Here is a 72,089-nt window from a genome sequence, read left to right on the forward strand (position 1 = left end):
AAAGGTGTGCCACACCGTTTAAATTCGTATCCTTTTCCTCTTCCCCTTTCTCTCTCTTGCCACAGGGACCAGGAAATGGGATATTTCGAAAGGGATCCTTCTCCGCGAAGGAAGCGGGCCCCGAGCCCTCCTACTGATCAGGGGTTCGAAGGCTGGCCCCTCGGAAGGGTTCGACAGCCGCCCCAGAGCACTCGAGCTCCGCGCCCGCTACTGATCAGGGGTTCGAAGGCTGGCCCCTCGAAGGGTTCGACAGCCGCCCCAGAGCATGCAGAGTGAGGGATGACTCTGGGTACGTCCGATACATGGCCGAGGCTCGGGCTACGCTCCCAAGGTACCCTAGGACATTTCCGAGACTAGCTGGAGCGATTTTGTAACGGAATCCCATCAGAGGGAGGCATCGAGCCCTCGGACCCTATCAAACGGGACCGGGTCCGGCAAATCACCTGCAGGTACTTTTGGAGCGCGCCTCTGGGCCACTAGTCGACCCTTATCGAACGGGGCACGGGCGTCCACTCGGATCACCCGTTAGCAACTCACTGGAGACACCATGTTCGGCGCCCTCCGAGGGCAACATGGCGCTTTCCCCCCCTTCCTCCTTGCAAAAAGGCGATGAAGGGGCGTATCATAAAAGTCGAGTCAGTCCTTGATCGTCCTCTTGCTCCGTGCAGAGGCTCGGGGGCTGCTCTCGCAAACCCGGCTACGGCCAAACCGTTGACAGCGTCAACAAACCAGCCTAAAAACTCGGAACCTAACCAAGCACCCGGGCTACGATCAGATCGCATGAGGGAACAACCAGACCGGCCAAGGCATCGCGAAAGGCATTAAGACCTCGGAGGAGTCAAACCACTCCTCCGAGGCCTCGGGGGCTACACCCGGCGGGTGCGCTCGCGCGCACCCACCTGAATAAAATATAACCGAGAAAGGCCGGTCCCCTTGCAAAAAAGTGCGACAAAGCCTCCAAGTGAGTACCAACACTCCCTTTGAGGCTCGGGGGCTACTGTCGGGTACCATAATTAGGGGTACCCCCAACACTCCTAAACTCGGCTGGTAATCACCATCAGCACAAGCTGCAAGGACTGATGGGCGCAATTCAGGTTAAGGCTTTGTCTACTCAAGGGACGCAATCTCGCCTCGCCCAAGCCCAGCCTCGGGCGAGAACAGTAGTCCCAGGCGAATTCACGCCTCGCCCGAGGGCCTCCTCAGCAACGGGCGCACCCTCGACTCGCTCGAAGCCCAGCTCGGGCAGGCTTCGTTGTGAAGCAACCTTGGCCAAATCACCTCACCAACCGACCGTATCGCAGGCGCATTCAATGTAAGGATCGTCTGGCGCCTTATCCTGACACACGTGCCTCAGTCGGCAAGGTCGAAGTGACCATAGTCACTTCGCCCTCCCACTGACTGACCTGACAGGAAAACAGCGCCGCTTGCCCCTCTCCGACTGCTGTGCCACCCGCCAGGGTGAGGCTGACAGCAGTTGAGTCCAGCCTCAGGCGCCACAGGAAGCTCCGCCTCGCCCGACCTTGGGCTTCGGCCTCAGGAGAAGTCTCCGCCTCGCCCGACCCCAGGGCTCGGCCCCCGCCTCGGCCTCGGAAGGTGGTCTCCGCCTCGCCCGACCCTAGGGCTCTGTAACACCCCGGAATGCACAAACACCCCGGAATGCTACTGAACTACACATCTGACATCCATATATAAAATTTCGGCAGCATCTCTTTTGAAAGATTGCATAAACGAGGGCCAACAGTGTATAAACATATGTCATGAAAAAAACATACTAAGCATTATTAATCTGCTAGCAAAGGAAAGTTAAACATAACAACATGAACTGAATTAACCAGTGCACACGACTAGAAAAAAACAAACATCATTTGTCATCGAGTTTCTAATTAAATCATGGCTGCAATTGGGCATCGTTATTATAATAGTGAAGGTGAACGTGCTGCTACTTCCCTCATTCCCAACATGAATCAAGTACCTGCATTGAGTAATGCAAGAGTGAGATGATACATCTCAGCAAGCAAATTGTTTTGATGAGATATTTAAACCACAAATTGAATTAAACAACATTTTAAAGGGATCACAATTGAGATCAGAAATACTTGTAGATATAGAACTCAATAGTCCCAATATAACCAATACCATCTCATTTCCTCGAACAACCACAATAGGTTGTATAACCCTTCCCTGCGTCAACAATACCTGCAGATATCACTTCAATGTATGCATAGGAATGCAATGTGTAGGTCATCTGCCCTCATACCTCTGAGAGTATAAAACCACATCATCTGCTAATATCACTTCAATGAATGCATATAAATGCAATGCATATGTCCTCTGCCTTCATACCTCTAAGGGTATGAAGCCGCATCGTACCCCTCCTCGGGCAACATACGATGCTAAGTTGTACCGGTACGGTCGGACCATAGGTCACGACCAAACTTCAGATGCAAATGAATCATGTAATGCATATGGCATGCTGCATTTATCAATACACTTTACTTCCTTCAGATACAAAACAAACCTCAAATAATACTTCATCTGCCTTCAGATATGATACAAACCTCAAATAATACTTTATCTGCCTTCACGGGTGTAAATTAATCTCATGGGTCATACTCGAACCATAATCATCATCAATATATGATTGAGCATCAGTATAATACAATCAAGTAAAGCATCACCATAGAGTTCAATTATGAAAAAATTCCATAATTCTGAATATTAGAGTGTAGGCGATAAAAAAACAAGTCAAAACGGTAGAAACCACTGCTACATTCACTTGCCTTCATCGAGGAAGAAAGATGTACTAGGCATGATCCGGAGTGTAGCCACCTGCTAGCGGGCATAAAACTTAGTACAAATATTTCACAAACATTTGCCAACAATCAACAAATCGCTCCTACACTTGAAACCAAGACCCGGTGGAAAGACTCCTACCCTGAACCACATGCCAAACAGCAGCAGCACTGTTTGTTAATTTTGTATCTTTAAAATTATAACAGTGGTGATATTAAACAAATACTCTAGGAGTGTATAAACAAAATACTCTACAACTTCAATATTCAATGGATAATTAAATTCTGCCATCTATAAGTTCTAAAACATCTGATAAGATAAATGTCTGAATCTGTTTCAGACAGCAGCATAGTTAACTTCAAAATTCAATATCTACCAAACTACTCAACAAAAAATTATGAAATTCTGCTGGCAGTAAGAACTTTTATCCCTCTACAATTGTCTCCATAGTTGGAACAGCCAATTCGGCTATTTACTATATGAAACCCACCAGTGAACAGACCCGCTCATTTTTGTCAGGCAAACAGGAACAGCCACAGTAAAACAAACATAACTGGAGTTTCATAATTCATATGAATGCGCTCTTTAACAATCTGGAAAGCTTATAAAATTGTCTACAACTTCTTTTACAATCCTAAAGTTTAACTCTGTAGATAAAATTGCCTAAATCTTAAGAGAACAGATTCTGCACAGAATTATGAGACTGAAAAACTGCTATAATCAAACTGTAATAACTTTCTGATCTGATGTCCGATTGAGGTGTTCTTCGCGGCCACGGAAAGATATACAAATTATCTACGACTCATAGACAGACGTTTTATTTTTTTTGAGGCCACTAAGATCACGGAAAACTGGCATGAACAGAAACTGTTGAATCTGCCATCCTGCAGAAACTAATTTCGAGATCAAAATCTAATCTCCCATCTAATCCAACCAAAAAAACTAATTGCAGGGCCTAAAACTCATCCAAAACAAGAGAAAGCATTCATCAAGTGGAGAAAAGAGAGAGAGGAAAGGAAATCCAACCAATTCTTGGAGAGGAACGACGATGATGAGCGACGGTATGCCCTCATCTCCCCTCTCTTCTCTTCTTTTTTCTTTCTCTCATCTCTTGGGGCAAGGCACAAAAGGGTGACGGCTTCTAGGGGTGGGAGGACGTGGATTCTAGGGTTAGGGAGGTATAAATAGAAGGAAACTTCCACAATCCTAATATTCAATGGCTCAGATCAACCGGCACTCGAAAAGACTCATCTGGACTTCAAACAAGGCAAACTAGTGATTGATCAGAATCATCTTGATGAGATCTATACATCTACGGCCTCCGATCATCCATAGGACACACCATATTTGGATTATAAAAATAGTTTATTTTTTTAGGGTGTTACATTCTACCCCCCTTAAAAAGAATTCGTCCTCGAATTCGACCACTCCAAGCAAAACATCCAAGGTACCCCAAATAGCACCACCATTGAAAACATGGGTCCATTATTGGTATTAATCAACACAAGAACTTCTACCTCGGACTAATGGTCTAAGGAAGCTACACAACCTGACAACAAGCACGAAACAACCTGCAATGAAGCTCAAAGCAAGTCATAGATGTGATCAACACTACGATTTCACAACATCGAATTTGGATGCAGCCATACATCAGCATCAATGTCTTAAAACGACACTCTTTTACGAAGGAGTAATATGCACTAAGCACAACCCTTACCAACTTCAACAATTTATTTTAATTCAATGGTAAAACATCCACACTAGATGAACGTATAAAAAGATCAAACACCTCACCTCACAGCACCACAAAACAAGTAGTTCTATTGAAACAAAACTCCTAATCTTCCTAAACCCCGTTCTTTCCATCATGAAAAGATAATCATGTAATCTAACATTCTTTGCACCCCACAAAAGGGAGAAACTCTACAGAACTAATGGAGCAATAAAGCAGACAAGAAGCCCATAACATTCTGCGCGGCACATTTCATCGAAGAAATGCCAAAAACTCCACAAAGAGCATTGATAGCACAACAACAACACAATACTTGCTTAACCAATGTCGCTATACTTCATCCAACAACTCAACTAAGAAAAATAACCAAACTAGTAAGGTTAACCTACAAATAATATAAGTCTTCATCTACTGTAGTTCAGAAACTTACATTTCATTCTATCATACGATGCACTCAAAGTACTAGACATACGAGGTCAATGATAACCCCGTAATCCTTCACACATTTGACAAACATCTCAAGTTGATGTAAAAAACCACATCATTTAGGAATAGGTGACTAACCACACACAACCAACTCTAGGCTAGGCAATGACTTCATTCAAACCAATAGATAGGTGGTCCAACAATGGATCCACCAGCATGCATCAGGGAGAGAACCATCTGATCCTCAACGTATTAATACATAATCAATAGATCAAGAAAAACAAAGATTTATTCTACAACTAGCATGACTAACATGCAACCACTTTATACCACCTCCAACTGTAACACCCCGGGGTCCACAAACACCCCGGAATGCTACTAAAACACACAATAGAAGAGAGACATGTAAGCCATTCTGGCTATGTAAAGACTTCCCCAAAATTCATATAAAAGTACCAATATTCATTTCTTTCAGAACTGGTTTCTCGACATAAACAATCATTCTTTGCAAAGATAGTTGGAACTATCCACCAACCACTCAACAACTTTAATTCAAATTGATGGTTACCTTGTAACCCAAAACACGCAATTCACACTCCTCTTAGGAACATCCTCAATCAAGCATATATAACAATATTATTGCAATAAAACTCAACCATGAAAAACATGATGAAATCAACATAGGCATACTTGTATATCACAAGCATAATAACAACTTCAATCTTACCAAAGACCAGCGATATCAATCGCATTAATAAAACAATATAAAGATTTAGAGATAAATCATATTCGGCATTAAGTCATAAACAACATACCACATCACCGTAAAGGAATAGGGATGGGTGAAATTATTGTCATATGCACTTCAAAGACACTAATATATATCAAAGATATTTGAACTCATACCCTTCCTATATGTGCAAGTGTGTCAAATTTATCTTCAAATTGCCAAGAATCTAAAGCCTATGCTTTGATACCAACTGTAACACCCCGGAATGCACAAACACCCCGGAATGCTACTGAACTACACATCTGACATCCATATATAAAATTTCGGCAGCATCTCTTTTGAAAGATTGCATAAACGAGGGGCAACAATGTATAAACATATATCATGAAAAAAACATACTAAGCATTATTAATCTACTAGCAAAGGAAAGTTAAACATAACGACATGAACTGAATTAACCAGTGCACACGACTAGGAAAAAACAAATATCATTTGTCATCGAGTTTCTAATTAAATCATGGCTGCAACTGGGCATCGTTATTATAATAGTGAAGGTGAACGTGCTGCTACTTCCCTCATTCCCAACATGAATCAAGTACCTGCATTGAGTAATGCAAGAGTGAGATGATACATCTCAGCAAGCAAATTGTTTTGACGAGATATTTAAACCACAAATTGAATTAAACAACATTTTAAAGGGATCACAATTGAGATCAGAAATACTTGTAGATATAGAACTCAATAGTCCCAATATAACCAATACCATCTCATTTCCTCGAACAACCACAATAGGTTGTATAACCCTTCCCTGCGTCAACAATACCTGCAGATATCACTTCAATGTATGCATATGAATGCAATGTGTAGGTCATCTGCCCTCATACCTCTGAGAGTATAAAACCACATCATCTGCTAATATCACTTCAATGAATGCATATAAATGCAATGCATATGTCCTCTGCCTTCATACCTCTAAGGGTATGAAGCCGTATCGTACCCCTCCTCGGGCAACATACGATGCTAAGTTGTACAGGTACGGTCGGACCATAGGTCACGACCAAACTTCAGATGCAAATGAATCATGTAATGCATATGGCATGCTGCATTTATCAATACACTTCACTTCCTTCAGATACAAAACAAACCTCAAATAATACTTCATCTGCCTTCAGATACGATACAAACCTCAAATAATACTTTATCTGCCTTCACGGGTGTAAATTAATCTCATGGGTCATACTCGAACCATAATCATCATCAATATATGATTGAGCATCAGTATAATACAATCAAGTAAAGCATCACCATAGAGTTCAATTATGAAAAAATTCCATAATTCTGAATATTAGAGTGTAGGCGATAAAAAACAACAAGTCAAAACGGTAGAAACCACTGCTACATTCACTTGCCTTCATCGAGGAAGAAAGATGTACTAGGCATGATCCGGAGTGTAGCCACCTGCTAGCGGGCATAAAACTTAGTACAAATATTTCACAAACATTTGCCAACCATCAACAAATCGCTCCTACACTTGAAACCAAGACCCGGTGGAAAGACTCCTACCCTGAACCACATGCCAAACAGCAGCAGCACTGTTTGTTAATTTTGTATCTTTAAAATTATAACAGTGGTGATATTAAACAAATACTCTAGGAGTGTATAAACAAAATACTCTACAACTTCAGTATTCAATAGATAATTAAATTCTGCCATCTATAAGTTCTAAAACATCTGATAAGATAAATGTCTGAATCTGTTTCAGACAGCATCATAGTTAACTTCAAAATTCAATATCTACCAAACTACTCAACCAAAAATTATGAAATTCTGCTAGCAGTAAGAACTTTTATCCCTCTACAAATGTCTCCATAGTTGGAACAGCCAATTCGGCTATTTACTATATGAAACCCACCAGTGAACAGACCCGCTCATTTTTGTCAGGCAAACAGGAACATCCACAGTAAAACAAACATAACTGGAGTTTCATAATTCATATGAATGCGCTCTTTAACAATCTGGAAAGCTTATAAAATTGTCTACAACTTCTTTTACAATCCTAAAGTTTAACTAGGTCAGTACCCGTGCGTTGCAACAGGAACATATAATACCATGATAACTTATATACAAAATGCGTCTTATATTGTTATAAGAAAATATTTCATAATCCATTTGTGATCCTAGCCATACATAAATTTTGTTATTTTAATTTAGTTGTTTCACTACTACATTGCAACAATCAGTATCATGCAGACTTCGATATATGTCATGATTTGCATGGTCTCATTATTGGAGAGCACGTGCCACACCTACCGGTAGAAGTTCCGTCGTACATCGTTAGTCATCAGGCACGCACCACCATACACGCTTGCTTAAACAAAAAATGCAAGTGTGTGTTTGCGAAGAGAATTAAAGGCAGGCCGACACAAAAGGTACCCCGACGATGGCGAGTGGTCATTGTTGTCGGTCCACCTCTGCTCACCTCCGGTGTCGAGATGACGCCACAATCCTTGATATAATAGTCGTCGAACGCGCGCGATATGGTGAGTACCGATCACTCTTGGCTGGGCTGCCAAATGAAGTGCACCCGGGGCTCATCAGCGAGGTAGTACACCTGGTCGTTGCACCACCGGATGTGCTACTCCTCTACATACATCTTGTTCGAGGACACTCACACAACAACAACAATGGTCATCATTCCAGCGCACAAGAATTCATGGTCGATCAGTAGCGACTTACGTGGCAGGTTAGGCTTCAGGTGGATGATGAGCTAGACGGCGTGATGGCGTCGTCGTAGGTTGCGATGCCCAGAACAACCCGAGAGTCGTCGACATTGGCGACGACCATGAGGTCCCCATGTTTGACGATGGACAGCGCGGTGCAGCCGCTCTAGACCACGTCCAAGCGGCGGCTGCGCCGGAGCTTGCCATACACAGCGGCGCATGGGCCATGTAGGACTGCTTCCAGAGTTCGAACTGGCAGTCGCCAAGTTTCTTCTCGTCGTCGGTGAGCGACGCCAACGCGAGCGCCTCGTGCTAGTGGTGTTTGTTCGGGGTTTCCAAGTAAGAAACATGGATTCATCTTTGGCATTGGTTTATGAAAATGATTTATAAGTTAGATCCATGGAAAAATATTATGGAGAACAAATGTTACACATGCAAAAAAAGTATTTAAGTTGAAAACATTATTCAAACAAAAGAAATTGCATGCAAGGCTCTTCTTTAAATACTACTCCCTCAATCCAAAAATATAATTTAATAATCTTAGTGATACTTATCTACTACTACACATTGTACAAGAGTAGCAGGTGGGCTTCGGGAGAGATGTATTATATGTTTTTACTATAATAGATGTAGACATAAACACACATGTGGTGTAGTGGTAGCTACAAACATATTTATTTGAGAGGTCGTGGGTTCGAATCCCCTTGGAGCCTGTTTTTTTAATTTAATTTTAGCTAGGCGTGGGATGCACATGGGAATGGGAATAGGCTTTGTGGGAGGGGGAATGAGAAAGACACGTGATAGCCGGGAATGGAAATGTGAATGGGCTTTGCAGGGAGGGGGAATGAGAAAGACAGGCAGCTGGGAATGGGGGAATGGAAATGTGAATGGGCTTTGCAGGGAGGGGGAATGAGAAAGACAGGCAGCTGGGAATGGGAATGGGCTTTGCAGTGAGGACGGAATGGGAATGGCAGAACACGGAATGGGGCAGCCTACCCCTTACCGTCTTAATAGGTAGTAGAGATTCTGTAGATAAAATTGCCTAAATCTTAAGAGAACAGATTCTGCACAGAATTATGAGACTGAAAACTGCTATAATCAAACTGTAATAACTTTCTGATCTGATGTCCGATTGAGGTGTTCTTCGCGGCCACAGAAAGATATACAAATTATCTACGACTCATAGACAGACGTTTTATTTTTTTGAGGCCACTAAGATCACGGAAAACTGGCATGAACATAAACTGTTGAATCTGCCATCCTGCAGAAACTAATTTCGAGATCAAAATCTAATCTCCCATCTAATCCAACCAAAAAAACTAATTGCAGGGCCTAAAACTCATCCAAAACAAGAGAAAGCATTCATCAAGTGGAGAAAAGAGAGAGAGGAAAGGAAATCCAATCAATTCTTGGAGAGGAACGACGATGATGAGCGACGGTATGCCCTCATCTCCCCTCTCTTCTCTTCTTTTTTCTTCCTCTCATCTCTTGGGGCAAGGCACAAAAGGGTGACGGCTGCTAGGGGTGGGAGGACATGGATTCTAGGGTTAGGGAGGTATAAATAGAAGGAAACTTCCACAATCCTAATATCCAATGGCTCAGATCAACCGGCACTCGAAAAGACTCATCTGGACTTCAAACAAGGCAAACTAGTGATTGATCGGAATCATCTTGATGAGATCTATACATCTACGGCCTCCGATCATCCATAGGACACACCATATTTGGATTATAAAAATGGTTTATTTTTTTAGGGTGTTACATTGGGCCTCAACCTCGACCTCGGAAGGTGGTCTCCGCCTCGCCCGACCCCAGGGCCCAGCCTCAACCTCGACCTCGGGAGGAATTGCGTCCTCGCCCAACCCCGGCCTCGACCTCAGGAGGAGTCTCCGCCTCGCCCGACCTTAGGCTCGGACCGACCACGCCGCAGGGGGTACATCATTACCCTACCCCTAGCTAGCTCAGGCTACGGGGGAACAAGACCGGCATCCCATCCAGGCTCGCCCCAGTAACAAGTAATGATGGCTCCCCGCGTGCGTCCATGACGACGGTGGCTCTCAGCCCCTTACGGAAGCAAGGAGACATTAGCAAGGTCCAAACAGTCCCGAAAGCTGTGCTTCTACAGGGCTCAAACGCTCCTCCGATGGCCACGACACCGCGTACACAGGACTCTAGCGCCTCTTCGACAGCCACGTTGGCATGTACATAGGGCTCTGGCTCCTCCCTGCCAGACACGTTAGCATATTGCTACACCCCTATTGTAGACCTGGACCCTCTCCTTGCATCTATAAAAGGAAGGGCCAGAGCCCTCATACGGGAGTGTGGTCGCGTGGGACTCCCTCTTTCCCTCGCGAACGCTTGTAACCCCTACTGCAAGTGCACCCACTCTGGCGCAGGATAACACGAGCCGCGGTTCTTCCCCCCTTCGTGTCCCGTCTCGCGCCAACCCATCTGGGCTGGGGCACGCAGCGACAATTTTACTCGTCGGTCCAGGGACCCCCCGGGGTCAAAACGCCGACAATCAACATACATACAAATTGTTTACAAGTGTTTCTTACAAAACCAGGAATCATGTTCAAGGACATTAAACTAGCAAAAATACAAAATTCTAGTCTTCCCTAAGGATTTTATCGGCAGCTTCGTTCAAAAGCCTGTCTACAGCTTCGTCAATAGCGTCATTAGCAATGTTAATTATATCGAGCGCCTCTTTGACGGATGGGTCAGCTTCGGGGTTATATGGCTCAGGAGGTGGAGATAGCTCAGCTGCATTGAAACACAAATATCTATCAGAGTCAAAGCTAAAAAACTTACAAAAATGAGTTAAAAAGTGCATATCTATAAGTCTAGCCCGCTCGGCAACTTCCTCAGTTCTTTTTGTTTCTTCTAAAGCATCATGAGATTCTTTCTCATTTCTTTTGATACCTTCATCAGCAATTTCTCGTCCACCCTTCAGCCATACTTTGGAATAAAATTTCCCACCTAGGGTAGTAGCTTCCGCTGAAGGATTTCTAATATCATCAGCTAAGAAGGCGAAGTCTAGCTGAACTACAACCTTAGCATGATCATAGACAACCTTCTGCAAGATGGATGTAGCCCCACGGGCACTTGCGAAGGCACAAAAGTCCCCTCTGTCGCTAAGAACTTTCTCGAAAGCTTTGACTTCGCCGTTTATCCATTGAATGACTTCATCAGGATTTCCACGAATAAATTTCTGCTCGAAGGAGTATGCTCCAACTTTAGAAAAGTTGTTCTTTAGATTTTTAGCGCATTCCATGGATATTTCATAGCATTTTTTGCTTGGCGGCCCGAAGCTCATCGACATTCTTCTATGCTCTTGATCTTTCAATCTCACATATTTCGTGCTTCACCACTTCAACATTAAAGTTCTCAGTTGCTTCAGCAACTTTCTTCTTTCGCTCTTGCACCTTGGGTTCATGAGCTTCGGCTTGAGTAGAAAGCCTAGCTTCGCTAGATTTTAATCTTTCTACTCAAGAGAGTAGGATTTTATCCATCTCAAGAGCTTTGTTTCTCAATGTAATAACCTCTGAGTGAAGGTTTCCAAGCGCTATTCGATAGCTCTCATCCTCTACATCTTTCTGGGCTTTCAGAGCCTTGCTTAGAATCAAGCCCTGAAAAACGAAGAGTGAACATGTTACAATGATAAGAAATACCACAAATATAGTTTATCGTAACAAAAATTGCAAAATGACAAATCAAGGTATACACACCTTCAGGCTGTTGTAGGCTAGGCTATCTGCAATCTGATCCTTAGTCATCGCAGACAAGACGAGTTCAAGCTTCGGATACCCCATGTTATCCATCATTTCACGACAAACATTGATCTCCTTACTGTCAGGCAGACACTAGAGGAATTCATCATCGTTATCTCCTCCATATACCAAGGATCCCTAGGGGTACTTCAGCTCCTTCGCATAATGTTCGGTTTCGGTGACTTGCTCTGCTGATAGTTGTTTTTCCGAAGCATGTCGAACAATAAAATTCAAATCACTCTTGCAAGGAGCTTCAGGAGCAGGCATCGAGGGTTTCTCTGGACGGCTTTCTTCCACAACATTTTCTGGTGCAGTTTCCGAAGGTCCCGCCTCGGCATGAGAATAAGTACTAGCAATGATCATCTCTGTGACATCTTCACCTTTGCTGCCAGAAGCTTTGGCAGAAGAAGGAGGCGGCGTTTTCACAGATTATAAAACAACTTCCAAAACACTAGCCATCCTCCTCTTCCTTGGAGTTCCTGTAGTAGCTGATAGCTTCGACAGCGCTGTCACCATCTTAGGTTGTTATGGTACCTTTTCTGCTACCTTCTCCGATTCTGGCTCTCTGACCGGGTCTGCAATGGCTTCAATAGGCATAGCAGGAACAATCTCTATGTCTAGGGGATTGTTTGCACCCTTTCAATTAGCTTCGACACATCGGCCGTTGTGATATCCTGGCCCCTGGGATGGGATGTCCTGGCCCAAGGCTTAATAGAATTAATAGTGTAATCATACCAACAAGGTGCATCTTCTTTTTCGGAAGCCTATCTCGAAAGAACCTCCCAAGTTAAGCGTGCTTGGCTTGGAGCAATTTGGGATGGGTGACCGACCGGGAAGTTTTCTCAGGTGCGCATGAGTGAGGACAAAGTGCGCACAAAAGACTCGTGTTGGTCTGTGGGGACAATATATGATCCTAGAGAGCTGCCAGGAGTAAGTACCGCCGGTCCTTGGATTGGACGGGGTGTTACAAGTGGTATCAGAGCCGACCCTCGCGGTTTCACGGGCGTGTGTGGGCTAGGGGGTTCGGGTATATGGCGCATGGCGCATGTGGGCCCGGAGTGGTCACATGGCATGGCATATGACGACACTAGACATACAGACGTGGCCAAGAGGGGAGGTTCCTGGATTGGGGTTGACCGACGAGGACATTGGTCTTCTAAGGGGGGTGGATTGTGATATCCTGGCCCCTGGGATGGGATGTCCTGGCCCAAGGCTTAATAGAATTAATAGTGTAATCATACCAACAAGGTGCATCTTCTTTTTCGGAAGCCTATCTCGAAAGAACCTCCAAGTTAAGCGTGCTTGGCTTGGAGCAATATGGGATGGGTGACCGACCGGGAAGTTTTCTCGGGTGCGCATGAGTGAGGACAAAGTGCACACAAAAGACTCGTGTTGGTCTGTGGGGACAATATATGATCCTAGAGAGCTGCCAGGAGTAAGTACCGCCGATCCAGGGATTGGACGGGGTGTTACAGCCGTCTCGATGCACCTCGCTCTTCGTGTCAAAACCTTGATCTTCTTTGACTTCGACACACCAGTAGATGTCGAAGCAGCGAATTTCCTTTTCCTCCCTTTCTTTTGGGCGGGATAGTAGTAGTCTGGGTAAATGAACCCAATAACATCAAATACTCTATTCAACCTCTTTTTGCTAAGAGCGCCGAAGGCAGCCATCATAGCTTCGTCTTCTGCCCTCGAGTACGCTCCAAGTAATTCATCACTTGTTGCCTCAATAGCGTCCAGCCAATCATCATTTGGCTCATCAAATTGGTTTCTGAATCGAAAAGTATACTTTCAGATAAACCAGGCCACCCTGGCTGGAGCCAGCGGCGGCTTCCTTCGGCATTTCCCATTCGCTTGCAAGAGGTCATACTTTTTAAGCAATATGCTCTTGAACTAAGTCTCTTGTGCCAATATAGGTGCATACGGTGTTGAAAGCAACTTGGCACGCTTTCACTTCATTTCCAGGTGTTATGGATGGCCTTCTAATGCCGAAGCGTGACCATATAAGACGTTGGATAATTTCTTTCACACCTTCCCTCTGATTTAGGTCATTCTTCATGTAAAACCATTCCATCATCCAAGAACCTGGCCACTTCTTCCAAAATGTGGGCACAGGGTAACTCGCCTCAGACCAAGGCACGAAGCTATAACAACCAAGATAAGATAGCTCATGAATATTGCAGAAGCATCTTGCATCTGGCTCTAGTCCTTGGCTCCTCATGGCCCAGATAAAAAGTCCCACTCTAATAAGAGCTTCGGGGGTAATCTAATGAAGGTATATCTCAAACGTCTTCAAAACTTCGACCAACATCTTATGGAGCGTAAAGCGAAGCCCAGCTTTCATGAAGCTCCTGAAGACTACCACTTCATCACCTTCTGGTAGGGGAACGGTGTCTTCTCCTCCAGCCCTCACTATAGACACATTGTGAAAGTATTTGCCTTTCATCGCTTCAATTTGACCTTGCCTAACTGTGGATTTTCCAAAAACAACGTGGCTTGGTCTCCATGGCCGATCTTCGGCATCTTCATTCTCACTCTCAACATCGAAGCTTTCACTGTCGCTTGAATCACCAGATAGCCTAGCTAACATTTTGTTGGTGATCTTCTCTACATTGGTCCTTTCCATGGCTTCATAGAAGCCAGCGAGTGTGGGATCAACGCTTTTCTTGTTCTCAGCCATTTCGATGATGGTCACGGTAGAAAGCCGAAGTCACAAACAATTGCACTCAGAGAACAGGAAAACTAAAATAACAACTGCAACACGAAAGCTAGATGGCACGAAAAATATTCGTGACACAGCCTTCTATATATATACTCAGAGCCCCATAGCTAGGTGGGTCCCACGGCTCAGAATGATTCGCTATTCTAGCGAAAGGAAGTTGTTTTTTCAGACCTTCGACTAAAGGCCTTCGTTCACGTCGCAGTTTGAATTGTTACATAAAAACAAATTAATATTGCGAGGGGCTATTGTTGGGGGCCTTTCTCTTCCGAAGGTCCTCAAAAACATAATTAACCATTTGTTTTTAGCATAAGCTATTACAGGGAGCTTCGTCTTCAGGATGCAAATCTTTTCCTCATGATGAAGGCATACGGGATGAAGATATGATCTAAGGATGATAAGAATAAATGCTGAAGCTATCATCAGATTGACAGCTTTGGCTCATAATGGAGACGAAGTATGATGATGATGCTGACCGAAGGGGAAAAAGACTACTTAGTCCTTAATGACTTGTATTATGATCATGAGTGAATATTGAGGACATAAATGTACTTTTACCCAGGCTGCGTCCTGTGCCTATAAATAGATGAACAGTAGCACCGTACTGTTCACGCTGATTTGTAATCTCCCTCGCATCAGCACTTTCGAACGAGCCGAAGGTATCAATGTAATGTAAATTCTGTTAATGCTCATGTGTGCATTATTAAATACATATGAGTATGAGCTGATGAATTACACTCATTATTTTTATATACTCTTATTCTCATGAATGATGAAGGCATGTCCTTCATGACCTTCGTCTGAAGATCATTATATCCAAGAGTAGATAATGCTTCAAAGGACGAAGGTCCTTGACCTTTAACAATCGTGTTGCCTTGTTCTTGGTTCACAGTATTTGAGAACAAGTGACCAACCACTACCAGAAACGGGCGCTTTGCCGAGTGCCCGAAGCACTCGACAAAGCCTTAAAAACACTCGGCAAAGGCTTTGCCGAGCGTGACACTCGGCAAAGAAGGCTCGGCAAACAGTGCATCGGCAAAGCCTTCTTTGCCGAGTACTTTTTCTTGGGCACTCGGCAAAGAGGTTTGCCGAGTGCCAGGGAGCACTCGGCAAACAAAAGCAGCCGTTACGGCGATGGGTGACAGAGACGGTGTCTTTGCCGAGTGTCACGGATGACACTCGGCAAAGGAGTTACCTTTGCCGAGTGTCTTCCCAGAAGCACTCGGCAAAGAATACATCTTTGCCAAGTGCCCTCTGGGACACTCGGCAAAGAGCCTGCCAGGAAGGGTCCACATGTCAGGCTCTTTGCCGAGTGTTCTGTGCGGCACTCGGCAAAGCCGACCTCTTTGCCGAGTGCCAGTGACATAACACTCGGCAAAGTCCCTAAATCGGTGCCCAGGTTTTTGCTCTTTGCCGAGTGTTATGACCCTGACACTCGGCAAAGCGCCTCTTTGCCGAGTGTTACACTCGGCAAAGTGACCAGTATATACCTTTTTTATTTGTTTTTTGTATTCCATCCACACAAACAAAAGATATCACATATATATCACATATATACATCACAGATATCATCACAAACATAAATAGCCAACACAAACATAAAACCGTCACCACAAACATAAATATCCATCACAAACATAAGTGTTCAACACAAGTATCAAACACAAACATAAGTCTCAAATGTGCAAGCTCTCACATAAGTATCAAACACAGACATAAGTATTATACATAAGTTCTGAAGTCTAAAACAATGAAAACACAACACTCATGGAGGTGGGCGGTTTGACCGGGGCTGGGTTGGGCTAAACCCTTCCGGAGGGTTGTTGGATGCCGCCCCAGATTGGCCCTGCACAGAGAACAGATTACATGTGTTATACCAGATGCATTACAAACATCTAACTACAATTTTGATACTCACAGGAGTGTGGAAGAGAGCAGGGTCCACTGGAGGGAACAATGGAGGTGGCGGAGCGATGCCCTGTGCGGCGCCAAGGCTCTGCATGTACTGGAACATCTCCGCCATCATCTGATGATCTGCCCGGCGCTCCGCCTCTCGCTCCGCCATCATCCTCGCCTCCATCTCGTGACATTCCCTCCTCTCTTCTTCTAGTTGGGTCTGTAATATTACAAGCCAACGTTATAGTAACTCAAAGAGTAGGTATATAACTCAAGGAAGGACGAGTTACAGAAGCACTAACCTCGAGTTGTTGTATGCGATGCTGTGAGCTATCGTGCCGAGGTCGTATGGATGGACTCGAGCCCATGCTCCTTGCTCTCACCTGAGACAGAGTGGGAGTGGAGGACGAGTCGATTGCGTCGTCGGCAATCCAGTACCGCCCATGTCTCTTGCCTCCTCTAACCCTCATGAGCACATCGGGGTCGATCGGCTCGGTGCTCGGATCATAGTCTGGGCCATGGACCTCCTGCACCATGGCGGTGTAGTCATGGAGGCGGCTGTAGACGGCGGGGTTGGTGTAGGCCTCGGGCCCGTCATCCGGGTTGTAGGTGACGTCGGACATCGCCTTACCCTTATGGGCCATAGCATAGGCCGAGAAGGTGGAGCAAGGTCGGCCACCATGTGACGCCGACTGCAACGAAAACCGACGAGATAGTTAGAAATAATATCTAACTTAGTGCTATATATCTAAATAAAAAAGATGGCGTAACCATGCTTCGGCATATTGGCCCAGGCTCCGGCTGCCTTGATGGTGGGAGGGGCCTTGCATCATCAAACGTCGTTCCCGCCTAGCGGTGTGCGCCTCGTCCCACTCAGCCGAACACCACCTATCCACCATCTGCTCGCAGCACAGAGGATGTGTGGTGCACCAATGTGGAATCATCTACAAAGTAAACACGTAAAGTGCATATCAGAAGATAAAATAAAATTCATGCATGGAGTACTAGTACCAAACATGCATGACTTTACCTGCAGGTACTGCTCCCTGGTCAACGACATGGTTCGGGCTTGAGGTCTGGTCACCCTCTCCCCAAGGACGGAGCCGTGGTAGGTGATGATGGCCTGGATTCGGGCCTCATAGCGCATGTCCACGACGAGCTTCTTACAGCTCGTGGTGGCCACCACTTCCGCCCTAGCCTCGTATCCAGCATCGCATCTGAAGAAATCCTGCATACAAAAACGATGTATCCATACATTATTTCAAGAATTTGCAACGAATGCGACATATTTTACATTATACTAAGACTTACCCACAGCTCTTGCTTCACCCGCTCCGCCTTGTTATTGAATTCCCGGCCGTCCCGGTCTACTGCATCGGGGGCGACGGCGTAGTGGTCGAAGGTGAAGGCTGGGCCCGTCACTCCGGCGTACTCCACAAGTCCAGGGAAGTGTTCCCTGTACAACAAGTCGAGGATGCCATTGGGGGGGCGACGATGACCCCCAACATAATCCAAAACCGTCCAAGACCTGTCCAAGTGATAAATAAAAAGTATTAGTTTATATTATGATTTTGAACACATAATATGAACAAGAATGAAGAACATAAAGTTACACAATAATTGGAATAAGAATAAAGTTCCAAGACCCGACAAAAGGCACTCGGCAAAGAGGCCGACACTCGGCAAAGCCTCGGATTCCGGTAGTGAACGTCTATACTAAAAGGTGGATATTTAGTATAGTTTTAAGCCCTAAATCAATACTAAAGATCCCTATACAGTACCGAGCTTTGCAACGGACTAAAGATTGAGGCCTTTAGTCCCAGACGCCAAATACGGTTGGGGATCCGGTAGTGTAGGTAGTTCCCAACCAGTATAGATGCCCATTCTGTAGTAGTGTCAAATATGGATGAGGATCACTGGTTGATGTACGATGTTGGAATAAAAGTTAGGGCACGCAACTGAGTGGATCACTAATTAAGGCTAAGAATTTTTATCAATTATACCATTTCTTTGTCAACTATCGATAAGATCTATTGTCCGTGCGACAACTTTCAAAATACAAAGTTATTTTACAGAGTCACCGTGAATAAACACTTGTGTCAAAATGGTTTCCTAGCAGATTATGAAACATGAGTGTTTCAAAACAGTTTCACGGGCTCCTCGATTCGTGTAAACACGTTAAAGGAAATGAAGACCAAATCCTTAATTTAGTAAATAACAGAGAAAATCGGATCAACTTATGTCATATATATAGTAAAAGATTTAGTGAATATATGTTTTTAGTATATATAATAAGTATAGCAAAGTGCATCAACAGTGCATGAACAATTTCAGGTGTGTCATCTAGGTCCATGTACGATTCAAGGTAACATGAACCTCCATTAACTATTTATTGTACGTCAAATGAAGTCAAAATGGGGCTAAGGCCCGGTTCAACAGCTAATGTGGCATTCAAACTAATGGGGGTTCCAATGACCTTTGAAATAGTACATGGAACTAGATGACACACTTTAAATAGTTAATGGGTGTTGGGGCGAAGGCAAAGACGCCACCCTTCGCTCGAGGCCTTCGCTGCAGTCGCTGGTCCGACAGAGACAAAACGGGCGGGGACACCCTTCGCTCCATTCGGCACCAGACGAAGGCCTGCGGCGACGCCATCCCGCAGCGCGGCCTCGTTCAGCTCTGAGGCCCACGTGTGATCTGGCCCATTGTAACGGGCCCTGCGTGGCCGCCTTTGTGTTACGGGCCTAATCTGTAAAGGCATGCTTGTAATTACAGCTTGTAACCCTGCTTTATGAGAATATTCTGGGGATAAACTAGGTGTCTGGGGGCACATGCGTCCTTAACACAAGGCGCTGGGCACTCAGATACCTATAAATACCCCCGCACAGTGCCCGTGAGAGGCTAGATTAACAGAGCTATTGCCCCCGAGCACGTAACCCTGTTGTCGCCACTGTTCACCCCTGTTGGCCTCCTTGCTGCTGAGAGCAAGTTCCAACATTTGGCGCCCACCGTTCGTGCAACAACAAAACCACCCGCGATGGCACCCAAGAGAGCTAACCCGAAGGCTGACGAGGCTGCGAAGGCAGCACTGCTTGCCGCAAGAAAGGGCAAGGCCCTCGCCCTCACCCAATCCACCCACCAAGAGCCCACTGAAGACAATATTCCCCGCACCTGCGAAGACGACACCTTCCGCACCTGCGGGCCCGAAGGACAATCGCAGCCGTCCCCAGGCTTCGCCCCACTGGAGGGCGCGGATCTCACCGAGGACGGCGAGGCCCTCGGCGTCTCAACAGAAGAACAGTTACAGCTGCGCGCCCTGCGCCTCAAGAACCGCAATCTCCAGAGGCAGAAAGAGATACTAGAGGCCAAGCGCCAGCGTGTGTCCGCACTAGCCAAGGTGCGGCAAATCATACGCGACGAGGAGCAGAAGGCCCATGACCTCGAGCGCGAAATCGCGCTGATGCAGCGCGAAGGCCACCTCGGTCTACAGCAAGAGCCACCCCTCCAGCAGCGCGCACAACCAGAAGACACGCGCTAAGGCCACCTCGGCCTGCAGCATGGCCCACCCCTGCAACACCGGGCGCAGCCGGAGAACCCGCGTTTCCCCCAGCATGACTACGCCTTCCAGCACGGCGCGCCATTCCAAGGGGTCAACTACCTCGACGAGCGAAGTCCCCTGGCGCCACACCTGCAAGTGACGCCTTGGCCAGCTAACTTCCGAGCAGGGGCATATCCCAAGTACAACGGCAGCACCGACCCGGCGCAATACATAATGAGTTATCAAGTCGCCGTTGCATCCGCCGGAGACCGGGTCTTCGCCCTACAGGCCCTAAACAAATACCAAGCCCAGACCAAAGCATGGCGCGACCACGCAGTCATCCCGAGGGAGTTCAGCGAAGGGGACCTCGTACTCGTCCGGACAGCTCGGACGGAGTCCAGGGGAAAGCTGGAGCCCAAGTGGGAGGGCCCCTTCATAGTCAAGACAAAAGCATCCCCCAGCGCCTACAGGCTCACAACGCCAAACGGCGAGGACCTGGAGCACTCCTGGAACATCGACAACCTCCGCAAATTTTTTGTCTGACTCATCGGGGCTGATTTCGCCCTTGTAATTCGCCAAAAAACAATCTTGTACCGGCCCGCACTCTTTTCCTCCCGGGGGGGTGAGGTTTTTAACGAGGCGGAGCCATGTAATATATGTGTGAAAAATCCCCCGCAAAAACATGCGTCGAAAACAGACCATAACGACGGCCTTCGACATTCGACCAATCCGAGGTCACCGCGAGGCTAAGCGCTAGCCACCCTCGCGTGCGACAAATCCGCGCAGAAGTCGCCTAAGGGTGCAGCCGGACTAAGCACAACAAGTGCGAAAAAATCCGATGTCTATCGCGAAGACTATCCGTGCAGAAGTCGCCTAAGGGTGCAGCCGGACTAAGCACAACAAGTGCGAAAAAATCCGATGTCTATCGCGAAGACTATCCGTGCAGAAGTCGCCTAAGGGTGCAGCCGGACTAAGCACAACAAGTGCGAAAAAATCCGATGTCTATCGCGAAGACTATCCGTGCAGAAGTCGCCTAAGGGTGCAGCCGGATTAAGCACAACAAGTGCGAAAAAATCCGATGTCTATCGCGAAGACTATACGTGCAGAAGTCGCCTAAGGGTGCAGCCGGACTAAGCACAACAAGTGCGAAAAAATCCGATGTCTATCGCGAAGACTATCCGTGCAGAAGTCGCCTAAGGGTGCAGCCGGACTAAGCACAACAAGTGCGAAAAAATCCGATGTCTATCGCGAAGACTATCCGCGCAGAAGTCGCCTAAGGGTGCAGCCGGACCAGCACAACAGGTGTGAGAAAACCCGAAGTCTATCGCAAAGACTCCACGCAGAAGCCGCCTAAGGGCGCAGCCGAACTAGTACAACAAAAGCAGAAACGACAGCATCAAACCGTCCGCGCTAAGACCGACTATAATCACACCAGCACAACATAGCCAACCATACCAGACAAAGTACACAACGCCCTCGCAAGCACAGGCACGCGAGGGCACACAACTTCATCTTACAAGCCTGTACACATATACAAGCGAGGGCGCCACACTCTACATCGGCTCAACCTTAGGAATAATTCCCATCTCCCTATAATTAAATAACATTATCCTAAGCTCCTCACCCGCAAAAAGACTTCGCAGTTCCCCTTCCCCTGTACCCGCGGCGGCCGGCAAAGACAACAGCTCCTGCCGACCAGCCCTACTCACGCGAAGCCGAGCCCCTTCCTCCGCACTAACCCTACGCTTTGCAACCGCCCTTCGTCGTCGGCGCCCGGTGCTAGGACCTGGCACGTCTGGCGCGTCCACGGCGTGTGGCGAAGCCTCCGCCGCAGCCACGTCCAAGGCCGCAAAATAATCCAAGTCCTCCTCCGACGACTCCTCAGTCCACTCAACCGAGCTCCCAGAGTCAGTAAAGTCAAAAAAACTCAGATACAGACCCACCATATTCATTCCCACCTTCCGCGGTCGAAGCCGCCAAAAACTCAGTAGTAGCGGTTGCGTGCGCAGGCCCAAAATCTTGAACCTGCGCAGCAACCAAAATTCAGCACAACATCCAAAAATTCCCCAACCCTAAACACCCACTACGCCACCTGCGAAGGCCCTGACGCTGCGGGAGCCTCCGCCGTTGGCTCCGCCGTTGCCTCCGCCGCTGCCTCCGCCGTTGTTTCCGCCGCCACCTTCGCGGGATCTTGAGCACTCGGCACAGCAGCTGCGGGGGCATCAGGGGCGCCTTCGGCCACCTTCGGGGGCAGGTCTTCGCCGGCCGCAGCGGATGTGGGGGCAGCCGTCGCGATCACTGCGGTCTCCGGGGTTGGCTCCAGGGCGACCCCAGTCACAGCCTCCGCAAGGGTCGGCTCCGGGTCTGGCAGCGCGCTGTTCAGAGCCCCGAAGTCGTCCACCCGCTCGCCGCGCGCCGCCTAGCACAAGACACACAAATTCAGCAAACACACGCACAGCCCGCATACAGCAAACGCCAAACAAACAACAACGTTACCTGAGCCCTCGCAGTCTCGGCCCGCTCCCTGACCACCTCACGACCATGCGGACCCCACATCCGGTCGTAGAGGGCCCCGGCAGATTCCTTCACAACGGGGTCTTCGACCTTATAGACATCTCGCTCAAAATCTTCATCTGCCTGGTCGAAGACCTCGAAGTGTCGGCACCCTTCGCGGGAGAGTGCGTTCATCGCCCCCTCGCAGGTGACCAGGGAGGCGTACGACATAAACCCCCCCACAACAGTGGGGAGTTCCTGCAGCTCCTCCTGCACCCATTGCAGACAACGAAGCCCGGGCTCTCGGTCCGGCACCTCGAAGTCGCCGGTCCGCGCGCCCAGCTCGCGATATGTATCCATAAGCTGAGCGCGCGTCCGTTCAGCCTCCGCACGCATCACGGCCTCGGCCCCCTTCGCGCGGCTCTCCAGGGCAGTAAGCCGCTCTTGCAGATGTTCGGCGAGCTCCTTGGCAAGATTGCCCTCCGCCCGCGCCAGTTTGGCCTCCGCCTGCGCAGCCTGCTCCTTGGCGATGGCCTCGTTTGCCTCTCTCCTCTCTGCCGCCAGTTGGCGCCGGAGGTCAGCCTTCTCCCTCTCCAGGGCGGCCACCCTGTCCGTCAGCTTACGGCACTTGCTGTCGGAGGCCGATTTCTCACGGACAGCGTCAGCATGTTGTGTCCGAAGTCTCTCGACTTCGGCAGACACAGCTGCCGTGAGGGCCCCCGACGCAGTACGGCTGGCGAAGTCAGCCACCTGCAGAGCACACGTAAGGTCGTTGCCCCAAAAGAAAGAGGTGGGGGAGAGAGTATAACTCAGCGGACCTGACTCAGCGCCTCCGTCGCCTGACTCAGCGCCTCCGTCACTCCCTTCAGCCGGCGGGTCGCTGCGCCCGCCTCGTCCCTGACCACCGCGAGGGCCGACACCTCGCCTCCGGCGTCAAGGGCCTCGCCCCTCGCCTTCGGCACTATGGCCGCCGTCGCGATCTCCACGCCAGGCGCAACCATAGCAAGCTGGCCCTCGTCCGACCCTGCAACGCATCTTCGAATTTAAAAAAAATGTATATAATAATAATAATGGGCCAACGACTTACCACCAAGATAGTCGTCTACAGTAATATCGGTGCCGAAGTCCGCAACGCGCTTGCCCGACAACGGCAACGCTCGGGCCGCCTTCGAAGCCTCCGCCACTCCGCTGGCCGGCGGCACCACCTTCGTTAACTTGGAGCCTCCGGCGCCCGCCGTTGCCTCCGGCGCCTTGCTAGGTGCAGAGGCGCCCGCCTTCGCAGCCCCCCGTTGCCTCTTCGGCCTAGCTTCATGCAGCCTGACAGCCGCCTGGCGTTTTTGCGCCGCACCTTGGCGATCCTTGTCCATCACTGCCCACACAACAGCAACGATATTCCGCCCGTAAGGAAAAACTCTCCACTGACGAACCATACGAGATGTAAAACAGTCCTCGCCAGCCGCGCAGGGGATAGGAACATTCCTAGGCCAGCAACCCCCGGTAACCCTCATCATCCGAGCCGAAGACTCCCGGAGCTCGGGCGAAGACATCCTTTCCCCCGGGGCCGCACACGTCCTCATTAACTCTCTAGCAAAACTATCAGACACCCCAAGTCCTCCCATCGCAGTACCTAATTTTCTCTTTTTTGAGGAAGGGGCGGCCGCCGGCGCAGGGTCGTCTCCAGTCTCCACCGCCGTTTTCTTCCCACGGCGGTCTGCTTCATCTTGACCAGGATAGCCGTCGTACGGCAATTGATTTAATTCGAAGACCCTGTTCAAACGGTCATTTGACCCGCGGATATCAAAGCTGCGCTGGCCTTCCGTCCTCGGCACGTAACGCCCCACGAGCCGCACCGCCCCGTCCTCCGCATCGCGCACAAAGGCGGCCGGGTCGCGGTTTCGCAGATTCAGTGCGAAGGCAGGACTTCGCACCTCCCTTCCTCCGTGAAAGGGCATCTGGCGAGGGCACACTTCGCCCAACGCCCAGCCATGCGCCAAGGGCCACACCCCGTACGCCACGAACTCTTCAACTAAATCACGCCCACTGCTCTGACCGGCGGCGCACCGAAGGGCCCCTTCGTTTGCATCCTCCTCTGCCACTTCAAAGGGCGGATACGCAGAGTAATAATGAGAGCACATCTCAGACACGGGGAGTCCTTCATGGCCTTCGACAGTAGCCTCAGCAACGTAAAACCAAAATTCATTCCAATTGCCCCACTTGTTGCGGGCGCACGGAACCAACTCCACTACTTGCATTGTGGTCTTGCCGGTCTTCGGCGTGAATGTGCATGACCCGAACTGGGCAACTTCGTCCCCAATCATCCTCTTCTGCCAGTGCAAACAATAATACTTCGCAAAAACTTCAACCGACGGCTGTCCGCCGTACGAAGTCGTCGCCCAGACATACTTCGACAGTGCCACCACGGCATTCAGTGTCAGCTGATGTATTTGAACGTTGAATCTACGCAGGACTTCGCCAACAAACCGGTGCGCAGGCAAGCGGAGACCGGCGACGAAGAACGCCTCGAAAACGACCAACTCACCCTCCGGCTCGGGGACTTCCTCCGTCCCCGGAGCACGAGCAACTCCGCCGCCAAAGTAGCCCAACCGCTGCATATCTTCAACGCGGGCTGACGTCATCCGCGACACACCAAAATCAACAGAGTCGCCGGCGCGCAACTCCTCCACCATCAAGCTACTCAACGTCTCCTCAGACGAGGCGGCGGCCGGCGGCGTAGTGGCAGCGGAAGAAGAAGAGGACGCCATTGCTACGTACCGTCGGCGGCGGCGGGCGGTCTGCTTCACTCGCGCCAGAACTCCGGCGAGCAAGAGGGCAGCGGAAGAAGAGGAGCAGCAAGACGGCGGGCGGCTAGGGTTTTCACGGAGCGCGGAAGGCAAAGTTCAAACAGCGCCAACCCCCACCCCCTTTTATAGGCAGGGCGCGGCTCTTCGGGAAACCCGCAATCCGACAGGGCGCGACGCTTCGGGAAACCCGCAATCCAACAGTACGCCGTCCATCAACGGTCACATCAAAAACCCCCGCGGAACCACTTTGAGCGAGGGCAGCGTCTCCGCCATCTAGCGACGTCTTCGGCACCAGGTGACTTTGTCGAACTGGTCCCTCGGAGGGCAAATGTTGGGGCGAAGGCAAAGACGCCACCCTTCGCTCGAGGCCTTCGCTGCAGTCGCTGGTCCGACAGAGACAAAACGGGCGGGGACACCTTTCGCTCCATTCGGCACCAGACGAAGGCCTGCGGCGACGCCATCCCGCAGCGCGGCCTCGTTCAGCTCTGAGGCCCACGTGTGATCTGGCCCATTGTAACGGGCCCTGCGTGGCCGCCTTTGTGTTACGGGCCTAATCTGTAAAGGCATGCTTGTAATTACAGCTTGTAACCCTGCTTTATGTGAATATTCTGGGGATAAACTAGGTGTCTGGGGGCACATGCTTCCTTAACACAAGGCGCTGGGCTCTCAGATACCTATAAATACCCCCGCACAGTGCCCGTGAGAGGCTAGATTAACAGAGCTATTGCCCCCGAGCACGTAACCCTGTTGTCGCCACTGTTCACCCCTGTTGGCCTCCTTGCTGCTGAGAGCAAGTTCCAACAATGGGGTTTCTGTGCCAAAAATAGTTCATGGATTGTTGATGCACTTTAAGTAGTATATAGTAAAACAACAACAGCATGTCACGCATTACACACAACTGTAGGTCAATTAATTGTCCCTTACCATGCACACACTGCGCCCATGTATGGAACTAATCAACCTCCAGATACAGACCTCGCTCACATGCACTTATTCATACTTAAGTATGCATGCGCACATTTCTGCATAGTTTCCGTGCACCCAAATATATATATGCTCATACTGTTAAGGGCCGGGAGTGCCTACAGGAACACATTTGTAGGTGGGGATGCCGGGCCATGGAATCCTAATAATGGGAAATCAGTAGCACAGGCATTTGTAGGGTGGAAATGGAAGAATGCCCGACCCTGGGTTTACCGGCGAGAATGGAACGGGGACAATAATAATATTGCACTTATTAGGATAGGTGGTCTTAATGGCTTGAATTAAGGTGATTAGGTTAGGGAAGCCAGGGGGACACCGGTTTTCGGATGGCGCCGGGGCAGGAGTCGGCGCTGGTGTCAGTGATGGTGTTGGCGCTGGTGTCGGTGCTGGCGCCGTTGGGGCTGAAGCAGGAGGAGTCGTTGCAGGCGTCGGAGCAGGAGTCGGCGCTGGCATTATTGGGGCTAAAGCAGGAGTCGTTGCAGGCGCCGGGGCTGGAGCAGGCGTCGGAGCTGGAGACGACGACTGGCCACAGACTGATACCGTTAACACGAGTGCCATAGCGGCTAGGAATCGGAGCGCAGGGTGACCAACGGACTTGTTGGGTGCCATGGCACTGAAACCGTGATGTGTTCCAAACCGTGTGTTAGTCGTTTGTGCTTGGAGTCATACTAGCTGGGCATACCTTGTATTTATAGGCGATCTCTCAGCACACCATATGCGGAGGGAGCATCAAGGTCAAGGTCAGCCAGCAGGTTTGCAAATGTGTCTCTGCTCAGTCCGTCCGTACGTCGTCGTCATTGTCCCTGCATGCTGGCGGCGGCACCCAACGAAACGCATGCAGGTTTCCAACCGTATGGGAAGTATGGAACGTACCCTCCTGGACATTTGAGGTCGTCCTCGTCCCGTCCTATTGCTAGCTGGCTACTTCCATACTTCCAATCTAGGGCTTCGCCGTCGTACGTCGGCTCACAGAAAGCAGAAGGCGGAAAGATACCACGATGACAAGCGTGCGCACATTATTCAACTCATGCATGCAGATGCCAGCTGCCTGCCAACCTATATGGCTTGTGCTTGTCCCACGATATACATTAGGGCATATGTACAACCATTAAGCAATTCTCAGACCCTGGATCATCAATACAGACAACTGTATAGAAAGTTGTGAGAAGACAGGCTCTTTGCCCGTGTCTTATATATTTTTCCACTTAGACTTTTATAGACCCTTCAAAATACTCCATATTAAATAGGGTTGTACATACCCATACATAAGACTAATGCAGCCAGCCCTAACTTGCAAGCATAAAATTTGTATGCCAAGTGCAATCTATTACCAATTTGGAAGGCGAAAGTGGAGCCAAAATGTCGTTTCTTCGCGTGGACTCTGCTGCATAATAAGATCTTAACAGCTGAAAATCTCCAGAAAAGAGGTTGGAATAATGATCCAATTTGCAGACTTTGCAAACAAGAACCAGAAGCTATAACCCACTTGTTCCAAAACTGTATCTTCACTAGGGCGGTGTGGGCGCAGCTTTCTCACTGGCTTGACCTCGCGTTGCTGCCAGGGATGGCACAATCTTCGTCAATATACACTTGGTGGAACAAGTGCAGAGCCAAAGTCGATAAATGCTCAAGGAGAGAGTTTGATGGTTTGATCATCCTTTTCTGGTGGGAGATTTGGAAAGAGCGGAACCGCAGAACCTTCCAAAGCCTAGAGAAGTCAGAGTGTGTGATTGCAGGGTTAATCAAGGATGTTTTTGGGCAGCAACGAATTGCTAATTCTTTTGACTTTGGTTGCTAGTGTCTCTGCGTAGCGTTCTTTATCCTTTTTTCTCTTTCTTGAGTTCTTGGGTGGCTTTTTCGGGAGCTGTTTGGCTAGTTAAGTGTCTGTAAGTGTGTTCTCTTTTTCCTCTTAATAAAGCTTGGACGTGGCAATTCTCTTGCCGCGTCTTTCAAAAAAATAATATTGCTGACCTAACTTCTGACTGAATAGCGCTAGTACATGTATTTTAGACGTACTGCGTGTATGCATAATAACATCTTAGTTTTCTCAGGCCGAGGCCTAGGGCATCGGTTGATACACCACATCTAATATTCGTCTGTGATGCCTTCAGAGAAATATCCGAGGACCATCTTATTTCCGACGGCATGATCAGAGCCAACCGTCGGACATTAAATTGACGTCCGACGACTTTAAATGGACCTCGAAAATAACCTTACGTCTGACGGCTTATCTGTCAGCCGTCGAAAAATAAGACTTACGTTCGACGACTAGCAGATAAATTGTCGGACATAAGCAATATTAAGGAAACGGTGCCCGACTGTACTGTTTCACTTTTCGCACGCTCGCCTGCCCACTCTCTGTCTCTGCACCGACGCCAATTCCACTCCGCCACCGCTGCCACTCCGCCTCGCCGCCGCCCGCGCCCGGCCTCAAGGGCACCATGTCCCCCCGCCCGTCGGCACCCACATCTTCTGTGGCCCCGTCCGCCTCTACGTCGCCCGCCATCGGCCATCTCGACCACGCTATCGATCACGCCCGCCCGCGTATGCCCACACCCATGCCCGGTGCCTCCATCGATAGTGCTCGCGTCGTCTCGCCGCTACGTGAGTATTCTTCATTTTGTACAGTTTTATAGATGCATGTGTTGTTTGCTTGTAGTTATTTTATGTGAAATTAAATGATTTGTATGTTTAATATAATTTAGTTTGTTATGTCTGATGGCCATAATTTGATTATCTAATTAAATTAGCTTGTTTTAGTTTATTTAGGCATGTGTAGATAATTTGATTTTTTAATCTCCGAGGATAAATATTATGCCCTCGGAAATAATGTCATTTTATATGATTTGTCACCCATAACAATGTTATTTCGTATATAATATTGTATTGGTGGTTTATTAGTTGAATTATGTAATAATGCATGATGATTCTAGTTATTCTTAGTATATCGTAGTGACGTAGTGTCAACAAACGAAACCTAGGGGTCACCCGTTTGGCCCAACACACCTCACATGCAACGTATGTGAGGTGTGTTGGGCCAAAATTATCCCTTTATTGGACAACCTCAGAGTGACCAACAGAGCCTGTGTTTATGATAAAGGCATGTGCTCCTGCGTAGTTTCGGTAGGATAACCTCTATGTTCTCTAATTGCACTATTTCCTGACGTACATTGGAGAACAACGAGGTTATGTTGCCAAAATTTCACTCAAGCTCATGCCTTAGAGATTATGAAACATGTGTGTTTCACAATAAGAAATATACCACATTTTCTGATGCGTGCACCCATATATGCTCATATTAAGGGAGAGCCGCTTGCATGGACACATTTGTAGGGACCATTGATGTTGGTAATAGATGTCAGAAAGCATAGGCATTTGTTGTCGTTGTTGCTTAGGATGAAATGTCAAAGGGCGATTCCCGTCTAAAAGGTTGGCAGCCGACATGAGTTAGTTAACTCCCATCGGCGTGGGTGTTAGGCCAATGGAAATTAATTTACTCCAGTCGGATGTAGGACTAGCCAATAGGGACTACATTAACTCCTATCGCCCATCGGCTTGTCCAAGTGCTGGCGGGGGTTAGGATTTCCTTGATTCCTGTTGCGTTATGCTATAGAAAATTCGTTCAAACCTTAAAGGCTTGTCATAAATCCGTGTTGTGTCAATCACTCATGAGTGAGTTTAGGACATATCCTTACCTATGGACAAAACAAAACAAAAGACAACCCTAAGGCTAGAAAAGACTTGGCCTTAATTTGTAGTCGACCAACTATGGAGCTAGGAGAGAACGAGAAGAAGCCACGTGCTCCTTTCAGTCTTAAACCTAAAGGGAAGAAACAATTAATGAAATGGTTGAAAAATTTAAAAGTTTCTAGATGGTTACGCCGCGGGCTTTAAAAGGTCTCTGAATTTGAAGACGACCAAGTTTTCCGTGTTGAAGAGTCATGACTACCACATAATAATGGAAAGACTCCTTGTTATGTTTCGTAGTTTTGTAAAAAAAATGATGTGTGGAAAGCGTTAGCGGAGTTAAGCTACTTTTATAGACACCTTTGTGCTAAAGAAATAAAGAAAGAGATGATGAAGAAGCTTGAACCACAAATACCAGTTTTGGTATGCAAACCTGAAAAAATATTTCCTCCAGGTTTCTTCAATCTGATGCAACATCTACTTGTTCACCTACCATACGAAGCTAAGGTACGTGGTCCTGTCCAGTATACATGGATGTATCACATTGAAAGGACACTAAAGAAGCTACGTGCAATGATTAGTAATAAGAGACGAGTTGAAGGGTGCATTGCGGAAGAATTAAAATACAAAGAGATAGCATCGTTTTCGGGCTTGTAATTTGCAGAGGAACACAATGTCAACGCGTCTGCGTTGCGGTATCAAAACATAGCCTACCATCTCACAGAAAAAAATGCAGCATATATTAAAAAGAAGGTTACTTGAAAACAGTGGTTAGATGGATACGCAATACGTTGTCAGATCATGTCATGCTGGTTTCACTAATAATAACTCTTGTCACCCATTGGCTTGTCCAAGTGCCGACGGGGTTAATGTGGCCGAAGAGGATTTCCTTGATTCCTGTTGCGTTATGCTGTAGAAAATTCGTTCAAACCTTATAGAGTTTTCATAAATCCGCGTTGTGTCAATCACTCATGAGTGAGTTTAGGACGACATATCCTTACCTATAGAAAATATAAAACACTCAACATTATATAACTTGCTTTATTATTCTATACCCTCAAATATGGATCGGATGAGGATTGCCGATAGAATGGAAGTCAGGTGCGCTCAGTTTTCCGGTATGTATAATAAGTATATTGATATATATTTTGAGGACACAGGTACAACAACAGCAGCATGCACACACACTGCAAATTAAACAGATGCATGCATGGAATTAGTCAACCTCCACACACACAGAGACCGCACATGCACTTATTCATATAAGGCTCTAAGCCATACATCCACGGCGCACATTTCTGCATGGTTGCATATACGCGCGTTCAGATAAAGGGAGGGCCTGCAGGAACGCATTTGTAGGGACCTTTGATGTTGCGAGTGCCAAACACTGTTGTAGTAGAGGGATAGCACAAGCATATGCGGCTGCTGTTGTTGTTGCCTTGTTGGTTCGTCACAGGTAATGGAACGGGGACAAGAGTAATGCCCTGTTGAAGGAACGTCTTAATGCCTTCAATTAAGGAGATTAGGTTAGGGAAGCCAGGGGGACATCGGTTTTGGGATGGTGCCGGAGCAGGTGTTGTCGTCGGTGCTGGTGCTGGTGCAGGGGATGGTGATGGTGTCGGTGTAGGCGTTGGGGCTGCAGCAGCAGGAGTTGGTGCAGGCGTCGGCGACGATAACTGTCCATGCACTGAAACCGTTAACATGAGTGCCAAGGCAAGGACGAGGAGCGCAATGGACTTGTTGGATGCCATCGCACTGATGAAACGGTAGTGTTGTGTGTGTGTGTGTTTCTTTGTGTGCTTGGAGGCGTGCCTAGCTAGTATTTATAGGCCGGCAATCTCTCAGCACAAGTTTTGCCCATGCATGGCGGAGCAGGCATCAAGGTCAGCCAGGTTTGCGTGCTTGTGTCCTGCTAGCCGGCGGCGGCACACCACCAATGAATTGAAGCGCACAAGTTTTCAGCCATATAGAACGTACCCTCCTGGACATTTGAGGCCGTCCTCTCGTCCCATATCCTAGCTGCTTCATTGCATCTCCAGTCTAGGGCTTTATTTGCCGTCGTCGGCTCACAAAAGCAAAAGGAAGACCAATGCGTCGCGCGCCCTACCGCTAGATGAATGTTTGGAGTGGCACTAGCTAGAGTCATGCATCACCAGCCTAACTCTTGACAGAATAGTGCTATTGTACATATATAGTGCTATTAGTACATGTATGTACGTACGTATGGAGCACGTGGAATGCTATAGACACTCGAACGGGAGCACCGGTAGAAAAGAGCTCTAACCTAGCGGTACATATAAATTTTCACTGGCGGTTTCAGTTACCACGCGCCAGTAAAAATAAACAGGTTTGACCGACTTAATCAACCATCCAGATCGGTCCTATATGGGTTCATGAGACAGAACGGACGATACATCACAAACCCTGACCAGGTATTATTAGTAATAGTCATGTATGTATTTAAATCATTAAAGATGAAAATGTGTTATCGAGTGTAAATAGATAATGTTTATAAACTTCCTTTATAGGAATTTCAGCGAGGAAAGCCATAGAACTTGACCGAAAGTGCATTGTATGGCATAATTGCGGACATATGCACGTTCATAATGAAAGATGTCATTCTCATTGAAGTAAAATATCACGATACTACCAGTACATTAGCCAGACCAGAGTTTAGAGTGCTCACAAAATTAGTAGATTATCTCTAGCTGAGGTAGTTATTAGAGTTTTGGTGAAAACTTTGATGTATAGAATGTGTGATGGGTTGTACTTAAACCCAAGACTTTGATGTATATATATAAATGTATGATAGAATTTAATTCCATGTTGCTTTTAATATATATACTAGTCATTTGTTCGTGCGTTGCTACGGAATTAATATGATAAAATACATTGGTATATAAAAAATATTGTGTTCCAGCAATCCACGGATATATATCACATATATAGGCTTTGTTTAAATGGATACTTTTTAAAACATATTTCAAAAATCTTTACAATAATAATAAAATACTGGGAGCGGTTGCTACGTTTGTGGAGGGGAGCTAGCCTAGCATGGAGAGAACGAAGTGAGCCACGCACGAAGAAATTGTCAGAGATATGGGCCGCCCCAGTACTTTGCTCGCTCTGCTCTATTTGGACCGCAATAAGACATCCAACCCACGACGTATGTGACTTCGTTTTTATGGGTGTTGCAACTTTAAATTAGTACCATATGAACTACCAAATGGTGCAGAAACTGGCTTATAAACTCAGGTGCGGAGGATGTAGTACTATTTCTCAGTTCGTCGTGTAGGCGCCCCGAGGAGGCACCAAGACAGTCTGCAACGCCGCACTCCTAATCTGTGTTTGTTTTTGGTTAAATGGGCTGTTGGGTTGCTTGAGTGTGAGAGACGTAGACACTGACATGGGGAGGAGCCATGGGCCCTGTTGGGGCGAAGGCAAAGACGCCACCCTTCGCTCGAGGCCTTCGCTGCAGCCGCTGGTCCGACAGAGACAAAGCGGGCAGGGACACCCTTCGCAAGACTTGGCACTATGACGAAGGCTTGCGGCGACGTCCTCCCACGGCGCGTCCTCGTTCAGCCCCAAGGCCCACGTGTAATCTGGCCCATTGTAACGGGCCCCGCGTGGCTGCCTTTGTATTACGGGCCTAACTTGTAAAGGAATACTTGTAATTACAGCTTGTAACCCTGCTTTATGGGAATATTCTGGGGATAAAATAGGTGTCTGAGGGCACATGCGTCCTTAACACAAGACGCTGGGCACTCAGATACCTATAAATACCCCCGCACAGTGCCCGTGAGAGGCTAGATTAACAGAGCTATTGCCCCCGTGCACGTAACCCTGTTGTCACCACTGTTCACCCTTGTTGGCCTTCTTGCTGCTGAGAGCAAGTTCCAACAGGCCCACCTGCTAGAGTCGGGGGGGGGGGGGGGGCAGAATAGGAGGCAGAACCACGGTGCACGAATGGTCTACATTAGAGTCTTATATAGTAGTGTGTATATATATATATATATGTAAAATTCAGTTTTGTTTGAAAATTTGAAAAAAAAGTCGGAAAAACTATAACTGACGATCTAATAAAGAAAACCGTCTGTAAAAATGCTATTTTCACTAGTGGTTTTCTTAACCAACCTCCAGTGAAAATAACATTTTCATCGGCGGTTCCAAAACAACGGTTACTTTGCTAGCACAAACTTGCTCCGTTATTACCAATAGATGATCACCAGCTTCCAATGCCAATAGGAAGTAACAGAATATGATAAAAACAGAGTGGCACTAGCTAGAGTCATGCATCACCAGCCTAACTCTTGACAGAATAGTGCTAGTACATGTATTGTACATATATGGGGTGTTTGGTTTGGGGAATGGACTAGTTCATCGTCTTCTCATTCCTCACTGTTTTTGTTTGGTTTGTGGAATAGAATGAGTTGATCCATCATCATCTCATTTCTCATAGTTAGTTAGTACTAATATGAGGAATGGAGTCATCCCACTAAATATGAGGAATGAACCCATGATGCACCACCTTAATTTGGACGGTATGATTATTTCTCAAACCAAACACTCTAATAGTGTGTATCGTGTATTGTACATATATATAGTACTAGTACATGTATGTATACGTATGGAGCACGTGGAATGCTATAGACATTGTAGCAGTAGTCATACATGCATACGTGCATGCATGCATGTTGCCCTATCTCGACATATATATAAATAATTTAATCAACGATGACCAATTTTCATAAGTATTCCTTGTCTCCAATGCCTTCATAACTGTTACTACATCTGTAAAACTACGTACCTAGTTTCCAATTCTCATCTTCTTACCATCACTCACCAGCATGAGGTAATTTCTATATGCTACGTTACTATTTTGGCAAACAAACTAAATCTCCGCACCATTAATTAGGCAAACAAAATAAAAAAGCACATTTAGCCCATCAGTTCACACTTGTACTTAGAGCATTAGTACTGGTGCTTCCCAGCTAATTTTATAGGCGTTTTCGACTTCCGATAATGTGAAAGGCTAATAAAATGTACACCGTCAGAGCTAGTTCGAAAACTCAAGTCACCTCCGGCAATCGAGGGAATTGAGGGGAAAATGAGAAAGTTGAGTTTTAGAGTATAACTATCTACACCGGTAGTTTTACAGGACTGGGATCGCCCATCGAAAGCAGGAGCAGCCAGCTGCTCTCTCCATCGTTGAAAGCAATGAGGGATGGCAATGGGTCGGGACCGGGTCAGGTGGAGCAAAAATCCGTTCGTGATCATACCCGTGTAGTCTACCTAAACCCGCCCGCGATCGCACCTGCGGGTGCAATTTTAAACCTACACCCAAACCCATCGGATTTCGGGTGGGTTTCGAGTCACCCACGGGTTTTACTCATTGTACACTTTCAAGCAATAATTCAGCTATAAGTAATTAAATACCAGCGTTAATTGATTTATATCTATAGATTTTAAGCATTCTTATGCAGAGCAACAACAAAACATTTCATGAATCATTAGCCAAGTCATTGATTAAAAATAATCGCTATTGTATCTTAGTCATTATTGCACAAAATAAAGAGTGAACCAAATTTTGGGTTGGGTGTGTCACCCGTGGGTTAAAATAGAAACTCGTACCCACAAAACATCGGGTCTAGTGCGGGTTGCATCCGCGTGTCAAAATCTTCACCAGTATCCGCACCTATCATATATCGGTTAAATTGTCATCGCTAGAAGCAATCCAACAGCCGGCAAACCATGCTGCTGTGGGAGACTGGTAAAATAGAGAACAACAACCAGCATTTATTACCGGATGGAGGGAAAATGCCTCCTCCTCACTCTGTTTTGCTGTCAGAAGCTTCGTTCGGCAGTCTCGGCATCCATTTCTTTCTTTCCTCTCTCTCATGATGAGATACAACATTTGGATGGAAGAAAATCCGAACAAGAATCACCAAGAAGGCAAAGGGTAAATAATACAATTCTCATACTTATTATCCCTATGATTTTTGATACCAATAGGAAGTAACAGAATATGATAAAAACAGAGTGGCACTAGCTAGAGTCATGCATCACCAGCCTAACTCTTGACAGAATAGTGCTATTGTACATATATAGTGCTATTAGTACATGTATGTACGTACGTATGGAGCACGTGGAATGCTATAGACACTCGAACAGGAGCACCGGTAGAAAAGAGCTCTAACCTAGCGGTACGTATAAATTTTCACTCGCGGTTTCAGTTACCACGCGCCAGTAAAAATAAACAGGTTTGACCGACTTAATCAACCATCCAGATCGGTCCTATATGGGTTCATGAGACAGAACGGACGATACATTACAAACCCTGACCAGGTATTGTTAGTAATAGTCATGTATGTATTTAAACCATTAAAGATGAAAATGTGTTATCGAGTGTAAATAGATAATGTTTATATACTTCCTTTACATGAATTTCAACGAGAAAAGCTAGATAACTTGCACGAAAGTGCATTGTATGGCATAAATGAGAACCTATGCACGTTCATAATGAAAGAGGTCATTCCCATTGAAGGAAAATACCACGATCCTACCGGTTCATTAGCCATACCAGAGTTTAGAGCTTCGGTGAAAACTTTGATGTATAGAATGTGTGATAGTTGTAATTAAAAACAAGACTTTGATGTATCTAAATGTATGATAGAATTTAATTCCATGTTGCTTATATATATATATATATATATATATATATATATATACTACCTATTAAGGCTCTAAGGGGTAGGCTGCCTCCCCTGGTTCTGCCTTCCAAGAATCTACGCCGTCCATCTATATCATCAAATCTACACCGTCCGTCCGTGCGCCTCGTCGCCCCGCCTGATCCGCCAAATCCCACGTCCGTTCGTGCGCCCCGACCCCCCGCCTCACCGGCTCACCCGCCCCCGCTCAAACCACGCTCGCTTGCCCACCCTGCAACCCTAGCCTCACCTGCCTCCGCCGCACGCCATGGCCTCCCTCACCTCAACCTCCACCTCCACCTCACTCCTCTTCCCGCAAGCCTCCACATCCAGAAGCCACGTCCGGCATTGATCCGATCGGTTCACATCCCGCGAGATAATCCATGGCTGGGTGCTAGGGTTTACGATTTCCTCCATTCGCACCGACCCCTGGGCGTCGCGGGCTCGCGGAGCAGGATCGATCAGTTCGGTAAGGACACAGATCTTCGTTTCTTTCCCATTCCTCATTCGCGTCTGATGGAACGCTTAGGCTAGGCTCTGCCGCGCTGAGTTCGCTTAAATCCCAATTGGAATATGCGGCGCAAGCGCAATGCTTGCCTCTGACCTTGTTCTTCCGGCACAAGATGGAGGATGGAGAGACGGAGGAGGCGCAGCGGGACACGATCACGACGAGGATGCGGGCTTAGAACGACGCGGGCGCAAGGGCGCTGCTGCTGCGGACGCTTCAGACGAACCCCAGGCTGGAGGGTGCCCTGGAGATGCTCCCGGTGCACGAGGTCCTCTTCTGCGCCACCGCCGGCCGTGGGGGCGTGGACTGGTACAGATTCCTCCAGGTGCTGCCTGTGGATGATGCCACCAGGATCGAGGCACGCTACAAGAGCATCGTGGCCCAGGTTCGCGTTGCTCGCACACCTCACACCCTGCCCGCCACGCGGTCCCTGCCTCTACCCCTGGTCCCGGTGTCCTCCCTCCTCACCACTCCCTCCTTGTTCGCTCCCATCGCGCCCCCCACTGTGCGCCCTGGAAATCTTGCCCGCGAGATGCGCCGCCCTCTACCACGAAACCTCATCGTCCCCTGCCCAAACGTTGTCCCTGTCCACATCACCGCCCGCCCGCGATTACCGTCGGAAATCTCATCGGCGAGATGCCCCTCCCCCAGCGCGCGCAATGGCCTCCGCTCGTGATGGCCGGGTCCGTGAATGCCGCAAGTGCCCCCTATATATATATATACCTTCCCAACCTCAGTCCTTATTATCTCGACAGCGGCGAAGCGGACGACGAAAGAGGAGGAGGAGCAAGAGGCGGAGAGGTTTCCCACATCGAGCTTGTGACCATGGTGAGCGCGACACCCCTCCGTTCCTCATCGTTGCTCTGCCCGAGCATGGTTTCGTGTAGATCTGGGTTGTCGCGTCGTCGTCTTTGTTTGGCCGGCCGTAGAGCCCCCGCTCTAGGTGCATCTACCTCCTTCTCGATTTCGTTCTTGCCCCCGTCACCTTCCTTTTCTTCTTCCCCAAGTTCTTCGACTGGTGGAGTTCCAAGCTAGGGAGGAGCTAACACCTTAGTTGTCATTGATCTGTCCTTTCTTGGTTGTCTCCAAGGCGAAGGGAGGAGATTAGTGCCTTTGCAGATTCATCACCCAGTAGCAGATATAGTAACCAAAACTGTTTGAGCCTGTGGAAGATATAATAACCAAAAACATCAAACATCAGGAAATACAATCTATTCAGTTCAATGCTAGATGATACAATGAATCTAAACAGTAAATCTGAATATACCTTATCATCCCGCTCAAGTGATGCTTGAGCCTGCATGTAAATTGATAAGTTACTAAATAAAATTTAAAAACTGCTAATGTGTTGGCATGTTGCAACAACAAAACTTGATGTTTATGTACATCAAATTTAAGAATATTCTTTGAATGTAATTCGACATTTTGGATCTCAGAAAAAATAATTATTCAATCTTTTAATTTAAATCAATATTCCTATATATAAATCACTAAAGTATGCTAACAGACCAAACGTGAAACGACTGCACTAATCAAGAGAAACTGGTCTCATCAATATCCTCACTACTGTAAATACCAGATTTAATTGCCTAGCTTAAATTACTAGCAAGTGCAGCCACATGGTAGTCCCTATCTCGGAAGTCTTCATCATCGCTATCCCTACCACGATCTATAGTAACTTCATACACTAATCGTAGTGATGTTGGTCGACTATATAACCAGAGAAGAAAGAAGAAATTTAGCATATGACCTTTCATCCCAGTATATCTCTTTACACATAACAAAGCCAAAGCAGCTGAAGTCTTTGGTAACTTCATACACATCATGCGAACATGCAGGACATACAGACTGACCTTTGAAAGTATTAAAGAACTGATAGATACAAGAGCTATGGAATTTGACATTAACATCCTAGAGAGGTAGACCTACAAAAGTCTAACCACATCTGGACCAAGACGTTAGCGCAACATGTTGGAAACTCTGAAACATCACAATGTCGTTATTGGTGATTCCTTATATGTCACTTCAATTATTTTCTAATCCATCATATATGCATTTAATATGCAATGGCATATGGACTACAGACCCGCATGACTAACATTTAAGGAAATTTCCAAATTCCTCGTCACATAAGAGCAATTAGCTCGTGTTCATCCAAGAAAAAAAAGAGAACACATCCAAGTGTATAAAGAACAACTTCCTCAATTTTTAGATATGAACATAATTGGTTCGTAATGATTTTTTGTTTGTTGTTGGTCTGCCGTGTGATGCATCCAGTATCGCAACAACTTCATTAACGAAGTGTCGGGTATCTTGTCCATTTAAAAAAGAATATCTACATTTTATTCAACATTGGTGTGCAGTCTGTCCTCTTTTGTTTTCTGTTTGTTCTTTGATCCTTATCACACTTAGGGACTTTGTAGACTCTAAAATTTTAGTCACTAAGGTATACAGAAAGATTCTGAAATTTATTTTTTCTGCACGCAATCCTGAAAATGTTTTTTTGTGTGTTTCTCATTTTCATTTGGTTAAGTACATTTATGTTTCTCTAATATAAAATGAAACTATGAGGCAACATGTGGAACTGCAAATTCAAATGTTGGTAGTTAAATAACTAGCAGATAGAAGAACACTAGGAGTCTGGTATAGAGTCCAAGTCATTGACGGAAAAAAAATTGTTTTACTAATAGCTATGAAACTTCATACAATGGACAGTGTGTCTGCAACTTAGATAATCTGGAGCAACTTAGGTACTTTGTAGACTCTGAAATTTAGTTACTAAGGTATACAGAAAGACTCTAGGGTTTATGACGTTTTCGACTTTTAACAAAACCCAGGCCTCAATCCTATATACTGCAACGATGAACCTCACGATACGCCACATGGCTCAAATCAATATCTTTATTCGTTTTTTCTACCTACACCCCCAATCCAGGTCCGAGGAAGATGAAAACATCAGCCTTGTTGTGGTCTCATCAGCTTTGATTGCCATCACCTGATGTGTAATTATTCTTTCTGCACCTGCCTCTTTCTGTCGCAGGTCGCACAGCTTCGATCGACAAATGCCGTTTGCAGCCAGCTGGTGGTTTCTTCTCCTTTCAGGGCACCTAGAAGCGACAATGCTGCAGGTATGGATTGGATCTAAAAGCATAAATAACTGCCTTCTGTGCCAATTAGCACCACCTGCTTCGCAATGTCCAACATTTGCTGCCATTAACTATATGCTATTTTGACATTCCCTTTTGTATGACATTTTTTTATATTAAAAAGAAGGGGAGCCTTGATAGGCACTATACATAGATAAAAAATAGCAGCCACAACAGGAGAAACAAAGTTTTCATAGGCCAAAACAAAGAAACATCTGAGTAGATATTTTTGACATAGTAATATGTCCAATGAACTTATTGCTCTTTATAGGTGGTTTCAAGCTATAAAGAACGAATGAGGACAGCAAGAATATCGCCGTTGCCGACACGGGCAGAACAATGCGCGCGGAATCTGTTCCAGAAATTACGCAGAGTGCCGAACAGACAGACAGATTCTACAGAAACAGGTAGTATTGCTTCCCAACATCAGTCTTATTATTTCATTACACGTTGGAACCGGGTGCAAGAAACGAAGTCAGAGAGCGTCAGATGCGCACGGCCGTTTCCCTTAATAGGAAATATTAAGGGAGTGTATTGTAGAATAAAAATGACCTACTTAAATGGTAATTAGGTAAACAGGCAGGGCAACATATCTAGAATGGCTGACATGTACCTGACCGGACGGTGACGCTTGTGCCACTAAGAGGTAAGGCTGGATTCCTGGAGTTGTGTTCATCATGTGGTTTGGAAGGCATGGTGGAGTATAAATTTTTACGCAGTACCTGGTTAGATGTTAGTCTTTGAGCAGAACTCCTATGCAATGGGAGACACATTTTAGCATCCTTAGGTTGGGTGGTTTGTAGAAGAAAGGAAATAGCAGTAAGTTCATGCTGAAAGAGAAGTCTAATTGATTTTTTTAAATACAGAATGCATACATACCTTGTTGGTTGTAGTGTATCACCAGTTTAGAATCCTTAGGGGTCATCTGCAGCTGTAGAGAAGGTAGCAGTAATAATATATTGTATAGAACTCAGACCAAGGAGGTTTAACATACGGATGACCTTTTTTTAACAATTTGATGGAGCAGAATGGAGGATAATCTACCAGTTAATGTCCAGGAATATCAAGAACTTGCTAAGAAATTAATTCTAAAAAAAGGTCATTACACGCTAAGAACAATAATGTGCGAGCTACTGAATTTACAATCAAGCAAGGGTGGTTGCATACTCATGATATTGGATACTTTGATGAGGGGGTCAGCTTTTCGTAGTTGATAGACTTAAAGAACTGATTAAGTACAAAGGTTTTCAGGTAAAGATTCTCATTTTTTTCGCAAACAAATGTTTAGTTTCTGCAAACTTTTATTTATAATTATGTGGGTGGTGAAAATTAGTAATCTAAACAGTGCTTACTGAAAGGAGACTTTGTCCAGCCTCATTTGAGTCCTTTCTGCAGCTAACGTTTGCAGTTCTACTAAGCATTTATATTCATACAAAATATTATTCAGTAGATTGATATTCTTTGCTTACTATTCGATCTAACTATCATAAAATGGATTATCCTTCACATATGTTATTTTACCTTTTGAATCTTATATCATGTGTTTTTTCTTTAGTCGAATTTCATATTTTTCTTCGGCAGATTGCACCCGCCGAGCTTGAAGGGCTACTTCTGTCTCATCCAGAAATTATGGATGTTGTTGTTATCCCGTAAGTTTAGTCACCTAATCATTGGGATTGATAGCTACTTCTGTGTGTGCGTTTTAGAAATCTATTTTTTTGCTGTACCTTATGGGAATATGCGCTTTTTCCTAAGGTTACCCAATGCTGAAGCTGGTGAAGTTCCTATTGCCTACATCGTAAGGTCCCCCGATAGTTCTTTGACTGAAGTTGATGTTCAGAAATTTATTGAAAAGCAGGTGAGCCTGTGTAGGAACATTTGCTCAATTGTTTCCATTGGCAAAGTCTAACTCTCTAAGTATTGGTCCCACTAGCGTTGGACACATATAAACAAATTAATTCTGAAAAAAAGACCTTTTAAGCAAAACACACTAACGTTGAAGGTTAATAGAGGTCGATAATGTTGAAGGAATTATGAAACAAAAAGTTTCTAGCTTTAGAAAGCACTACCAAAGATGCACTATGATTATATCAACGGGGGAGTAGAGGATGAGTATACACTGAGGGAGAATATTGCAGCATATGGAAGAATTCTGTACTGTTCGCCTCACCAATACTTTTAAACCTCATTAAGAAGTGAGTCCTTACTTTTTGTTGTCGATTACACAGGTTATGACCACGAGTCCTACAGGGACACACAAATTAGCCAATCCAAAAGGTACAAATCAAGTTATCCAACTTTTAAATGATAAAACCTGCTATCTATCCTCACAACCCTTGGTTAAATGCTCATCTCAGGAGAGGTGGCCACAGCAAGAGTTGCCGCAGCATGTAACACCATAATGGTAACTTTCTGTTTTTTATGCGAGTGTTGAAGGGGTGTCTCTGGTGATGTATTCTAAGTTTCTAATTTTCAACTTTATTTTTCTTCTCAGTTTGACATATAAACAGAAAAAATTGCCTGAGGAAGATATGTTAGCTTAGTAGTTTCCAGGTGTACCAAAAGTAATATCTTTCATGGCATCATGCAGGAAAAAATGTTGACTACAGACTACAATTATCATAAGCAACATTTTTTTAGTACTGACCAATGTAACCAAACAGTTAGCCTGTTTTGGCAACTTAATGACCATTTGCTACAGTAGTACGACTATTCTAATAATGAGTTGTGGTGTCTGAAGAGGTGGGTGTATATTGTTATGTTAGGCAAAGGGATTCTTGTTTCATGGTTAACATGGTACAGACATCTTTGCATAGAAAGTACAGCCAGTGCAGTTTTGAATGTAATTGTTTTTTACTTATCTTTAACGTATGGACTATGGAGAATTGGAGATACCAAATAACATTAAGTAGTTCTTGAGATGCAATTTTTACGTCACGTCCTTGTTTTTATGATACGTCCTTGTTTTATACATGTTTGCATCATCACCTTAATTTACTGTTGAAAGCAAAGATACATTTATTGGTTTCAATAGGTTTTATCTATTGACTTCTTAATAGTCGTTTCGCACTGGCAGAACAGTCTTTGAGCACTGATATTTAATCTTGCTTTTACGTTATAACAAGGCAAATCTGGTTTGCCTCCATGTAAGTAAATAACTTTTCAGTATGGTCTTGCATTTATGCTTTGAGGTTTTTCACTGCATTTCAGTGGCTCTGACATTGGTGGTGGCTATGAGCTTTATGTTGATGAAGCCAAGCCAAGAGGCGACGACCAGCGTGGTGGTGGTAGATCTAGTGGCCGTTCTGGTGGGAGATTTGGTGACCGTTCTTGTCGGCGTTTCGAGACCGGGGGGTCCCTAAACCGACGAGTGAATGTCGCCACGTGCCCCAGCCCAGATGGGTCGACGTGAGGCTGAGCGCGAAGGGGGAAAATGAGGTGGCCGGAGATGGGCGTGAGAGAGGTGGAAATCCCGCGGCCTTCGTGTTCGTCCCACGCCCAGGTCGGGTGTGCTTGCAGTAGGGGGTTACAAGCGTCCACGCGGGAGAGGGAGCGAGCGACCTCGCGCGAGCGCCTGTCTCGTCCTCGTCCCCGCGCGGCCAACCCTCTCTAAGAGGGCCCTGGTCCTTCCTTTTATAGGCGTAAGGAGAGGATCCAGGTGTACAATGGGGGGTATAGCAGAGTGCTATGTGTCTAGCGGAGGAGAGCTAGCGCCCTAAGTACATGCCGTCGTGGTAGCCGGAGAGATTTTGGCACCCAGCTGGTGTGATGTCGTGGCCGTCGGAGGAGTGCTGGAGCCTGGCGGAGGGACAGCTGTCGGAGCTGTTGAGTCCTTGCTGACGTCCTCTTGCTTCCGAAAGGGGGCTGAGAGCCGCCGTCGTCACAGAGTATGCGGGGCGCCATCATTGCCTATCTGGCGGAGCGAGCCAGATGGGACGCTGGTCTTGTTCCCCGTGGCCCGAGCCAGCTCGGGGTAGGGTGATGATGGCGCCTCCTGTTGACGTGACTGGTCTGCGCCCTAGGTTGGGCGATGTGGAAGCTCCTCCGAAGCTGAGGTCGAGTCTGTCTTCCGTGGCCGAGGTCGAGTCCGAGCCCCTGGTTCGGGCGAGGCGGAGACCGTCGGCTGAGGCCAGGGCAGAGTCCGAGCCCTGGGGTCGGGCGGAGCGGAGTTCGTCGTCTTCTGGGGCTGTGTCACACCCGGTTTTTAGAAGGCAAACCGAATGTGAACCATGTACGTGCCAGGATCAGTTATTCACGTACACAGCAGTTACATAACATGGACATCATCACACAGTGCTCAAAATAGTATTAAAAGGGAAATAATAGTCGATTACATCATACGTCTGAGACGTCCATATAGTCCTTACAATAAATCAAAGTGCGGAAAAGAAACTTAGATAAACGCGGCCTTCACAGGCAGCCGACTGGGGGTTGCCGCTAACCCACGCCTAGAACTCGTCGTAGTCTTGGAACTCCTGGAAGTCTCCTTCCACAGCTTCATCTTCGCCTGAGCAGTGGTTGCAATGCTGACAACCTGGGGATGGGGGGGTTTGGTGTGTAGAGCAAGGGTGAGTACACATCAACATACTCAGCAAGTATCTGGTTTGGCTGTAGTGGACTAGCTTTATGTGGGGGATAAGTCAAGCTGTTGCTTTTAGTTGGTCAGATTATTATTTACTAATAGAAAGCCAGGTTTTAGCATTAACCCAAGTTATTAGCCCGATGTACCCTTTCCAAACAGAAAGAATACCACTTACCAGCACCATAGTCATAACCAAAACCATCGATCTCATAGCCACTTGTACCATAATGTCTCTGATCAAGTACCACTAATCACTGGAGCTCCCTTGGCCGCTCATAACCGCGAGCACGGCTAATATATCAGTTTTCAAACACTCTGCAGAGGTTGTGCACTTTACCCACAAGCCGTGATTCCCTCTCTGCCCGGAGATCATGACTCTCCATTGATCCCTACCAAGGTGACCCAGCAGCGCATCACTACGTAGCCTTTACAAAGATTCCCCAGGGCTGTAGCCACCCGTTAGGTTTCCTAAATGCACCGCACTCCTCCCCAAGGGGCGAACCCAAACTTGGCAGAGCGAGCCGCATACACCGAGCCCCATTGACGGCACGACGGCTAAGTGAACTACACCCCGGGTCCTCTAATTACTCAGCTAAGGGCATCCCATTCCACCCTCATGGTTGCACTGTTTTCCCGGGCGGTCATCCATAGAACAGGTCCTTACGGAGAGGCACTCGAGAAACCGCTCGAGCCCCCTTGAAGACCACAAGTACAACATCATAATAAGAGAAGGGAAAACAGCGTATCATAGATAATCTCATCATGTTCATTGATTAGAGTTAAGCAATAGCATAAAGCTAAACAATAATAATCCAACCCAAATAGGTAAACAAGGATATGGATAACAAAAGCTAGTCAATCCTTAGGCATAAATGTGTAAAGCGGGAGGTGAATTAAATAATGAATAGGACAGAGATAGGTCAAGGGACACTTGCCTCCACCAACCGACTGCTGCTCAGGGGCTTCTCCTGTGAGTTCCTCGGGCTCTTCAACCGGATCGTTCTCTATGCGATTGCAAGCATACATACATCCATCCATTGAAATTAGGAAACCAACAATACACCATACAAGAGAACAAGTAGATTAAACATGCATAGAATATCACATACAATAATGAATTTACCATGGTTAGAAAGAGGCGGGGAAAGGTCTCGCGAGAGTTAAAGCTTATGCCCGAGACGCACCACGGGTAAACGAATAACTAAACGCTACATGCTCTAGTTCCAATTGGTTCTAACAAAAGAATTAGCTACATGCACTAATGTAAACGTGACCACTTTTAGTAGATTAACATTGAATGAGATAGATGATTAGTTATACAAATTAACTAACGTAACCAATTTCCAAATTGAGACTCCTATCTTATTAATATAAACACATGATTAGCGCGCATAGGACACGGGGGGGGGGGGGGGGGGGGGGGGGGGGTAGATGGGGCGTCTGGGGGGTAGACGGGGACACGACGGGTCGTGCCGAGACACTGCGCACTACGCGAGCACGCGCGCGAGGCCGCACGCACACGCCACGAACTAGTCGTGCGCACGTCGGGGCCGCGCGCTAGCCGAGTTCAAGGCCACGTGCCATAGGCACGCTGGGCCGAGCTCGAGGCCGTGCCGGGGCCGTCACGACGCGAGCAAGGCACGCCGGGGCGGGCGGACGAGCACGGCGCACGGGCGGGGCGAAGCAGGGGTGGGGCGGGGGGCACGACCGGAGCCGGGACGGCATGGGGCCGAGGCGGGCGCGGCCGAGCCAGGCGCGGGCGCGGTGGGGGCGGCCGAGCCGGGGCGGGCTCGCCGGGGGCGGCCGAGGCGGCTCGCCGGAGCCGGACAGGGTCAGGGCGAGGGCGGCCGGACGCGGGGGCGGCTCGCCGAGGCGGGGCCGGGGCGGGGGCTCGCCGGGGGGCCGAGGCGGCTCGCCGGAGGGGGCGGGCGCGGGACGGGGCTCGCCGGAGCGGCCGAGCCGAACGGCCGGGGGCGGGGCCGAGCCGGGGGGCGGGGGACGCCGGCGCTAGGCCGCAGCGAGGGGCGGCCAGGCGACGGGGTCGGGGGAGAGGCGGCGCGGGCGGGGCCGAGCCGGGCGGGGTCGGGGGCGCGGGCGGCCGGGGTGGCCGGGGCCGGGGCCGAGCCGAGCTCGCCGGAGCGGCCGAGCCGGGGGCCGAGGCGGACGAGGGCGCGGGCGGCCGGGGTGGCCGGGGCCGGGGCGGGCGAGGGCGAGGGCGGGCCGGCCGGGCGCGGGGGAGGGCGTCGGAGGGAGGAGAGGGAGGAGAGGAGGGAGGAGGAGGGGGGAGCCTCACCGGAGGGGGACGGCGCGGCGGCGACGGCGGGGAGGGGTGGCGGCGGCGCCGGGGAGGGGAGAGGCGGCGGCGGCCCGCTAGGGCTGGAAACGAGCCGAGCCGAGCTTGGCTCGGCTTGGCTCGGTGCAGCTCGGTAGCTGACCGAGCTCGGCTCGGCTCGGCTCGCCCATTTCACGAGCTGCGGAGACAGGCTCGGCTCGGCTCGAAGGTGGCTCGCGAGCCGGCTCGGCTCGCCAGCCACACCCTGATATATATAATTGCATTATCTAGTGAATTATTAGTATATAAATATAAATATATATATATCATTCATCATTATGAGTAATCTAAATTATTAATTGTCATATATTTATCATGAAACGTTAAGAAACAAACTGACTATCTATAAAATTACCCAATATCCATAATTATTCTACATATTAAGTAATTTGGCAAAGCTCGCGAGCCGGCTCGCGAGCCGGCTCGGCTCGGCTCGCTAGCGCAACGAGCTCAAAATACTAGCTCGGCTCGGCTCGCTCGAGGCTCGCGAGCCGCTCCGAGCCGAGCCGAGCCGCTCCGAGCTCGAGCCGGCTCGCGAGCCTCGAGCTTATTTTCCAGCCCTAGCGGCGGCGCTAGGGTTAGGGTGAGGGTGAGGGAGAGAGAGAGAGGGAGAGGGAGGGGATTTTTGGAAAAAGAAAAAAAAAGGGGGGGAACGGTTGGGCCGACTGGGCCCAAAGGGGGGAGAGGGGGGCGCGCGGCTGGGCCGGCGCGGGGCCCACGTAGGAAGAAGGGGGGTAGGGGGCGGCTGGGCCGCCAGCTGGGCCGGCCGAAGGGGGGGCGGTTGGGCCGAAAGGGGAGAGGGGGGAAGAGAAAAGAAAGAAAAGAAAAGGCTTTTTCTTTTTCCTAATTTCTAATTTCCTCTAGATGAAAGCATTCACACACATTTTTTAATCAATCAAAAAGTATGCATGGTTCGGCATGGTGCATCACACAAAATAAAGTGTTTTAAGGTTTTGCTTTACACGAGGTCTAAAGCCAAAACCCGCTGTGACTTTGGAAAAGATCAAGGCTTAGCGAGAAGAAAAGGGAAAAAGGAAAGAGTAACGCCTGAATTTGGTGAGAGAAAAGAAGAAAAAAATTCTACAACCAAATTCAGGGCGTTACAAACCTATCCCCCTTAAAAGAATCTTGCCCTCGAGATTCAGGGTTGGCTAGCAAAGAGCTCAGGGTATTTAGCCATCAGATCATCTTCACGCTCCCAGGTTGCTTCTTCCTCTGAATGGTGATTCCATCTAACTTTGCACATTCTGATGGTCTTCCTTCGAGTGACTCTGTCTGCAACCTCAAGGATCTGCACTGGCTTCTCAACGTAGGTCAAGTCCTCCTGGACTTCAAGACCTTCCACTGGCAACTGCTCCTCTGGCACACGCAAGCACTTCCTCAACTGAGACACATGAAAAACATCATGCACAGCAGACAAATTCTCTGGCAAACTGAGCTGATAGGCCACTTCTCCACGCCTTGAGAGAATTTGGTACGGACCAATGTAGCGGGGTGCTAGCTTGCCTTTGACTCCGAACCTCTTGACTCCTCTGATCGGTGACACTTTCAGATAGACAAAGTCTCCGACTTCGAAACTCAGCTCTCTTCTTCTTGTGTCTGCATAGCTTCACTGCCTCGATTGCGCTATCTTCAGATTCTCTCGGACCATCTTGATGTTCTCTTCGGCTTCAAGCAAAATGTCTGGCCCAAACACCTGCTTTTCTCCAGGCTGATCCCATTGCAACGGAGTTCTGCAACTCCTTCCATAGAGCGTCTAAAATGGTGACATCTTCAAACTGGCCTGGTAACTGTTGTTATAGGAAAACTCTGCATAAGGCAATCGCTTGTCCCATCCGGACTGATCTTGCAACGCACGGGCTCTCAACATATCTTCAAGAATTTGATTGGTCCTTTCGGTCTGGCCATCTGTCTGTGGATGATAAGCTGAACTGAAATTCAGATGTGTGCCCAAGGCTTCATGCAACTGCTGCCAGAAATGAGAGGTGAATTGTGTTCCCCTGTCTGACACTATCTTCTTTGGCACACCATGAAGACAAACGATCCGAGACATATACAATTCTGCCAATACTGCACTGCTATAGTTGGTCTTGACAGGTGTGAAGTGGGCTGACTTGGTCAAACGGTCCACTACTACCCAGATGGAATCGTAGTCGGCTCGAGTGCGAGGCAATCCGACTATGAAATCCATACCGATTTCATCCCATTTCCACTGAGGGATCTGCAACGGTTGCAACAATCCAGCAGGCCTCTGGTGCTCTGCCTTAATTCTTCGACAACTATCGCACATAGCCACATGCTCTGCGATTTCCCTCTTCATTCCGTACCACCAGAATTTCTTCTTCAGATCCTGATACATCTTCTCACTGCCAGGGTGAATCGAATAAGCTGTCTCATGAGCTTCCTTGAGAATCAACTCCCGAATAGACTGGACATTGGGAACACACAAGCGGTCTTTGAACCATATCACACCCTCTGCATCTTCTCGAAAATCTTTGCCTCTGCCATCTAGAATCAGTCGCCGGATCTCACTGATCTTCTCATCATTCTTCTGCGCTTCTTTGATTTCGCGCTCTAAGGTAGGTTCCAACTCAACTGTGACTCCTCGCGAATTATTCAGAAATCTGAGACTCAACCTGTCGAACTCCTTGGCCAACTCATAAGGCATCGGACGAGCGACCATCAGATTGACTTGACTCTTTCTGCTCAAAGCATCTGCCACTACGTTTGCTTTGCCTGGATGGTAATGAATCTCCAACTCATAATCTTTGATCAACTCTAACCATCTTCGTTGCCTCATGTTCATCTCTGACTGAGGGAATATGTACTTCAGACTCTTGTGGTCTGTGTAAACATCACATTTCTGTCCATACAGATAGTGCCTCCATGTCTTCAGTGCGTGAACCACTGCTGCCAACTCTAAATCATGGATTGGGTAATTCTTCTCATGAACCTTCAGCTGTCGGGACGAGTAAGCCACAACTCTTCCCTCTTGCATCAACACACATCCCAAACCTGTGTAACAAGCATCGCAATACACCGAGAAGGGCTTGTGCACATCAGGCAAGACTAGGACAGGCGCTGTAGTCAACTTTTCTTTCAGCGCTTCAAAGGCCTCTTGACATTTCTGGGTCCACTTGAACTCAACTTTGTTGCCTAGCAACGCTGTCATTGGTTTCGCAATCTTCGAAAACCCTTCAATGAATCGCCGATAGTATCCGGCCATTCCAATGAAGCTCTTGATTCCTCGAGCATCTGTTGGCGCTTTCCAGTTCAGAATGTCTGCCACTTTCTTCGGATCTACAGCCAATCCTTCTTTGTTGATTATGTGACCCAAGAACAGGACTTCACTGATCCAGAATTCACATTTTCTCAACTTTGCATACAACTGGTGCTCTCGCAATCTCTGCAATACCATCCTCAAATGACTTGCATGCTCTTCTTCGCTTTGAGAATAAATCAGAATGTCATCAATGAATACCACCACAAACTTGTCGAGATAATCCATGAATACACTATTCATCAAGTTCATGAAGAACGCTGGCGCATTGGTCAAACCAAAAGACATCACTGTGAACTCATACAAACCATACTTGGTAATGAATGCCATCTTCGGAATGTCCGAAGGTCGGATCCTGAGCTGATGATAACCTGACCTCAGATCAATCTTGGAGAACACACTGGCTCCTCTCAACTGGTCGAACAGATCTTCTATTCTGGGCAAGGGATACTTGTTCTTGATTGTGACCTCATTCAAAGCTCGGTAATCGATACACATCCTCTTGGTGTCATCTTTCTTTTCCACAAACAAGACAGGGGCGGCCCAAGGCGAGGTGCTTGGCCGGATGTAACCTTTCTCTGACAGCTCATCAATCTGCTCCTTAAGTTCAACCAACTCTGGTCCGGATATTCTGTAAGCTCTCTTAAAGATAGGGGAGGTTCCAGGAAGAAGCTCTATAGCAAACTCAACTTTCCGCTCTGGTGGCATACCCGGTAAGTCCTTTGGAAACACATCTGGGAACTCGGAGACAACCCTGATACTCTCAATTGGGTCTGCTTCACTTCTAGCAACAGCTATCTGATAACAACTTCCTTTCTTTGGCTCAGGCGGGACTAACTCGGTCACCACTTCCTCTCCTAGTGGGGACACCAACTTGATGGTCCTTTTATCACAACTGATAACTGCCTGGTACTTATCTAGCCAATTCATCCCTAGGATGACATCTATTCCCTGAGTACCCATTACTATAAGGTTGGCGGGAAACGTTATCCCCCTTATTTCCACACTTATATTCAAACAAATGCTATCGGCTCGAATTCTACCACCGTCCGAGTCAATTTGAATGGGGGTTGACATGGTAGTAATTGGAAGATTATGTGTTTCTACCCATGATGCAGTAATGAAAGAATGCGTTGCTCCAGTATCAAATAACACCTCTACAATATGGGAGTCGACTGGGAACATACCTACTATCATGCCGGGGGTCTCCTGAACGGCTTCAGCCTCCAAGTGGTTCAGTTTCCCATGATTATAGCACGGCTGAGAGCGGTTGCCTGCTCCAGGCTGAGGCACATTCTGCTTTGCTGGGGCATTGGGGCCTGACTGCTGCTGGGCTGCCTTCTTCGGACATTGCATCATCCAGTGGCCTTGCTCTCCACAGTGGAAACATGCCCTGTTTCCAACCTGAGCTGGTGCTGCCTGATTGTTCTGCTGGTTTGCTGGGGCAGGAAGGCGAGGTGCCTGCTGATTCTGCCTCTGAAACTGACCTCCTGACTGATTGCTCTGACGGTTCTGGTACTGATGCTGAGGATACTGCCTTTGGAACTGCTGATGCTGCTGAATGGCGGCCAAAGTCTGACCGATGGCTTGAACTGCCTGAGTCTGCATCAGAAACATCTGCTCGATGGACATCGGTGGCGGGGGCGGCAGGTGCTGCTGCTGGGGCACCTCTTCTTGTTGAGCGGCTCGCTCCTGCTGAGCACGCCTTCCTCCTCTGCGCCTGTTCTCTGACATCTGCAGAATGCAACCACACATCAGAACTGATCTGGCAAATCTTGCAGCATAAGAAAAGAGTATAGAATCCTTCAATAGCACTGAACAGATGAGCATCTTCACTGATCTCCAACAAAGACCACACATCTTCTCAGATAAAGAGGAAAGTGGAAAAAAGGTTTCCCAACTATATAACTAACTCCACTAACATAATAGGTAAACCAAAATGCAGGGGATACCCACACTCTGGTGACAGTCATTACAAAGATCCAAACCAAACATAGTTCATCATGACAACCATAAATGCACAGGATATAGCAAACTACCCTGTCTAACTAAGACTAAATGAGACCGAGACTAACGCTAAGACTGTAGCTTCTACGTATATATTTTATATTAATTACAAGATCCAACTCTAATGAGCTATGGTTCTAGAGTTATCTTGGTCTTGCAGTCGGGATTGCCATAAGACTGGTGTCCACGCTGAGGTGAGCGGTACGGGTGCTGAGTCCCAACGGGAGCGGGGGAACCACCATCCAGGTGACGACGTTCCGCGCGCTCAGCCCACAGCAGGGCGATCTCAGCACGAGCCCTACTCAGCTCGTCTAATGCATGGTCCAGCTCCGTGTTTAGCACGGCGGCTAGGTTGACTGTGCTGCTCAACCTAGGATTGCCTTCACCGACAGGTGAGACAATCACGCCTCCTGTGCTGCCAGGTGGACGGCGGGGGTAATACTTCAGGTTGAGACCGTCAGCTACCCCACCGAAAACCGAGCAGTAGTGCGAAAGCGCACGCCGTGCAGCATCTTGCATGGCTGCCTCAGCTGAGTCCCGCTCAGAGATAGAATAGTGCTCTGAGCAGGCCTCCGCACCTTGGAGACTGTTCTCCGGGCGGCGCACCAAGCAGGTTGCCTCCCAGCGGTCCAGGTAGACCCCGCGACTGTGCTGGTAGACCACACAGCGATACTCGATGGACCAAGTATGCCGGTTAAGTGCCCGACGTAGCAGGGTGTCGAGCGCATCGTGGAAGTGACACCCGTGAGCAGCGTCGCGAGTGATGGGTCAGGCGACCCATCCTTCCGGCTCATGGTTAGCAGAGAAGTCGGTGTCGTGGCTCGAGCTGTCGTCGCCACCTCCGTCGTCTGGGTCTCCTCCAGCAGCTACTCCAGAAGCTGGGGCGCCCAGTGGTGGTGCAGGGGGCGCCTCCAGAGGAAGCATAGGGGAGCAGCTCCTCACGGACTCTATCTCCTGTTGGAGCGAGAAGGAAGAGCCCTGCTGCTCCTGTCGTCGACGTTCCTGCTCCTCATGCAGGTGGTGGTGCAGTCTCTCCAAGTGGCTGGACTGTCCGGCCACGGGACGGCGAACCGGACGCTCAGCAAGGCGGGAGGGTAAGAAGGGGATGACGGACTTTCGTGCAGTGTGTCTAAGTCGAGCCATCTACAAAAGACATCGCAAGCAAAAGAGTAAGAACAGAATTAATATGACCAGCAAATAATGAATCATAAGTAAATGAAGGATTAGAATAAAACACAATTTTCAGCAAGGTATATTATATAGTAGAACATAGGTTTGGTCGGTATGACCAACTTTTGAAGGGATATCAAAGTCAAGGCAGGGACAGAGGTCTATAGTCCTGAGAACGACCATTCTATTCTAGGTTAGCGGTCCTACAGTCAGCACGGCTTTGATACCACTTATGTCACACCCGGTTTTTAGAAGGCAAACCGAATGCGAACCATGTACGTGCCAGGATCAGTTATTCACGTACACAGCAGTTACATAACATGGACATCATCACACAGTGCTCAAAATAGTATTAAAAGGGAAATAATAGTCGATTACTTCATACGTCTGAGACGTCCATATAGTCCTTACAATAAATCAAAGTGCGGAAAAGAAACGTAGATAAACGCGGCCTTCACAGGCAGCCGACTGGGGGTTGCCGCTAACCCACGCCTAGAACTCGTCGTAGTCTTGGAACTCCTGGAAGTCTCCTTCCACAGCTTCATCTTCGCCTGAGCAGTGGTTGCAATGCTGACAACCTGGGGATGGGGGGGTTTGGTGTGTAGAGCAAGGGTGAGTACACATCAACATACTCAGCAAGTATCCGGTTTGGCTGTAGTGGACTAGCTTTATGTGGGGGATAAGTCAAGCTGTTGCTTTTAGTTGGTCAGATTATTATTTACTAATAGAAAGCCAGGTTTTAGCATTAACCCAAGTTATTAGCCCGATGTACCCTTTCCAAACAGAAAGAATACCACTTACCAGCACCATAGTCATAACCAAAACCATCGATCTCATAGCCACCTGTACCATAGTGTCTCTGATCAAGTACCACTAATCACTGGAGCTCCCTTGGCCGCTCATAACCGCGAGCATGGCTAATATATCAGTTTTCAAACACTCTGCAGAGGTTGTGCACTTTACCCACAAGCCGTGATTCCCTCTCTGCCCGAAGATCATGACTATATTGATCACTACCAAGGTGACCCAGCAGGGCATCACTACGTAGCCTTTACAAAGATTCCCCGGGGCTGTAGCCACCCGTTAGGTTTCCTAAATGCACCGCACTCCTCCCCAAGGGGCGAACCCAAACTTGGCAGAGCGAGCCGCATACACCGAGCCCCATTGACGGCACGACGGCTAAGTGAACTACACCCCGGGTCCTCTAATTACTCAGCTAAGGGCATCCCATTCCACCCTCATGGTTGCACTGTTTTCCCGGGCGGTCATCCATAGAACAGGTCCTTACGGAGAGGCACTCGAGAAACCGCTCGAGCCCCCTTGAAGACCACAAGTACAACATCATAATAAGAGAAGGGAAAACAGCGTATCATAGATAATCTCATCATGTTCATTGATTAGAGTTAAGCAATAGCATAAAGCTAAACAATAATAATCCAACCCAAATAGGTAAACAAGGATATGGATAACAAAAGCTAGTCAATCCTTAGGCATAAATGTGTAAAGCGGGAGGTGAATTAAATAATGAATAGGACAGAGATAGGTCAAGGGACACTTGCCTCCACCAACCGACTGCTGCTCAGGGGCTTCTCCTGCGAGTTCCTCGGGCTCTTCAACCGGATCGTTCTCTATGCGATTGCAAGCATACATACATCCATCCATTGAAATTAGGAAACCAACAATACACCATACAAGAGAACAAGTAGATTAAACATGCATAGAATATCACATACAATAATGAATTTACCATGGTTAGAAAGAGGCGGGGAAAGGTCTCGCGACAGTTAAAGCTTATGCCCGAGACACACCACGGGTAAACGAATAACTAAACGCTACGTGCTCTAGTTCCAATTGGTTCTAACAAAAGAATTAGCTACATGCACTAATGTAAACGTGACCACTTTTAGTAGATTAACATTGAATGAGATAGATGATTAGTTATACAAATTAACTAACGTAACCAATTTCCAAATTGAGACTCCTATCTTATTAATATAAACACGTGATTAGCACGCATAGGACACGGGGGGGTAGACGGGGCGTCTGGGGGGTAGACGGGGACACGACGGGTCGTGCCGAGACACTACGCACTACGCGAGCACGCGCGCGAGGCCGCACGCACACGCCACGAACTAGTCGTGTGCACGTCGGGGCCGCGCGCTAGCCGAGTTCAAGGCCACGCGCCATAGGCACGCTGGGCCGAGCTCGAGGTCGCGCCGGGGCTGTCACGACGCGAGTAAGGCACGCCGGGGCGGGCGGACGAGCACGGCGCACGGGCGGGGCGAAGCACGGGAGGGGCGGGGGGCACGACCGGAGCTGGGACGGCACGGGGCCGAGGCGGGCGCGGCCGAGCCGGGCGCGGCGGGGACGGCCGAGCCGGGGCGGGCTCGCCGGGGGGCGGACGAGGCGGCTCGCCGGAGCCGGACGGGGTCGGGGCGAGGGCGGCCGGACGCGGGGCCGGAGCGGGGGCGGCTCGCCGAGGCGGGGCTGGGGCGGGGGCTCGCCGGGGGGGCCGAGGCGGTTCGCCGGAGGGGGCGGGCGGACGAGGGGGGCGGGCTCACCGGAGGGGGCGGGCGCGGGACAGGGCTCGCCGGAGCGGCCGAGCCGAACGGCCGAGGGGCGGGGCCGAGCGGGCGAGGCGGCCGAGCCGGGGGGCGGGGGAAGCCGGCGCTAGGCCGCGGCGAGGGGCGGCCGGGCGACGGGGTCGGGGGAGAGGCGGCGCGGGCGGGGCCGAGCCGGGCGGGGTCGGGGGCGCGGGCGGCCGGGGTGGCCGGGGCCGGGGCCGAGCCGAGCTCGCCGGAGCGGCCGAGCCGGGGGCCGAGGCGGACGAGGGCGCGGGCGGCCGGGGTGGCCGGGGCCGGGGCGGCCGGGGCCGGGGCGGGCGAGGGCGAGGCCGGGCCGGCCGGGCGTGGGGGAGGGCGTCGGAGGGAGGAGAGGGAGGAGAGGAGGGACGAGGAGGGGGGAGCCTCACCGGAGGGGGACGGCGCGGTGGCGGCGCCGGGGAGGGGTGGCGGCGGCGCCGGGGAGGGGAGAGGCGGCGGCGGCGCTAGGGTTAGGGTGAGGGTGAGGGAGAGAGAGAGAGAGGGAGAGGGAGGGGATTTTTGGAAAAAGAAAAAAAGGGGGGGAACGGTTGGGCCGACTGGGCCCAAATGGGGGGGGAGAGGGGGGCGCGCGGCTGGGCCGGCGCGGGGCCGACGCGGGAAGAAGGGGGGTAGGGGGCGGCTGGGCCGCCAGCTGGGCCGGCCGAAGGGGGGGGGGCGGTTGGGCCGAAAGGGGAGAGGGCGAAGAGAAAAGAAAGAAAAGAAAAGGCTTTTTCTTTTTCCTAATTTCTAATTTCCTCTAGATGAAAGCATTCACACACATTTTTTAATCAATCAAAAAGTATGCATGGTTCGGCATGGTGCATCACACAAAATAAAGTGTTTTAAGGTTTTGCTTTACACGAGGTCTAAAGCCAAAACCCGATGTGACTTTGGAAAAGATCAAGGCTTAGCGAGAAGAAAAGAGAAAAAGGAAAGAGTAACGCCTGAATTTGGTGAGAGAAAAGAAGAAAAAAATTCTACCACCAAATTCAGGGCGTTACAGGCTTAGCCCAAGTCCGAGCCCTGGTTCGAGCGGACCGGAGTTCGCCGTCTTCCGGGGCTTAGCCCGAGTCCGAGCCCTGGGTCGGGCGGAGCGGAGTTCGCCGTCTTCCGGGGCTGAGCCCATGTCCGAGCCCTGGGGCAGGCGGAGCGGAGTTCGCCGTCTTCCGGGGCTTAGCCCGAGTCCGAGCCCTGGGTTGGGCGAAGCGGAGCTTCCTATGGTGCCTGCGGCCGGGCCTGACTGCCTGTCAGCCTCACTCTGTCAAGTGGCACCGCAGTCGGAGCGGCGCAGGCGGCGCTGTCTTTCTGTCAGGCCGGTCAGTGGAGCGGCGAAGTGACGGCGGTCACTTCGGCTCTATCGGCTGGGGGGCGCACGTTAGGATAAAGGTGTCAGGCCACCTTTGCATTAAATGCTCTTGCGATTTGGTCGGTCGGTGCGGCGATTTGGTCAGGGTTGCTTCTTGGCGAAGACAGGGCCTCGGGCGAGCCGGAAATATGTTCGCCGCTGGAGGGGGGCCTCGGGCGAGACGGAGATCCTCCGGGGTCGGCTGCCCTTGTCCGAGGCTAGGCTCGGGCGAGGCGTGATCGAGTCCCTCGAATGGACTGATCCCTGACTTAATCGTACCCATCAGGCCTTTGCAGCTTTATGCTCATGGGGGTTACCAGCTGAGAATTAGGAGCCTTGAGGGTACCCCTAATTATGGTCCCCGACAGTAGCCCCCGAGCCTCGAAGGGAGTGTTAGCACTCGCTTGGAGGCTTTTGTCGCACTTTTTTGCAAGGGGACCATCCTTTCTCGGTTGCGTTTTGTTCCGGTTGGTGCGCGCGAGCGCACCCGCCGGGTGTAGCCCCCGAGGCCTCGGAGGAGTGGTTTGACTCCTCTGAGGTCTTAATGCCTCGCGCAATGCTTCGGCTGGTCTGGTCGTTCCCTCATGCGAGCTGGCCGTAGCCCGGGTGTACGGTCGGGTCCCAAGTTCTCGGGCTGGTATGTTGACGCTGTCAATGGTTCGGCCGGAGCCGGGTTTGCGAGAGCAGCCCCCGAGCCTTTGCACAGGGCGAGAGGGCGATCAGGGACAGACTCGACTTTTTTTACATACGCCCCTGCGTCGCCTTTCCGCAAGGAGGAGGGGGGGAAAGCGCCATGTTGCCCTCGATGGGCGCCGAACATGGTGTCTCCGGTGAGCTGCAGGCGGGTGATCCGAGTGGACGTCCGTGCCCCATTCGTTAGGGGTCGGCTAGGGGCCCAGAGGCACGCCCAAAAGTACCTGCGGGTGATCTGCTGGACCCGGTCCCCTGGCAACGGGGTCCGAGGGCTCGATGCCTCCCTCTGATGGGATTCCATTACAAGATCGTTCCCGCTGGTCTCGGAAATGTCCTAGGGTACCCCGGGAGCACAGCCCGAGCCTTGGTTATGTATCGAACATACCCATGGTCATCCCTCGCTCTGTGTCTGAGGCGGCTGTGAACCCTTCGGGGGCCAGCCTTCGAACCCCTGATCAGTAGTGGGCGAGGAGCCCGAGTATCCTGAGGCGGCCTTGGAACCATTCCGAGGGGCCGGCCTTCGAACCTCTGACCAGTAGTGGGTGTAGAGCCCACGCGATCTGAGGCGGCTGTCGAACCCTTTCGAGGGGCCAACCTTCGAACCTCTGATCAGTAGGGAGGCTCGGAGCCTGGTTCCTTCACGGGGAAGGATCCTTTTCGGGGTATCCCCCTTTCCCGGTCCCTGTTGCAAGAGAGAGAAGGAGGAAAAAAGGAAAAGGATACGAAATCGAACGACGCGGCGTACCTTTTTTGACGCGGTCATTATGGCGAAGGCGAAGCGTCGCCCGCTTCTCCTGCCAGAGGCGCCGCATGTCCCGCCGCGGAGTTAATGCGACGGGGCGAGTGGTTGGCGGGGCGGCCGTTGCGCGTGCGCGAGCCGTTCGAGGAACGGAACACGGGCGCGTTGTCTTCACGCCGTGAGAGAGGGTTCTCTCGCTGCCCCCAGATGGGACGTGAGCTTGGCTGACGATGGGGCCGCTGCTCCTGCCCGCCTGCAACCGCCATTACTGCCGGTCCATTTTTGGCCGCATTGACCGTCGCGCCAGGCTGGCGCTGCTGGGTCGTGCGCTGGGTCGCCTCGAGTCGCGGTATTGGTTCCGCAGTCGAGGAGGCGCGGTGGTGGCGCAAGTGGCGGTGCAGTTGCATGCACGAAGCATTCGGCGCGCCGGTTGCACGACGCGTGGGCCTGGGCCTCCATGCTGGGCGTGTTGGGAGTCGGAGAAGTGCGCCCACTTGGCGCGGTTGCATGCCGCCTGCATGGCTGCCCACCCTTCCGCCCGCTTGTCTGGGCAAAAGTGGAGTGTCGCTTGTAACCGCTGGGCGGTTGCACGCACCGCGTATGGCGGTTTGGCTTCTTCTGCTCTGAGCCGGCTTGCATGACATGTGTGACCCAGCCCCCGCGCCGTAGGAGGAGGGCCTTGGGGCGTGTTGGAGAAGACTCAGCCCACGACGGCTGGGAACACAAGTAAGGAGAGTCGCCTTTAAAAGGAGGGTGACCCCCTTAGAAGGCGACCATGTCTTCGCGCTTCCTTATGCATCGTGTCTTTCCACCTTCCAAGCCCCCGGATGGGGGATACCCGCCGTCTTTCCGCCTTGTCGTCGAGGGAACACAACTTCGTGGGAGTTGGTACCTTTCGGCCATCATTCGGCTTCAAGGATTTTCATCACACAGCCCGGTTGCACCCCTCCGCTGGTGGTCACCCAAAACGGTGACCTCCAGCCCCTGGATGGGGAGAGGCAAGCCGGGCTGTGATCTTGGTCCCGCCCTTAGCCTCGAGGGTGTTCGTCATCCTCGCTGGGGCGGGGAGCGAGGCGAGCCGAGGCTCTACCTCCCACGCGGGCCGGCGGGCCACCTCTTCTTCCAGCTTCTGGTGGTGGCAACCATCCTCCAGCTCTGCGGAGGAGACATCCTCCAGCCATGCCGGGGAAGGCGAACTGTTGCTGCCCAGCTAGGATGCAACATTCCGCCCTCTTCCTCGCTTTCGTGGCGAGGACGGGAGCGAGGACCTGCCGGTGCGCTTTGGAGCGGCCCGCTCTTTGGCTTTAATAGCTGGTTCGCGTCCCTTGAGCGGGAACGCGAACGAGAGCCCTCCGGCGGCCGCGTCCGTCCTGGGACCATGGCTGCTGCTGCAGAGGTCGCTGGCGGGTCCCCCGGTGCTCGTCGCCCCGCAGGCTCCCCGGTGTGGAGGTTGTACATACCCGCTGGGGACGGAACCAGAGCTCCGTCTGTAATGGCACTTCGAATGCCAGTGTTTTTGTTCATTGTGGCTGTCGAGGCCTAAACATGTATGTAATTTTGGCACGGAGCCGTGTTTCTTCCTCATTTTCGAGCACTAAGACTCGCCTGTTGGTTGTCTGAACCGCTTCACCAAGCGTGAGTCGCCCCGTGTAAAGGTGACGAGTGAGGTATCCGTATCCCGGAGGCGTAGGAGTCCCTCGGCTCGGTCAGCCTTGTTGCCCGAGGCTTCTCTTGCTCAGTTAAAGGAACCCCTCGGCCGCTCTTCGATGAGCCAAGGCTAGGGGTAGCGGTGTCAGCGCGAACAGAGGCAGAGTTGGCTCGGAAAGGAGACCTGGTTGGCCGGAGCCTGTCCGGGTCGTCCGTTAGCGGGACCGACGCCGGAATTGACCTGCCGAGGCCTCGGGTCGAGCTGATGTCCGCGGGGGACAGCCGGCCGAGGCCTCGGGGCGACCAGCCGAGCCGCCTGCCCGAGCCGGACTCTCGGAGAAGACCCTGGCGGCGATGGCCCGGGCGTGGCGATGACGTCGTCCTTCAGAGTGGAGATCTTCGGACCACTGTCGCCGTCCGAGGCTAGGTCGGATCTCGCCGAAGGTGTTGTCGACACCGAGGGTGCTGCTGCCCCCTTCAAGCATCAAGATCCGAGCCTGCAGGATCGGATTGTCTTGTAGCGTGTGTTTCCTGCGGCCCGCCGAGGCCAAAACACACCCTTGCCATGTTGTAAAGCTGCGTCTCTTTTCCTCTTGTTTCGAGTACCCGAACTTTTTTGTCGGTAACATAATTGTTTGTGCGAGCGAGAGTTGCTTCTCACAGAAGGTGACGAGTGAGGTATCCGTATCCCGGAGGCGTAGGAGTCCCTCGGCTCGGTCGGCCTTGCCGCTTACGCGCACTCTTACCCGTCTATGGGGTTCTGTCACCGACGCAGTTGAGGAGGCTCGAAGAATCGCTCCGGCAGAAGAGCTTCCGAGCGTGAAGACTTGTTCGGTCCGCGGAATCACTTATCCGAACGTGAGTTACTTATCGCAGAAGGTGATGAGTGAGGTATCCGTATCCCGGAGGCGTAGGAGTCCCTCGGCTCGGTCAGCCTTGGCTGCTTACGTGTACTCCGTCGTTTTCAGGATCCACTTTCGAAGTAGTCAAAAAGCACGAAAGACATTCTGGCAGAAAAGATCTTTTTTCGAGGAAAATTTTGACGCAGAGGGGGTTCCCCCCTTTTAGCCCCCGAGGGAGGGTCGGGCTTTGCCGAGGCAAGGCTGACCCTTCCTTGATGACTAAACTTTGCGTGGGAGCGAGGTATATGAACAACATTGAAAACATCTTAAGGGTAGAAGCGACGTAGCTGTTGGATGTTCCAAGCGTTGCTGTAGACCTCGCCTTGACTGTTGGCCAGCTTGTACTGTTCTGGGCTTCAGAACTTTGGCGATGACGAACGACCCCTCCCAGGGTGGCGTGAGCTTGTGCCGCCCTCGGGCGTCTTGTCGCAGCCGAAGCACCAGGTCGCCCACCTGGAGGTCTCGGGATCAGGACCCCTCGGGCGTGGTAGCGTCGCATGGACTGCTGGTACCGCGCCGAGTGCAGTAAGGCCCTGTCCCGAGCCTCTTCCAGCTGGTCCAACGAGTCTTCTCGACTAGCTTGGATGCTTTGGTCGGCATAGGCCCTTGTTCTCGGGGAGCCGTATTCCAGGTCTGTGGGCAAGATGGCCTCGGCCCCATAGACCAGAAAGAACGGCGTGAAGCCCGTGGCTCGGCTCGGCGTTGTCCTCAGACTCCAGACCACCGAGGGGAATTCCTTCATCCATCGCTTGCCGAACTTGTTGAGGTCGTTGTAGATCCGAGGCTTGAGCCCTTGTAGAATCATGCCGTTGGCACGCTCTACTTGCCCATTTGTCATGGGATGAGCCACGGCGGCCCAGTCCACTCGGATGTGGTGATCCTCGCAGAAGTCCAGGAACTTTCTGCCGGTGAACTGGGTGCCGTTGTCGGTGATGATGGAGTTCGGGACCCCGAAGCGATGGATGATGTTGGTGAAGAACGCCACCGCCTGCTCGGACCTGATGCTGTTTAGGGGTCGGACCTCGATCCACTTGGAGAATTTGTCGATGGCGACCAACAGGTGCGTGTAGCCCTCGGGTGCCTTCTGCAAGGGGCCGATGAGGTCCAGACCCTCACACAGCAAAAGGCCAGGTGATGGGTATCGTCTGCAAAGCCTGAGCGGGCAGGTGGGTTTGTCTTGCAGTAGAACTGACACCCTTCGCAGGTGCGGACAATTCTAGTGGCGTCGGCCACCGCCGTCGGCCAGTAAAAACCTTGTCGGAAAGCATTTCCGACAAGGGCTCGAGGTGCTGCGTGATGGCCCGCAAGCCCCCTTCGGTGATGGAGATGCATCGCTGGAGGATGCCTGAGGGGCTGTGGTGGTAGAGCTCCTTCCCATCTCCCAGCAAGACGAACTGACTTGGCGCGCCGCGCCACCCGCCGAGCTTCGGCTCGGTCGGAGGGTAGCTCTCCTCGGTGGAGATATTGCAGGTACGGGGTCTGCCAGTTTTGATCAGGCGTGACCCCGCTTTGCTCCCCCTCGACGCGCAGCGTCTCGCCCTCGGGGGCCGAGGGTACCTCGGGCTGAACCGAGGGTGCCTCGGGCTGGACCGAGGGTACCTCGGGCTGGACCGAGGGTGCCTCAGGCTCGGGCGTGTCATCGATCTTGACGGAGTGTTGATGCAGGTCTCGGGAGAAGACGTCCGGGGGAACCGTTGTCTGCCCCGAGGCTATTTTAGCCAGCTCGTCCGCCGTCTCGTTGTAGCGCCGGGCGATGTGGTTGAGCTCGAGCCCGTAGAACTTGTCTTCCAGGCGCCGAACCTCATCGCAGTAGGCCTCCATCTTTGGGTCGCGGCAGTGGGAGTTCTTCATGACTTGGTCGATGACGAGCTGCGAGTCACCGCGAGCGTCGAGGCGTCGGACCCCTAGCTCGATGGCGATCCGCAACCCGTTGACCAGAGCCTCATACTCGGCCACATTGTTGGACGCCGGGAAATGGAGGCGTAGCACATAGCGTAGGTGCTTCCCGAGGGGCGAGATGAAGAGTAGGCCTGCGCCGGCTCCTGTCTTCATCAGCGACCCGTCGAAGAACATGGTCCAGAGCTCCGGCTGGATCGAAGCTGTTGGGAGCTGAGTGTCGACCCATTCAGCTACGAAGTCCGCCAAGACCTGGGACTTGATGGCCTTCCGAGGGGCGAACGAGATTGTCTCGCCCATGATTTCCACCGCCCACTTTGCAATCCTCCCCGAGGCCTCCCGACACTGGATGATCTCCCCCAGGGGGAAGGATGACACCACAGTTATCGGATGAGACTCGAAGTAGTGTCGCAGCTTCCGCCGCATTAGGATCACCGCGTACAGCAGCTTCTGAACTTGTGGGTAGCGGATCTTGGTTTCGGACAGTACCTCGCTGACGAAGTAGACTGGCGTCTGAACGGGCAATGCATGCCCCTCTTCTTGCCTCTCGACCACAATCGCGGCGCTAACCACCTGAGTGGTCGCGGCGACGTAGACCAAGAGGGCTTCTCCGGCAGCCGGGGGCACCAAGATAGACGCCTTCGTGAGGAGCGCCTTCAGGTTCCCGAGGGCTTCCTCGGCCTCTGGGGTCCAAGTGAAGCACTCGGCCTTCCTCAAGAGGCGGTACAGAGGTAGACCTCTTTCGCCGAGGCGTGAGATGAAGCGACTCAGAGCCGCGAGACATCCATGACCCTCTGTACGCCTTTCAAGTCCTTGATGGGCCCCATGCTGGTGATGGCTGCGATCTTCTCCGGGTTGGCTTCGATGCCCCGCTCGGAGACGATGAACCCCAAGAGCATGCCTCGGGGCACCCCGAAGACACACTTCTCGGGGTTGAGCTTGACGCCTTTTGTCTTGAGACATCGGAATGTCACTTCAAGGTCGGAAAGGAGGTCGGAGGCTTTCCTCGTCTTGACTACGATGTCATCGACGTAGGCCTCGACCGTGCGGCCAATGTGTTCGCCGAACACATGGTTCATGCACCGCTGGTACGTCGCACCCGCATTCCTCAAGCCGAACGGCATGGTGACATAGCAGTACATGCCGAAGGATGTGATGAAAGAAGTCGCGAGCTGGTCGGACTCTTTCATCCTGATTTGGTGATACCCTGAGTAGGCATCGAGGAAAGACAGGGTTTCGCACCCAGCAGTGGAATCCATGATTTGATCGATGCGAGGCAGAGGGTAGGGAACCTTCGGACATGCTTTGTTCAGACCAGTGTAGTCTACACACATCCGCCATTTCCCCCCTTTCTTTCTCACAAGCACAGGGTTGGCAAGCCATTCGGGATGGAATACCTCTTTGATGAACCCTGCCTCCATTAGCTTGTGGATCTCCTCGCCTATGGCTCTGCGCTTCTCCTCGTCGAATCGGCGCAGAGGCTGCTTGACGGGTCGGGCTCCGGCTCGGATGTCCAGCGAGTGCTCAGCGACATCCCTCGGTATGCCGGGCATGTCTGAGGGACTCCACGCGAAGACGTCGGCGTTCGCACGGAGAAAGTCGACCAGCACTGCTTCCTATTTGGGATCGAGCCCGGAGCCGATCCGGATCTGCTTGGAGGCGTCGTCCGCTAAGGTCGAGGGGGACGGCCTTAACCGTCTCTGCTGGCTCAAAGTTGCCGGCGTGACGCTTCACGTCTGGCACCTCCTTAGAGAGGCTCTCCAGGTCGGCGATGAGGGCCTCGGACTCGGCGAGGGCCTCGGCGTACTCCACTCACTCCACGTCGCATTCGAACGCGTGTTTGTACGTGGGGCCGATGATGATGACCCCGTTGGGGCCCGGCATCTTGAGCTTCAGGTAGGTGTAGTTGGGGACGGCCATGAACTTCGCGTAGCATGGCCTCCCCAGTACCGCGTGGTAGGTTCCTCGGAACCCGACCACCTCGAACGTCAGGGTCTCCCTTCGGAAGTTGGAGGGTTTTCCGAAGCAGACGGGAAGGTCGAGTTGTCCGAGGGGCTGGACGCGCTTCCCGGGAATGATCCCATGGAAGGGCGCAGCGCATGCCCGGACGGAGGACAGATCGACACGCAGGAGCCCGAGGGTCTCGGCGTAGATGATGTTGAGGCTGCTGCCCCCGTCCATGAGGACCTTGGTGAGCCTGACGTCGCCGATTGTGGGGTCGACGACGAGCGGGTATTTCCCCGAGCTCGGCACATGGTCGGGGTGATCAGCTTGGTCGAAGGTGATGGGCTTGTCGGACCAGTCTAGGTAGACTGGCGCCGCCACCTTCACCGAACAGACCTCCCGGCGCTCTTGCTTGCGGTGCCGAGCCGAGGCGTTTGCCACTTGCCCACCGTAGATCATGAAGCAGTCGCGGACCTCGGGGAACTCTCCTGCCTGGTGATCTTCCTTCTTGTCATCGTTGTGGGCCCTGCCACCCTCCGCGGGTGGCCCGGCCCTGTGGAAGTGGCGCCGAAGCATGACACACTCCTCAAGGGTGTGCTTGACTGGGCCCCTGGTGATAGGGGCACGGCTCCTTGAGCATCTTGTCGAAGAGGTTGGCACCTCGGGGGGTTTCCGAGGGTTCTTGTACTCGGCGGCGGCGACAAGGTCCGCGTCGGCGGCGTCGCGTTTCGCTTGCGACTTCTTCTTGCCCTTCTTCTTGGCACCGCGCTGAGTTGACGCCTCGGCGACATCTTCTGATGGGCGGCCCTACGACTGCTTGTCCTTTCGGAAGATAGCCTCGACCGCCTCCTGGCCGGAGGCGAACTTGGTGGCGATGTCCATCAGCTCGCTCGCCCTGGTGGGGGTCTTGCGACCCAGCTTGCTCACCAGGTCGCGGTAGGTGGTGCCAGCGAGGAACGCGCCGATGACATCCGAGTCGGTGATGTTGGGTAGCTCGGTGCGCTGCTTCGAGAATCGCCGGATGTAGTCCCGGAGAGACTCTCCCGGCTGCTGTCGGTAGCTTCGGAGGTCCCAGGAATTCCCGGGGCGCATGTACGTGCCCTGGAAATTGTCGGCGAAAGCTTGGACCAGGTCGTCCCAGTTGGAGATCTGCCCCGGAGGCAGGTGCTCCAACCAGGCACGAGCGGTGTCGGAGAGGAACAGGGGGAGGTTGCGGATGATGAGGTTGTCATCGTCCGTTCCACCCAGTTGGCAGGCCAGACGGTAGTCCGCGAGCCTACAGTTCCGGTCTCGTCTCCCCCGAGTACTTTGTGATAGTAGTCGGGGGTCGGAACCTGGGTCGGGAACGGCGCCCGTCGTATGTCCCAGCTGAAGGCATGTGGACCAGGGTGGTTCGGGCGAGGGACTCCGATCCTCCCCGCTGTCGTAGCGTCCCCCACGCCTGGGGTGGTAGCCTCGGCGCACCCTCTCGTCGAGGTGGGCCCGACGGTCGCGGTGATGGCGCTCGTTGCCGAGGCGACCCGGGGCCGCTAGGCGCTGCGTTGTGCGTGCGTCCGGTGCAGACCGAGGCCTCCCGCATGAATCGGGAAGTTGCGGCATGAGGTTCCGAGGGGTACCCCTGCCTTCGGGAGGCGGAGCTCTCGGCCTGTCGGACCGCGGCGCCTTCCTAGGAGATTCTTGAGCTCTCCCTGGATTCGCCGCCCCTCGGTGGTTGATGGCTCCGACATCGCGTGGAGAAGCATTGCTGCTGCCGCCAGGTTTTGGCCGGCCCCACTAGATGCGGGTGGTGGCCTGACCCTGACGTCGTCGGCGATGCAGGTGCTGGAAGCCCTGTGGTAGATGACGTATTTCTCCGGCCAGAGGTTGGCCCGCCCATGCCTGCCCGACGTCCCGGCGGATCGGCTCAAGCGCTCTTGCTCCCTCGTCGAGCCTGGCCTGCACCCCGCGAATTTGCTCGAGCTGTGGGTCATGGCCCCCCGCCTGAACGGGGACCACAGCTAGCTCCCGTGGGATGTCAACGCGAGGCACTGGCCTAGGGAGATCACCGTCCTCCGGCATGCCGAGATGGTTGCCTTCGCAGGGACCCCCTAGATCGACGTGGAAACATTCGTGGCTTGGGCCGCAGTCCTCGTCGCCGAGGCTACGGCTACCGTCGGAACAGTCGGAAAGGCAGTAGTCGCATGCGGTCATGAAGTCCCGCATGGCACTGGGGTTGCCAAGTCCAGAGAAATCCCAACAGAAGCTGGGCTCGTCGTCTTCCTCAAACCCAGAGGGCCCGTAGGTCGAGACGTCCGTCAGCCGGTCCCAAGGTGACCGCATACGAAACCCCAGAGGGTTTGGGCTCGCCTCTACGAGAGCACCCACCAAAGCGAAGTCGCTAGGCAGGGTCGAGGCTGAATCCGAAAGACGTGGGATGGGAATCAGTCGGTAACCTCTTGGTCGACGGGCGGTGATGAAGTCACGTCGGGGACTGACTGCACCGTCGTCTTAGGTACGAGGGTGACACCCTAGCAAGCCTTCCGTGAGCGTGCCGGCGTCGTCCGTTCGCTCGGGATAGGCGTGTCGCGGGGAGATAGCGCTCGCCTTCGTCTCAAGCGCGTGGTCGATGCCCAGCGCACCCCCCTGTTGAGGTGCTTGTCGCTGTCGACTCGCTCGACAGCCGACGAGGCGCTGCCTCCTGCTTGGCCTTGGTTGCCCCGTCTCCTCCTCCGTTGGCGGGGGAGAGGACGGGGCGAGCTCGAATGTTGTTCTTCCACCACACGGGGAAGACGTCGTCGATTCCGCCGCCGGCGGGCGGGCTGTCGGCCTGCCATCGTCGCTGCCGCCCGGCGGTGGAAAAAGTATCATGTCGTAGCTGCCGTCGAGGGACATGAACTCAAGACTCCCGAAACGGAGCACCAGTCCCGGGTTGGAGAGGTTGCTGGAGACTGCCCATCTGGAGCTTGACGGGAAGCTGTTCGTCAACACGCAGCAGGCCCCTACCTGGCGCGCCAACTGTCGGCGTTTCGAGACCGGGGGGTCCCTAAGCCGACGAGTGAATGTCGCCGCGTGCCCCAGCCCTGATGGGTCGACGCGAGGCCGAGCGCGAAGGGGGGAAATGAGGTGGCCGGAGATGGGCGTGAGAGAGGTGGAAATCCCGCGGCCTTCGTGTTCGTCCCGCGCCCAGGTCGGGTGCGCTTGCAGTAGGGGGTTACAAGCGTCCAAGCGGGAGAGGGAGCGAGCGGCCTCGCGCGAGCGCCTGTCTCGTCCTCGTCCCCGCGCGGCCAACCCTCTCTAAGAGGGCCCTGGTCCTTTCTTTTATAGGCGTAAGGAGACGATCCAGGTGTACAATGGGGGGTATAGTAGAGTGCTATGTGTCTAGCGGAGGAGAGCTAGCGCCCTAAGTACATGCAGTCGTGGCAGCCGGAGAGATTTTGGCACCCAGCTGGTGTGATGTCGTGGCCGTCGGAGGAGTGCTGGAGCCTGGCGGAGGGACAGCTGTCGGAGTTGTTGAGTCCTTGCTGACGTCCTCTTGCTTCCGTAAGGGGGCTGAGAGCCGCCGTTGTCACAGAGTATGCGGGGCGCCATCATTGCCTATCTGGCGGAGCGAGCTAGATGGGACGCCGGTCTTGTTCCCCGTGGCCCGAGCCAGCTCGAGGTAGGGTGATGATGGCGCCTCTTGTTGACGTGGCTGGTCTGCGCCCTAGGTTGGGCGATGTGGAAGCTCCTCCGAAGCCGAGGTCGAGTCTGTCTTCCGTGGCCGAGGTCGAGTCCGAGCCCCTGGTTCGGGCGAGGCGGAGACCGTCGGCTGAGGCTAGGGCGGAGTCCGAGCCCTGGGGTCGGGCAGAGCGGAGTTCGTCGTCTTCTAGGGCATGAGCCCAAGTCCGAGCCCTGGGTCGGGCGGAGCGGAGTTTCGCCGTCTTCCGGGGCTTAGCCCGAGTCCGAGCCCTGGGTCGGGCAGAGCGGAGTTCGCCGTCTTCCGGGGCTGAGCCCAAGTCCGAGCCCTGGGTCGGGCGGAGCGGAGTTCGTCGTCTTCTGGGGCTTAGCCCGAGTCCGAGCCCTGGGGCGGGCGGAGCGGAGTTCGCCGTCTTCCGGGGCTTAGCCCGAGTCCGAAGCCCTGGGTCGGGCGAAGCGGAGCTTCCAATGGTGCCTGCGGCCGGGCCTGACTGCCTGTCAGCCTCACTCTGTCAAGTAGCACCACAGTCAGAGCGGCGGAGGCGGCGCTGTCTTTCTATCAGGGCGGTCAGTGGAGCGGCGAAGTGACGGCGGTCACTTCGGCTCTGTCGGCTGGGGGGCGCGCGTCAGGATAAAGGTGTCAGGCCACCTTTGCATTAAATGCTCCTGCGATTTGGTCGGTCGGTGCGACGATTTGGTCAGGGTTGCTTCTTGGCGAAGACAGGGCCTCGGGCGAGCCGGAAATATGTTCGCCGCTGGAGGGGGGCCTCGGGCGAGACGGAGATCCTCCGGGGTCGGCTGCCCTTGTCCGAGGCTAGGCTCGGGCGAGGCTTGATCGAGTCCCTCGAATGGACTAATCCCTGACTTAATCGTACCCATCAGGCCTTTGCAGCCTTATGCTGATGGGGGTTACCAGCTGAGAATTAGGAGCCTTGAGGGTACCCCTAATTATGGTCCCCGACAGTTCTGGTGGCCGACGTGGTGGTGGTAGATTTGGTGAAAGATCTGGGGGTAGGGATGGTGGCGGCAGATTCGATGGCCGACGCGGTGGTAGGGATGGCGGCCGTGGATGCGGTGGCCGTGGCTTTTGTAACAAGTAGAGCGCTGGCACTCCCAGTGCAGGTACAACTCATCATGTAATTGTAAAGTTCACTGCATTTTGGTTTGAGAATTTTTTTTGCCGCATTGTGGTTTCTTGCTGCAAAAAGCTTGAACTCACTGCTGTACTACCTTTTATTTGCACAGGAAAGAAGACCACTTTGGTGATGAACGCGGAGGATGCGGCAAAAGGAGGAATGATCTGCTGATCCAATGAAACTGAGTTTTTTTGGGTCTTGTGTTGTGGTACCATAACAGGAATTTGGTATTTTTGTCCACTATTTACTGTAGTGGTATCTGGATTTCCCTTATGTTGCCTATGCTGCAATACGCCATTTTGATTTTGGTATCCACCTATGTCGTTTTTAAGAAGCGGCTGTCCTCAGGCTACTATGCCGAACTAAAATGGCAATGGAGCAAAACAAAATCTTAGTTCCTGGAGCGACCAAAACGAAATCTCCGCCAACATGACATGGAGAGTTCACACAATTGATTCTTTTTTACTTTGTTGTCCTGGAGCCTTGAGGGTATATATAATATTAATGATACAATGATATTTTGACACACTGATTTTATATATTATAGTGACGTTTATCGTTTTGTATCTATGTTTTATATAAATTTTTAATTTCCGTGGCAACGCACGGGCATATACCTAGTATATATATATATATATAGAGAGAGAGAGAGAGAGGGCAGGTATAACGGGAGCTCTGGGCTTCCAATAGTTAAAGGAAGCCCAGACCGACCACGCCTGCAACCTGGTTCAACCCAGCGTGCCGACTCAACCAGGTTGTCGGGTGCGCCACCCGCCCCACGTCTGTAAGCGGAAAAAAGGAATGCATGCATGAGTCAAACACATTCACATGCATTCGCGTAAATTTAGGAAAGATATGCATGTTTAGCGGTTTCTATTTTTAAACGCTTTATTTCATCCATAAATTTAGGATCGCTGGAACAGTCATGCAGCTAGACGCGTAAGTACCATTTTATGATATATACTGATACTAAATATGCTACACTATGTAGATAATTATACAATTCGGTATATTGCGTAAAAATCTGTTATCAGCTGCATGCCACTACAAGAAAACGTTGAAGGAGTGTCGGTAAATTTGTGAGTGTCGGCCCAGACAATCTTAATACTGTAAAAGTGTGGGTTTTTACTGTACCGACACTCTTAATAATTAAGAGTGTCGGGGTGCCAAGAAATCCCACACTCTTAATTTAAGAGTGTCGGGGTACCGCGAAAGCCGCACACTCTTATTTTTTAACCCTACCCAAACACGGCTGCTCTGTCTTCCTCAGCCGCGCCGTCCTCACCAAAAATCCCGCGCCGCCCTTTCTCCCTACCGCGCCGCCGCCGTTTCTCCCTCCCGTCGTGTCGTCGTCTTCCTCTGCACCGCCTCCCTTTCTCCCTCCCGTCCGCGCCGCCCTCCCCCGCGCCGCGCAGAGCCGCCCTCTCCCGCGCCCTGCAACCACGCCGCGTCGCGCCCTCCCCCGCACGCTGCTTCTGCCGCGCCACGCCCTACTGATGCCACCGTGCCATTGCTCCACAGCCGAGC

At 50.7% G+C, this 72,089-nt stretch overlaps 2 protein-coding genes across 2 annotated transcripts; both read right to left on the reverse strand.

The window, feature by feature from the left end:
- Positions 1 to 26,447: 26,447 nt before the first annotated feature.
- On the reverse strand, positions 26,448 to 27,265 carry LOC100285367 (transcriptional regulatory protein algP). The gene has a single exon (NM_001158259.2). The coding sequence runs from the start codon at positions 27,212 to 27,214 to the stop codon at positions 26,762 to 26,764; it is 453 nt and encodes a 150-aa protein (NP_001151731.2). The 5' UTR covers positions 27,215 to 27,265; the 3' UTR covers positions 26,448 to 26,761.
- A 4,143-nt stretch (positions 27,266 to 31,408) lies between these two features.
- On the reverse strand, positions 31,409 to 32,094 carry LOC100285608 (36.4 kDa proline-rich protein). The gene has a single exon (NM_001158499.2). The coding sequence runs from the start codon at positions 32,041 to 32,043 to the stop codon at positions 31,615 to 31,617; it is 429 nt and encodes a 142-aa protein (NP_001151971.2). The 5' UTR covers positions 32,044 to 32,094; the 3' UTR covers positions 31,409 to 31,614.
- Positions 32,095 to 72,089: the final 39,995 nt, after the last annotated feature.

Source organism: Zea mays, chromosome 2, assembly GCF_902167145.1.
Source record: "Zea mays cultivar B73 chromosome 2, Zm-B73-REFERENCE-NAM-5.0, whole genome shotgun sequence".
NCBI classification, from domain to species: Eukaryota; Viridiplantae; Streptophyta; class Magnoliopsida; order Poales; family Poaceae; genus Zea; species Zea mays.

Bases quoted from the DNA above. Each gene is read 5' to 3' on its own strand.
- LOC100285367 (NM_001158259.2), bottom strand. From the start codon at position 27,214: ATGGCACCCAACAAGTCCGTTGGTCACCCTGCGCTCCGATTCCTAGCC.
- LOC100285608 (NM_001158499.2), bottom strand. From the start codon at position 32,043: ATGGCATCCAACAAGTCCATTGCGCTCCTCGTCCTTGCCTTGGCACTC.